Source organism: Papaver somniferum, chromosome 8 (genome assembly GCF_003573695.1).
Source record: "Papaver somniferum cultivar HN1 chromosome 8, ASM357369v1, whole genome shotgun sequence".
Lineage (NCBI taxonomy): Eukaryota > Viridiplantae > Streptophyta > Magnoliopsida > Ranunculales > Papaveraceae > Papaver > Papaver somniferum.
The window spans coordinates 90,435,495-90,507,583 of NC_039365.1; the positions used below are offsets into that span (position 1 = coordinate 90,435,495).

General features: G+C 37.4%; 4 protein-coding genes across 11 annotated transcripts; 2 read left to right on the forward strand and 2 right to left on the reverse strand.

Annotated features, from left to right (window-relative positions):
* Positions 1-24,871: 24,871 nt before the first annotated feature.
* Positions 24,872-25,789, reverse strand: LOC113305767. The gene is made up of 2 exons (XM_026554769.1): positions 25,670-25,789; positions 24,872-25,348 (listed from the first exon to the last, which is right to left on the reverse strand). The coding sequence occupies exons 1-2, from the start codon at positions 25,787-25,789 to the stop codon at positions 24,872-24,874; spliced, it is 597 nt and encodes a 198-aa protein (XP_026410554.1).
* Positions 25,790-28,306: 2,517 nt separating this feature from the next.
* Positions 28,307-30,846, forward strand: LOC113302746 (28 kDa ribonucleoprotein, chloroplastic-like). The gene is made up of 4 exons (XM_026551683.1): positions 28,307-28,704; positions 28,795-28,893; positions 29,872-30,162; positions 30,636-30,846. The coding sequence occupies exons 1-4, from the start codon at positions 28,357-28,359 to the stop codon at positions 30,765-30,767; spliced, it is 870 nt and encodes a 289-aa protein (XP_026407468.1). The 5' UTR covers positions 28,307-28,356; the 3' UTR covers positions 30,768-30,846.
* Positions 30,847-31,393: 547 nt separating this feature from the next.
* On the forward strand, positions 31,394-33,157 carry LOC113302007 (protein TORNADO 2-like). The gene is made up of 2 exons (XM_026550837.1): positions 31,394-32,020; positions 32,279-33,157. Exons 1-2 carry the CDS (start codon positions 31,523-31,525, stop codon positions 32,588-32,590), a joined length of 810 nt encoding a protein of 269 aa, XP_026406622.1. The 5' UTR covers positions 31,394-31,522; the 3' UTR covers positions 32,591-33,157.
* Positions 32,958-37,811, reverse strand: LOC113302005. Of its 8 annotated transcripts, none has more exons than XM_026550833.1 (20): positions 37,692-37,811; positions 37,357-37,519; positions 37,175-37,256; positions 37,011-37,088; positions 36,832-36,891; positions 36,614-36,718; positions 36,415-36,525; positions 36,118-36,159; positions 35,898-36,017; positions 35,720-35,814; positions 35,467-35,561; positions 35,223-35,338; positions 35,070-35,112; positions 34,875-34,966; positions 34,755-34,803; positions 34,296-34,375; positions 33,949-34,062; positions 33,609-33,697; positions 33,332-33,377; positions 32,958-33,248 (listed from the first exon to the last, which is right to left on the reverse strand). In XM_026550833.1, the coding sequence occupies exons 2-20, from the start codon at positions 37,515-37,517 to the stop codon at positions 33,216-33,218; spliced, it is 1,611 nt and encodes a 536-aa protein (XP_026406618.1). In that variant the 5' UTR covers positions 37,518-37,519; positions 37,692-37,811; the 3' UTR covers positions 32,958-33,215. The 8 variants fall into 8 exon arrangements, 6 of the variants coding, with proteins under 6 accessions (XP_026406618.1, XP_026406617.1, XP_026406619.1 ...); XM_026550832.1 differs by having other exon boundaries at positions 35,223-35,332; positions 37,357-37,532; positions 37,692-37,796; XM_026550834.1 differs by having other exon boundaries at positions 34,305-34,375; positions 37,357-37,532; positions 37,692-37,796.
* Between the last annotated feature and the right edge of the window lie 34,278 nt (positions 37,812-72,089).

A 72,089-nucleotide genomic window follows, 5' to 3' on the forward strand; every position in this document is an offset into this window, starting at 1 on the left:
AGTTGTATAAGCTAGAGTCGATTATCCTTTAACCTTAGGTTTCTACCGAGACCCTGTAGGTTAACGACTTGAATACTTCATTGGGATTGTGAAGCCAGACCGATACTACTTTTTTGTAGTTGTGTGATCTAATCTTGCTGATTTTATCGTATTGAGTACAATCGTAACGATTGGATTGATATTTATATCTCTGATAGGCAAGATATAAAAGTAATCACAAACATCTTCGTCTCATCGTTTGTGATTCCACAATATCTTCTTTCATCGCGCCGATTATGATTATTGTGAGGTGATTGATAATACTGAGCTGTTCTTTGGAAATATAAGTCTGGTTTATCGATTGGTTCATGTTCACCTTGATTTATCAAAAGACGGAACAAAACTCGTAGGTATTTCTGTGGGAGACAGATTTATTTATTACCGTGGACTTTTCTGTGTGATACATATTTGTTTATTAAAGTCTTCGACTTTGGGTCATAGAAACTCTTAGTTGTGGGTGAGATCATCTAAGGGAATCAATTACGTAGCATCCTGCTGGGATCAGAGATGTGGGAGCATAACTGTACCTTGGATCAATGTGAGATTGATTTGGGTTCAACTACAGTCCAGGCCGAAGTTCTTTTGTAGTAGGCTGGTGTCTGTAGCGTCTTAATACAGTGTGTGTTCAATCTGGACTAGGTCCCGTGGTTTTTCTGCATTTGCGGTTTCCTCGTTAACAAAACTTCGGGTGTCTGTGTTATTTCTTTTCCGCATTATATTTTGTTATATAATTGAAATATCACAGGTTGTGCGTTTGAATCAATCAATTAGAATATCCAAACTTTGGTTGTTGATTTACATTGATTGATACTTGAACATTGGTATTTGGTACCGTTCAAGTGATTTCTCTTGTATTTAATTACACTCGCAGATTTCTATTTGCTTGAGTAAGAATTGAATCGAGTGATATACTTTATTAAGATTGAGTCTAGTTGATTCTCTTGAAAGTATATTGGAGTTAGTCCATACAGATTGCTAAGAGAAATATTGGGTGTGGTTGTTGTATCCCCGCTTTTTCAATTGGTATCAGAGCATGCAAACACATTTAAAGACCTTACAAGTCTGTGTTTGTAGCGATCTGACTCTATGGGAAGGAATTCTATCTCCATAAACGTACCACCAGTCTTCGATGGCTCAAACTACTTATGGTGGAAAATTGCTATGCATTCTTTTCTTCAAACTCGTGATTTTCAAACATGGGTACGTGTTGTTAATGGATATGATCCTCCGGTTAATATATAAGGCGATGTATCCATACCGAAGGATATAGATAGATATAGTCCAGAAGAAATTCTTGCTGCAAAGCATAATTCTGACGGCTTAAATGCTGTCATACATGCCATTACCCCAGACCTTCAGCACCGCGTGACTATATGCGCAAAGTCTAAGGAAGCCTGGGATATCTTAGAAGCCGTATTTGAAGGAAATACCAATGAGAAAGAAGCTAGGCTTCAAAACCTTACTTCTGATTGGGAAAACCTTCGTATGGCAGATGAAGAAACGTTTAATGAGTTTAATCACAAAGTGTCTGAAATTTGTAATGCATCTTTTGCATTGGGTAAGACTATTCCTGAAAAGGACATTGTGATGAAAATTCTCAGATCACTGCCATCTAGATATGACTCTAAGAAGCACGCCATCGTTGAAGGAAATAACCTCCCAACGGTTTCCAGAAATACTCTGGTTGGGAATCTAAAGATCTTTTATCATGAGCATACGTCCAAGTCTAGTAAGGATGTTGCTTTCAAAGCACATAAGAACACTAAATTACTTGATAAAAGTAAAAGTGTTTATATCTCTGAAAATGATCTTTCTGAGGCTGATTCATCAGATGAAGATCTTGAAAAGTCAATCTCGTTAATCACAAGACAGTTTAGGGATCTTCTTTTGAAGAGAAGTAAACGGTTTTCAAGAGATAAATCCAAGTCGTCAGATAAACCTCATAGTCGTGTTCCTCCTAAAAATAAGGATATTGATGAAACTGATGACGGGGATATGCCTCAGTGCTTTAAATGTAAAGGTTTCGGTCGTTTTGCAAATGAGTGTCCAAATCGAAAGAAATACATTGGGAACAAAGGTCTTGCTGCAACTCTTGATGAAATGTCTGACAGCTATGATTCTAATGAAGACGAAGAATCGAGCGTTGCACTTCTTTGTGAAAATATTGAGTTTGATAATTGTAGAAATACACACATCAATCTTGATATTCTTTCAGAAGAAAACCTAAATAATATGGAAGATAAAATTGACCTCTTCTTTGGAAACTCTTTGTATGATGTTTCAGGTTCCACCTTGTGTCTAGCTGCTTGTACATCTCAGATGCCTGAACTATATTCAAGATTGACGTGTTCATATTGTTCACCCAAGGTTCATGAACTATCAAAGTGTTACAAGTATAAACACAAATTGAGACATGTCAACAAACTTCAACGAATAGCAAATCGATTAGCAAACAAGCTTAAACTCGCGCAGAAGACTGCTGAGGTATGTAAGATTTTATCTTCGTCTAAGAAGTTAGTTTCCAAAGACAAAACAAGACCATTAGAGAAGAAAATATGGTCAAATCGTTTTGATAGACAGAGGTCTGTGGATTCCTCTCAAGAGGAACATGGTGGACAAATTGTTGTTCACCGCAACACAACTTGATTGTATTGATTTGTAAATCTTGTCTCATGTGCCTGATCAAAAGAGACAAGATTGTGTACCTTTCAGGCTTTAGGAAAAGTTTGTTTTCTACTCTTCTTAGTTTTTGTTAGGAATTCTCTGTCTATCAATAAAATGAGGGCTATTCTCGACAATTCTACTCTCTTTATGGATAAGAATCGCGTGCACGAACCTGTTAAAAAGGTTGCGTAACCCTACATTCTTTTTCTTTCCTTCCCTAAAACTTCTTTTATCTTAAGACTACTTGTTGAGATTGTGATTTCCTCTCACAAACCCATACGTTTATGGATACTCCAAGCATTATGTCTTCTGATGGAAAAGATGTTGATATGATTGTCAAGCCATCAATCATGAAGGAAAAAGAGAAATCTCTGTTGCCTCCAACTTTGAAAAGAAAAAGAAGGAATGTGAGGAAGCCAAGAGCCGTTCCTTCAAATTCTCAAAAGTTTTCTGATGTTCTTGAAGTGTTGAAGGAGACGCAAAAGGAGATTCAAAAAATAGAGGCTTTTGTGTTTAGGACTCATGAGATTCAGAAGGCCCTGGTTCGATATCAGTCAAGAAGGTTTATTGATATTAACTCCTATCTTCATGAACCTTATGTCCCAATGACTGTTGACGACAAGGAGTTCGGGGACGATAAAGAATTCTTCAAAGGTATTAACATCTAGTAAATCTTTTGCTTTTGTTTTGTTTAGAAGAATAACTAGATTTTGGAATAACCATTATTGTGATTACACGTAGCTATATCCAACGTTTTCATCTTCATGTTTTTAGGTTTATTTGTTAAAAAAAAATCTAAAATTGTTTGGAAGATGATTTTTGCAGTATTAAGGTTTATGGTATTATATATTGCAATTTGTTATGGGATATGTGTGTTTGCGTCCGTGAACTATGATTGTCCCATACCTTGTCAAAAGTTAAGTCTTTCATATGTCGATATGCATGTATTGATAAAAGAAGGAATGAGCTTTTGACATCACAAAAGTTTGAAACCTATTATGTCATTATGCAAATATTGACGGAAGATAGGATGAACTTTTGTTTACAATGATTATGTCAATTGTATGTCATTTTGCAAATAGTGATGGAAAATAGAATGAATCCTTGTCTATTCCGCAACATTGATATTCCCTGATCCATATTTTATGTATATACTGTGAGGCTTCGTAAGTTCACTTATGTTGAGCATGACCAATTAAATTGATCAAACTCTTGTGGTAATTTAATTGTGTATTCCGATTGAATTAATCATGGGTTTTCTTGTGGTTATTTTAATTGAGTATTGTAGCGCCCCCTAAGCTAGCAGCTGACTAATCCAAGAGATTAACTAAATAAAGAGGCACTACGAGTCTAATTCAAATACTTAAACATTCAATTAAGAAATCTGCTACAAAACTTATCCCAAAACTAACCCCGCTCAGAATATATATACATGAACTTCTCTCAAATGATACATATACAATAGTCATTTGGTTTACAGATACAATAAACAACATAATAAACATAGCAGAAGTTAACTAATTAACGGAGTCAACATTTGTGGCTTTCGCTGTGCAACTCTGATCTGTCTCTGAAAACTGAAAGTGGAAAAGGGTGAGCACAGAGTGTCCAATAGGAATAACATTTAACTTTAAAGAAATCATGAGCAAGATCTGGAAAACAATTAATGTTTTCCCAAACATCATTGACTTAATGCACAAACATGTATATGGACAAACTCCTTCTTCAAACAATGTATAATATGGTTGTGCAATTCCGAACTCGCAAACCCACACCTAATTGTAAATATGGATGTCGACAATTCCGAACGCGCAAACTGTCGGCCGATATAAGCATAAAATCTCTAGGTATAAATGTGAAGGAGCGCATCCTATATATCACACGTGGAAATTCTTATTTCCCATAACAATTCATATTGACCACAACACAGTACAGGTCCTTTCTAAACCATGAAACGATTAACAAAATCAACAGAATTATCGTCAAACAAGTTAAACAATGCATAAAACGCACAAACAGAAATATATGAGTTTGTTAAACATAAACTGTTGTAAAGGAAAACAATAATGGTTACCAAAGAGTCAAATGTATTCCCACCTCTTTTGATGACAAGCCACACCTACCTCGAGATTCACGATCTGCTGGTTCGTCCTTTGAATCGATCGTTGTTAATACAGACTAACTGTTAATCACATAAGAAGTCTAAGAAGCTAGCCAAAATGGCTCATACAAGAATCATACAAGTCTATCTAATTGCTCTAAGCCCATTTATGGTTCTACACTTCTTTATTATCCATCTCTTGCATGTCTAAAGGTTTAACTAATCCAATTAGATTGATTTTATAATCCATAGCTAAGTCTTATGAATATCTACAACTTTGTAGAATAAACCAACGGCTAACTCAGACCATAAGGGTCCAACAAGTCTAGTTAAGAAAGACTGATCCTAAGCCCAAATCTATTAAACTCGGTCCATCAATCTAAGTCCAGCCCATCTGAGTCCTTTAACGGTCAACGTCTGAACAACTAACAGTCAGCGTCAATCAAAGGTCAAGGTCAGGTCCTGGTCACTGAGTCAAATCGGGACAGATCCTAGTTACTGAGTTAACTCGGTTAAAAGACTAATTCAGGTAAAAGGAATAACCCAGCCAAACAGACTGAGTCAGGCAATAACAAAAACAGAGTCAAACTGAATAAGTTCAGTCAGACAGACAAAGGTTCTCACATGGCTATAACTCTAATCCAAGTTCAACTTCAAATTACACAATACATCAGTTCATTCATTCTTAAACAAACTTCAGAATTCAATTATAACACTAAACTAAGTTTACCTGATCTGCAATTACAGGCTTTCACAATTACTGTCAACACAACATTACAACTACTCTTTTTCCATCTCACTTCACCTATAACATTTCAATTCAATCAAATTATAGCTACAAACCCATTACAACAATAACACATTAAGTTAAACATCATAACTTATTCACAACGATAAGCTCGGCTTACCTGCAATGGCAGTTGCAAGCTTATATTGAAGTTATTACCCCCAACAACCACCATTACCAAAACTCATCTCCATTTCAAATGCCACTACAAACTATCAGCACAACCTACTATTACCACCTCCGAGCCACGCACTCAAATACCAAAATACCAACACCATCTCACTTACACAATTACATTCACCCTGCATCTGCGTCGTTGATATCACTAGTCCTGCAGTTGTAACTCAAGCCCTGCAATCTCTAAGCCATACTCAGCCTCCATCCAAACTTGTATTCTTTAACACACAACCACAAGAAAACATTTTAAGAACTCTAGCAAAGCATAACATCTCCATCATTTGAAGTTCAATTCAGTATACCGGAACAAAGGCTTCAACACCAGCAGCAATACAATTTCTCAACTCAGCTTCAACAACAGCATTAGCTTCACCAAACCAACTATAACTCTTATTATTAACCAATTTTCACTACCATATTCGTATTAACCTAACAACAACTACAAATTCACTTTAATTAAACTCAACAATTCATTTGAAATCACAAGGTCAGCTTATTTACCTTAATCTGCAATTGCATACTCAGAACACAACCCAATTGTAACTGCAATACTCTCTGCAATCTGAACTCCATAATCTTGACTTGAGCCATAACACCAACAGCATCATCAAATACTTCCATTCATTTCAGTTCACAGCTGAACAAAGTCAACATCACCTGTATCTCCATCTTCTCTGAGTTTAATCTCATGAAACCCTAAATTGAATTTCAACTCAACTTACAGAAACCCTAACCCTTCGATTCTTCACTGAATCACCTTCATAACTTCAATTCAACAACTACCCAAGATTCTTCATATAACCATAGCTCTAATTTCATCTTCAGAATCTTCAGAACCTTAATCTAAATCTTCAAACCCTACTCCCTGATTCACTTCCTCCTTCGAGTCCGAATCAACAACAAACATCATCACCACCAAAAACAATCAGTTCTTAAGATTTACCCTAAGTTTATCTTTGATATCGCAGGCTCAGAAATATCGCAGACACCGGAGGCGAAGAACAAAAAAAGAAAAGAGAAGAGAAAGAGGAGAAGCAGAGAAGAAGAGGAAAGAAGAAGAAAATAGAAGTGAAAGTGAAAGTCTTCTCTCGAGTCTCGACAAGTTTTGGTGACAAGGCCAACGTCCCATGATAAAGGAACCCACCCAAACGTTAAGCGGAGTCAGTTCGGTTAATTTGCAAAAGACTCTTTTACCCTTCATACTCATTCGATAATATCCTCTTCATCCGGTTTCCGAATGACACGTTCGAGCAGCCATTCCGCGTAACTTTTCGAGATCTATCTAAGGATACTAGTTTCCTAACTAAGTCGTTGTTAGATTAATTCTTATTAATTAACGTTCGTGATAAACTAATCGAGTTATTTCCGGCTAATTCGTCACTTGACTAGTCTAATAGCGTTGACGAGCTTCAGGGTCTTTACATTCTCCCCAACTTATATCATTTTCGTCCTCGAAAATCAAATCATCCTTCTAGTCTTCAAAAAAAAACCACCTTATAGAATAATCCTCTATTGTCTAAGTGCAAACAATATAAAACAAAGCATAAACCTAAATGGTCTTCTACAACTAAGATTTAAAATTTGTAGCTCTAGGTTCAACTACGCTGATATAATTTCTATCAAATAGGAAAGTATAAGTTTCTTACATCAACTTCTATATCTTTAAGCCCTCTACACTAATTTCTATTAGATGTTTGTCTCTAATCACAAGGGAGATTTCTACGAATTTATTTCTAAGTGAATTTATATCTATCGGTTTCTAAAATAATTATAATAAACTTCTATGATCTGTCATCTCTGAATGCAGTTGCCCTGTCAAGGTTGGCCAATCCCAACAATGCCTTCCTACGAACAGAGAAAACACAACCTTTACTATTCTCCAGTGATAGATTAATTAATTTCTAACATAATATGACTAACTAATCTTTAAATTTAAGTGTAACTAATTTATCTTAAAAAATTTACTTCATAAATCATATAACATTTTAAACAATTTAATCATCAAAAATTTTATTTATTTGTTTATTTTACCAATATAAGTAGTCCAAATTTGATTCACGTCAATTTATAATATTCGATATCGATAATTTTAAATTTAGTATAATACCAAATATAAGTGTTTCTAAATATTATTTACTGTAGATTTGCTATTAATGTAATTACTCGAACACTATTATCAATTGTATTATCATTCTCATTATTCTTAAGTTGATAGTCCAGTTGGTATACTAAGTATTAATCTTCTAAATACAGTTTGCATTCACGTAAGGGTTGATATGATAGATTTTACTTATTCATATTGAGTCCACATACTATATCTCGTTAAATGTTGGCGTTGGTAATTCAATATAATTTAAATTTGAGTCTACACACAATTTATAATATATTCTTATTGAAATTTTAGTTAAACTAAGTTTAATATAACACTAATTGATAAATGCTAACATTACTTTATTAAAATTATTATTATTTTTGTTATCATCTATAATTACTATAATATTTTTGTTATTAACACTGATGGTCGAACTATGATTCTAACTACTCTTAAAAATATTATTGAGTCCCAAAAATATTATTAACATTTATGTAATTATAGTTTGTTTAATCTTCATAAGTCAATGTGTTCAGTAAATTTCCATGTGATTCACAAGATCTATCAGTAATACCAATCTCACTAATTTTAGTATTGAATTGTCTACGTGTTCATACTTTTTATATTAATATTTCCCTAACCTCTATTAGCTAAAGTTATTGGTGTATCCTAAATTTTTTACTTCATTACATATATAACAACCAAACAAACAGATCAAACAATCAAATAAATATTTTAATTATTGATAGATTTTAGTGATTAAGATTTATCTCACAATCCAACCCAGTTCAAAACTAATCTATTTCACTAACTGGCACTGGCTATTTCTATCTTTTCCCATATAAGATCTAATAGTGAGCTCTGATACCAACATTGTAGCTCCCCCTAAGCTAGCAGCTGACTAATCCAAGAGATTAACTAAATAAAGAGGCACTACGAGTCTAATTCAAATACTTAAACATTCAATTAAGAAATCTGCTACAAAATTTATCCCAAAACTAATCCCGCTCAGAATATATATACATGAACTTCTCTCAAATTATACATATACAATAGTCATTTGGTTTACAAATATATAATAAACAACATAATAAACATAGCAGAAGTTAACTAATTAACGGAGTCGACACTTGTGGATTTCGCTGCGCAACTCTGATCTGTCTCTAAAAACTGAAAGTGGAAAAGGGTGAGCACAGAGTGCCCAATAGGAATAACATTTAACTTTAAAGAAATCATGAGCAAGATTTGGAAAACAATTAATGTTTTCCCAAACATAATTGACTTAATGCACAAACATGTATATGGACAAACTCCTTCTTCAAACAATGTATAATATGGTTGTGCAATTCCGAACTCGCAAGCTCACGCCTAATCGTAAATATAAATGTCGACAATTCCGAACTCGCAAAATGTCGACCGATATAAGCATAAAATCTCTAGGTATAAATGTGAAGGAGCGTATTCTATATACCATACGTGGAAATTCTTATTTCCCATAAAAATTCATATTGACCACATCACATTACAGGTCCTTTCCAAACCATGGAAAGATTAACAAAATCAACATAATTATCGTAAAACAAGTTAAACAATGCATAGAACGCACAAACATAAATACATGAGTTTGTTAAACATAAACTGTTGTAAAGGAAAACAATAATGGTTACCAAAGAGTCAAATGTATTCCCACCTCTTTTAATGATAAGCCATGCCTACCTCGAGATCCACGATCTGCTGGTTCGTCCTTTGAATCGATCGTTGTTAATACAGACTAACTGTTAATCACATAACAAGTCTAAGAAGCTAGCCAAAATGGCTCATACAAGAATCATACAAGTCTATCTAATTGCTCTGAGCCCATTTATGGTTCTACACTTCTTTATTATCCATCTCTTGCATATCTAAAGGTTTAACTAATCCAATTAGATTGATTCTATAGTCCATAGTTAAGTCTTATGAATATCTACAACTTTGTAGAATAAGCCAAAGGCTAATTCGGACCATAAGGGTCCAACAAGTCTAGTTAAGAAAGACTGATCCTAAGCCCAAATCCATTAAACTCGGTCAATCAATCTAAGTCCAGCCCATCTGAGTCCATTAACGGTCAACGTCTGAACAACTAACAGTCAAGCAGATGATCAAAGGTCAACTAGCAGTCAACGTCAATCAAAGGTCAAGTCAAGTGGTCAAGGTCAGGTCCTGGTCACTGAGTCAAATTGGGACATACCCTAGTTACTGAGTTAACTCGGTCAAAAGACTAATTCAGGTAAAAGGAATAACCCAGCCAAACAGACTGAGTCAGGCAATAACAAAAACAGAGTCAAACTGAATAAGTTCAGTCAGACAGGCAAAGGTTCTCACATAGCTATAACTCTAATCCAAGTTCAACTTCAAATTACACAATACATCAGTTCATTCATTCTTAAACAAACTTCATAATTCAATTACAACACTAAACTAAGTTTACCTGATCTGCAATTGCATGCTTTCACGATTACTGTCAACACAACATTACAACTACTATTTTTCCATCTCACTTCACTTATAACATTTCAATTCAATCAAATTACAGCTACAAACCCATTACAACAATAACACATTAAGTTAAACTTCATAACTTATTCACAACAATAAGCTCGCTTACCTGCAGTTGCAGTTGCAAGCCTCTATTGAAGTTATTACCCCCAACAACCACCATTACCAAAACTCATCTCCATTTCAAATGCCACTACAAACCATCAGCACAACCTACTATTACCACCTCCGAGCCGCGCACTCAAATACCAAAACACCAACACCATCTCACTTACACAATTACATTCACCCTGCATCTGCGTTGTTGATATCACTAGTCATACAATTGTAACTCAAGCCCTGCAATCTCTAAGCCATACTCAGCCTCCATCCAAACTTGTATTCTTTAATACACAGCCACAAGAAAACTTTTTAAGAACTCTAGCAAAGCATAACATCTCCATCATTTGAAGTTCAATTCAGTATATCGGGAAAAATGCTTCAACACTAGCAGCAATATAATTTCTCAACTCAGCTTCAACAACAGCATTAGCTTCACCAAACCAACTACAACTCTTATTATTAACCAATTTTCACTACCATATTCGTATTAACCAAACAACAACTACAAATTCACTTTAATTAAACTCAACAATTCATTTGAAATCACAAGGTCAGCTTATTTACCTTAATCTGCAATTGCATACTCAGAACACAACCCAATTGTAACTGCAATACTCTCTGCAATCTGAACTCCATAATCTTGACTTGAGCCATAACACCAACAACATCATCAAATACTTCCATTCATTTCAGTTCACAGCTGAACAAAGTCAACATCACCTGTATCTTCATCTTCTCTGAGTTTAATCTCATGAAACCCTAAATTGAATTTCAACTCAATTTATAGAAACCCTAACCCTTCGATTCTTCACTGAATCACCTTCATAACTTCAATTCAACAACTACCCAAGATTCTTCATATAACCATAGCTCTAATTTCATCTTCAAAATCTTCAGAACCTTAATCTAAATCTTCAAACCCTACTCCCTGATTCACTTCCTCCTTCGAGTCTGAATCAACAACAAACATCATCACCACCAACAATAGTCAGTTCTTAAGATTTACCCTAAGTTTATCTTTGATATCGCAGCCTCGGAAATCTCGCAGACGCTGGAGGCGAAGAACAAAAAAATAAAGAGAAGAGAAAGAGGAGAAGTTGAGAAGAAGAGGAAAGAAGAAGAAAATAAAAGTGAAAGTGAAAGTCTTCTCTCGAGTCTCGACACGTTTTGGTGACAAGGCCAACGTCCCATGATAAAGGAAACCACCCAACATTAAGGGGAGTCAGGTCGGTTAATTGGCAAAAAGACTCTTTTAACCTTCATACTCATTCGATAATATCCTCTTCGTCCGGTTTCCCTATGACATGTTCGAGCAGCCATTCCGCGTAACTTTTCGAGATCTATCTAATGATGCTAGTTTCGTAACTAAATCGTTGTTAGATTAATTCTTATTAATTAACGTTCGTGATAAACTAATTGAGTTATTTCCGGTTAATTCGTCACTTGACTAGTCTAATAGCGTTAAGAGCTTCAGGGTCTTTACAAGTACATTTGGATTCAAATTCAAATTCGTATGTGATTTGTTATGTCCAAAGAAATCCTTATTTTCTCATGAAATTAAGGTCGCTCTTGTTGTTCTTTCGGGAATGACATTTTATGGGGGAGAGTTCTTAATTGAACTTGTGCTTAATTTCCAAATCTTTGTGGGGAGTGCGGCTGTGGAATATTATAGGAGTTATCTTGTATCTTTATAAACTCCTTGATGAAAGCATTTAGCCTCGGCTTTATGATTGTATCTAAATAAGTTGATTTGTGCTTACTTTTGGTCATGAAATGTCTCTATGGAAATTTTTATTAGGATCCCGTTTTCGTACCTTTGCCAATTTTATTGACAAAAGGGGAGAGAATTAATGTGTGGTTCACAATACAAATACATATGGTTTTCGGATCATTATGTAAGGGGGAATGGTTTCCATGTGAGATGGAGTATTGATTAAGGGGGAGTGATACATATCACCATAGTATTGTTGTCGAAGTTGTGATACAATTGAACTTTGATGCTGTATAATAATAATATGAAATTGTATAACAATGATTGAAAATTCTTGTTTTCTCATTGTTATAACTACGGATTTTCAACAACGATGATGTTAAACTTACAACCTTTGGAATCATTGGAGTACTTGGAAGTGACGAATATTTCGAGTAATGTTGAAGATTATGCATGTGGAATAGGAGCTACAAAAAGTTTAGTTATCACTAAAATTGACAAAGGGGGAGATTGTTAGAGAACTGCTCGGTCGAACTCGCATGCGTTTCTATCTCAAGCATGTTTGTCAATGTTAGTGATCAAAACTATAAGTCTTGATTTCTAGTCTCAATATCTAAGTCTCAGACTAGGATAAAAAGTGTAGATGAGCTCAAGAACTCCATGGCGATCATCGTACAAGACGAAGAACTACTCAAGGAACTGGTGGAACTTCATCGACTAAAAGGTATTTGGAGACTTGAACTTATCTATCACTCAAAAGTCTATCTACCTTATCTCCTATTTTGAGACAAAAGTCGTTTTGCTATATAGACTTTGATTATACACATTTGCTATTTCGAGCCGAGTTTATCTCGCTTATCTATTTCTCGAAATATGTGTTGGTAAGCTTTCGCTTTGTCCAAGTTTATCTTTACCTAGTGACGAAAGTCATATTATGTTTCAATCCCTTGAAAATGGCTTTGACGAAAAATGGTTTGTGAATAACAACTATATAACGTCCTCTAAGAATGTTTCAATGATTGAAATGAGAGTTTAGACTATATAACCATTTGGAGGATATAAGCATTGTGTGGTAACACATATATGTATAAGTCCTTATTCCTTGAACCAAAGTATGCATACTTTGATGATCAGGAAAATCGGAACAAGAGTTCACGAACCCAGTCCGGAACTGTCAGAGGTTCTCTTCCCGAGAAAATCTGTTGGAGTTTGTAAACTTTTACAAACTTATTCCGGGTACTTAAGACCGCGTACTTAGGTTGATTATTTCTAAAAATGATTATTTGTGAACTTATACTTATATTAACTAAGGAATGCAAGTTTGAAAACCGTGGCAATAAAGTTCATGAATCGATTCGAGTGAATCAAATCGTTTTTGCTTCGATTGTATATTGTATACTTCTATAGGATCTAAGCAATTGATCAACTCTCTAACTAGTTCATTTGAGTCATTTGAACTAGTTATGGTGAAGAAGAACATGGTTGATATGAAAGTGATCATATGGCTAACCATTTGGTTAACTATTGTTGACCCAACAAATGTACATGTTTGGGTACGATTACACAAACCTCAAACGTGCATTTCATTTGTGTGTAACAAGCTAAGTTTTCGATCTAACGGTTGAAAGATATTAGCTTGAATCTAATCAGGTTTTCATCTAACGGTGAATATTGAATGCGTGTTACTAAGCTAACATTAATTGCAAACCCTGATTTGAAAGACTATGTAAGGGAAAACTCTAGCAATTGGGAAACCTAATCCCCACACCTCCCGTGTGATACTAGTTGTATAAGATAAAGTCGATTCTCCTTTAACCTTAGGTTTCTACCGAGACCCTGTAGGTTAACGACTTGAAGACTTCATTGGGATTGCGAAGCCAGACCGATACTACTTTCTTGTAGTTGTGTGATCTGATCTTGCTGATTCTATCGTATTGAGTACAATCCTAACGATTGGCTTGAGATTGATATCTCCGATAGGCAAGCTATAAAAGTAATCACAAACATCTTTGTCCCATCGTTTGTGATTCCACAATATCTTCTTTCGCCGCGTCGATTAAGATTATTGTGAGGTGATTGATAATACTGAGCTGTTCTTCGGGAATATAAGCCTGGTTTATTAATTGGTTCCTGTTCACCTTGATTTATCAAAAGACGGAAAAAAACTCGTAGGTATCTCTGTGGGAGACAGATTTATCTATTACCATAGACTTTTCTGTGTGATACAGATTTTTTTATTAAAGTATTCGACTTTGGGTCGTAGCAACTCTTAGTTGTGGGTGAGATCAGCTAAGGGAATCAAGTACGTAGCATCCTGCTGGGATCAGAGACGTAGGAGCATAACTGTACCTTGGATCAGTGTGAGATTTATTTGGGTTCAACTACAGTCTATACCGAAGTTAGTTTGTAGTAGGCTAGTTTCTGTAGCGGATTAATACAGTGTGTGTTCAATCTGGACTAGGTCCCAGGGTTTTTCTGCATTTGCGGTTTCCTGGTTAACAAAACTTCTGGTGTCTGTGTTATTTCTTTTCTGCATTATATTTTGTTATATAATTGAAATATCACAGGTTGTGCGTTTGAATCAATCAATTAGAATATCCAACCTTTGGTTGTTGATTTACATTGAATGATACTTGAACATTGGTTTTTGGTACCGTTCAAGTGATTTCTCTTGTATTCAATTAGACTCGCATATTTATATTTGCTTGAGTAAGAATTGAATCGAGAAAGAGAGATGTAACTCTTTGATATACTTTATTAAGATTGAGTCTAGTTGATTCTCTTGAAAGTATATTGGAGTTAGTCCATACAGGTTGCTAAGCAAAATATTGGGTGTGGTTGTTGTACCCCCGCTTTTTCACCCTGAACCATAGTAAATATTTTTCTATGTAATTTCAAGACGGACTTCTCACATGCTTGCATGAACTCCTAACAAGGGTTTAATTTAAACAGAGAAAGTGTTTGCTTGATTCTCAAGTTATCTTAACTTGAATTCAAAGAAACCTATAGTCTTCAAAGCCTATAAATAGAGAGACTCAAACAACTGGAAATTTTTATCCCTGACACTTATGTGTCCTAGATGTATGCTAGAGTCGTCCTCTATGAACCTAGGTTTCCTTCGAGAAACATAATTAGGTTTATAACTTAAAGACTTCACTTAGGGATTCGTGAAGCCAGGTCCGACTATCTTTACCTTGATAGTTCGTGTATCCTGATATCGTTCTTTCTGTTTGTCGAGGTTTTCGTCAATCTCTTTCTGGAACGAGATAGATAAAAATCACAAAGTTCTCTTCTTCTCAGACTTTGTGATTCCTCAAGATAGATATATAAAACTCTCTTTATTGATCGGTTTAAGATTATTCTTGCGTGGTGGTTAAAACTTACGCTTTTCAGCTAACTGAGTGTAAGTGTTCCAGATTTGTGAGGTTTTCTAACTTTGTCTATTGCAAACGAATTTCCAAGCCTTGATACATTCGATCTAAAGTTAAATCAAATAGGCTTATCTGTTGGAGACAGATTGGTACCAAAAGTCCTCACTGAGGTTGAAGCATCTCTTAGGTTGTAAAGGACATCAGCTAAACAAATCAATTGTGTAGAGCCTTGCGAGGTTCAGGAGATGTAAAGAGCACGAGTGCAGCTTAATTGATTGAAGGGTGAATTCATTCTCAACTACATTCATGTCTGAAATCTGATAGTAGGCTAATGTTTGTAGCGGATTAATACAGTTTGGTGTTCAATATGGACGAGGTTCCAGAGTTTTTCTGCAGGTACAGTTTTCTTCATTAACAAAACTTCTGATGTCTTGTGTTTTCGGGATAATTTGGAATTAGGATAACTTGTGCTAGTCAAAGCAAGTACTCTACCCTTTCCTAGAGAAGTAATAAGTGGTAAAAAATACCTTTCGTAGTACTATTTCCTTCCTTTTATATACTTTCCTTAAATTCCCCTTTTTATGACATCATGATACATGTCCTCGGAATTCCTTTATTTACCAGACTACCATTCCTCTCAAACTAACCTTAAACTTCTCTTCTAATTTCTAATTTATCCTTCTGCATCCGTGGATATGCCCATGGGGATTTGGACTTAGTCCCCAAGTCCCCGTGACATTCCATGGGCCTGGACCCTCCCCAAGGGTGGTCTCCTCCTATCAATGGGTAATCATTTTCCAGGTATCAACATCTTGCATTCTTCTTTTTATGTGTTATATTGTTTTATATTTATAATAAGAATAACACAAGTAGTACGTAGTCAATCTTAGTAGATAATTCCATACTAATTGTGATCAATTACGAGACTCGTTCTTGGCAGAATTCAGATCCTCTTTATTTGGATACGACTAGATTGATCTTGGATATTGATTTTTGGGATCGTCCAAATACTCTTCTGTACAATCAGGTTCACAAATTTTATTGTCTCAAACATTCTGATTGTGGAAGACAAAGAGATATAAACTTTATATACATATTTTTCAAGGATCTTTAGTTAGATCTACTTGCGGTTGTATTCGGTTTTATCCATACAGGTAATAGAACAAAAAATTTGGTGGTGTACTTGGTACCTTCTCATTTTCAAGTAGGTCTGAAATTGTGAAGATAGACAACACCGCTGCACTTGGGAATTAAGGAAATATTAGTGTAGTTTAATAACCAATACATCATACTAGTACGTAGTCTCAAATTCTTTAACCACCATCATCTAATCTTCTCTGATTATCTCCCAAGAAAATTTGTAGAAATTCATTGTGAAACTGAAAAGCAGGGGATACCAAGTACACCACCAACTTTTTCGTTCGGCAATATATATGGACAAAATCTAATATAATTGCAAGTAGAAAAACTTAATGATCCTTGATAATATGTATATAGAGTTTATATCTCTATCTCTTCACAGTCACAAAGTCTAGACAAGAGTCCGTGAACCTGGTTGTTTAGAAGATTACTTGGATGATCTCAAATATCAATATCTAAAATCAGTCTAGTCGTATCCAAATAATTGAATCCTAACTTTGCCGAGTATGAAACTTGTTATTTATCTTTCAAGATACAAATTCTACATGAACGAGTCTCGTAAATCGATCACAATTAATATGTTGGTAGAATTCTTTATAGAATCCATTCACTCCAGTCTCTTTGAGCCTTTCGCATATGCTTGCTTATCTATTAGAATTATTTCATACTACTTGTGTTATTCCGATTATAAAAATAAACAATGTAATGCGGAGAAGGAAAACACAAAAGACACCAGAAGTTTTTTCAACGAGAAAAACTGCATCAGCAGGAAAAAAAACCGAGACTCCATTTATATTTGAACATTTAACTGTATTAATCTGCTACACAAACTAGCCTACTATCAGACTTAGAAATGGAATGTATTTAAGACCGAACTCACCCTCCACATAATTCAGCTGCAGTTGTGCTCCTTACGTCTCGAACCTCGCAAGGCTCTACACAATTGATTCTCGTAGATGACGTCCTTTACATCCTAAGAGCTTCTTCAATATCGGTGAGGAATTTTAATACCAATCTACTTTCAACAGATAAGCCTAATTGATTTCCCTTTAGATTTGAATAAATCAAGGTTTGGAAATCCTGTTGCAATAGGCAAAGCTAGCAAACCTCGCAAATCTGGGGCACTTACACTCAGTTAGCTGAAAAGTTTAAATTATTAACCACTACTCAAGAACAATTTTAAATTGATCAATAAAGAAGAGTTTTAGATATCTATCTTGAGGAATCACAAAGTGCGATTTTTATTTATCTCGTTCTTGAAAAAGATTATTAAAACCTCGATAACAGAATGAACTAGATCAGGATACATGAACTATCAAGAAAAATATAATCAGACCTAGCTTCACGAATCCCTAAGTGAAGTCTTTATAAGTGGTAGACCTAATTATATTTCTCAGAGAAAACCTAGGACGATTCTAGCAAACAACTAGGAAGTGTCAGGGAGTGAGTTTCTTAGTTGTTTGAATCTCTCTATTTATAGATTACTGAGGGTTGCTTAAAATTCAAGCTAAAACTAACTCGAGATTCAAGCAAACACTTTCTCTATTTCTTGTTAGGAGTCTATGTATGCATTGAGAAATATTTATTTAAATAACATATAAGAATATACATTAAGGTCCTGTTACCAGAACCGTGTATAATGATAGTTCTTGGAAAATATGCCTTTCGAACTTATAAGCAATATCGTGTTCATTTAAACGCTTAAGATTTGAACCATGATGCAGAACACAAAGTGTTTTAGTGATCATTGATGTCTTATAGGCGTTATGAGAGTCGTAGTAATACTAAATATATTAGGAAAAATAATCTATAAGCATGTGCATAATTCATACTAGGTAGGTTGCGAAACGGTACGCGTACCTATGACCAGTTAGTGAATTCAGAGATCGACAGTACGCGTACTAGGTATGCATACGTTTGGTTGTTCACGAACTCGGATCCTCTACACTACGCGTACAAGGTACGTGTACTGTACCATTTAGGAATCCAGAACCTTTAAGGTACGACGTACTAGGTACGTGTACCTACCCTGAGTCCAGATTTCATTAAGTTCTTGAAACTCTCTTTTAATATCTTGAAATATTCCCAAATGCCATATATATAAAATATCATTTCTTGGGCAATTTCCAAATGAATCATATGACAGAAACATAGTTTTGAACAATAAATTGCTTTGAATCAAGTTTGTTATAGACCTATGAACATCTATTGCTTGAATCATATTTCGAGATGTTTAACAAGACAAACTTGACTCGAAATTTATTCTTTGAAACACCAAATCTACTAGAAGTCATACGACATAGTCTCATATAGATAGAATGGTAATTCATGTGAGTAAATAGAATGGTTCAGTCTTCATATACCTCTCGTTGATGAAGTTCTCCAAATGTTGTCGTTTGATTTTCAGTCTTCAATTTTTGAGGGTTATTCAGTGATGTGTGATACTTGACTACAACCTATAAACCTAGTCCGAGACTTGACTTTAGTAGACTAGAAATCAAAATATAATTTTGTGTATCTAATATTGACAAAAAGCTTGAGATAACAAAGTTTGCTAGTTTAACCGAACAGTGCTCTAAAGGAAACCATTAGGCTTATTTGTACCAAAGTGTCAAACCATTTCCTTAACTTCTTCCTTGGAGAAAGATCTTTCCAAGTTTATACTTACCAAATGGGAAATAAAAGGCATAGTAACATATCAAAACCATGTTTAGTTTTGTAATCTTCAACAAACAAAGAGGTGTAATTTTTGTTTGTCTCCTTAACTATCTTCTTCTTGTCATAAAAATAATGCCATCAATTCTTAGGCAATTGATACTATTTAACTTATGTTCGAAAGAAGCCAGCTGATGCAGATATTTAGAATTACTATCTTCACCTTTGGCCCATTTATCGTTAGCTCTCTGACCAATTTTTCTAGCCAAATTCAAAGATAACACTAGCATGTTGACATTTGACATCTTTTCTAGAGACAATGCCATCCTTAGATAAATGACTAAATTCTTCCAAACTATCACATTTATAATTACCTAAAGATTTTCAATCTAAGAATGCAAACATCCAAAAGTACTCTTTTACCGATTCTTCACTTTGAAGATTTTTCGCAAACACATAGCTTAGTTTACTATCGAAAGTTAGATTATGCTACCGCGACATCATACTATTAAGAAAATTAGGATATATAAAAATCTAAAAGGAGATTCCACGTTATCACCTGGATCACAACACAACATGAATGGGGTATGATGTGAGATTAGTGTTCTCATTCTGAATTTCACTAAAGAAAGGTGATGAGCTTTAAAGTCAGCGGAATCCAAAAATCTATTAAGCCTACCAAAAAAAAGAGGTTGCTGATAGTTGGTCCAAGTAAATCTATCGCCAGATAAAATAAGTAAATAAAAGAAAATCTACTGATAAAGGATCTGAAATATTTTCTATTGGTAACACTACTTCCCGCCACATTTCTATCATCATCACTCTAACTGCCATTGAGATCCCTTTCAATCAACCACAGACCATCAAAAAGAAGTCTAATACCTATGAGCTCTTCATATTATTAATAAGTATATGTTACTACTCTAACTGCCATTATAATAAGTATATATGTTACTACTTAATGTCATATGAACTTAGGTATATAAGTAAGAAAGATAAAAACTAAAATCCAAAACATTAAAGTTAAGGTTGCAAAAAAAATTTACAAAAATAAAAACAACCATCGATGTAAGAAAAAGATCGATATTATCTTCTACTATGAGAGTAGAACTACTTGCGTCCAACATGTCGTAAAACTAATAAAAGCAAATGAAAGAAAAAATGAGAGTTTAATGAATCCACTGTGGTACTAGTGGTATACTGGTCCTATGTTGGGATAACCAACCTTAGAATTTGCTAAGTGCTCTTGTATACAAACTATATATATAGCTATATTAATTAAGTACTCGTCTGTAGTTATACTCTACAGTATTAGGAGGATACGAAGAGTCATAGTACTAAGAAATTAAATAATGCAAGAGAGAAAAGGCATTCGTATTTCTATCACAAGTTCTGTTACATCACAAAGTGGGAGAGTGAATGGCTATTTATAGCCAAGAACATTGAGGCGGTAAGTAAGATAAGTTACACATTTTACTAGGATTTACTTAGCTGTTAAGTTGATCAGCCTTAGCTAGTCGGTCTTCCCTGACTAGGAAGTAAATCCAGTATTTGCTGGATTATTCTAGAAAATGGTGGGCCACTTCTCTAGACTGTTCACATAACACTCCCCCTTGGACCACCATTTCTAAGAATGTTGTCTCATTAAAACCTTGCCGGTAAAATTTAGTGGGATAAAACACAAAAAAGGAAAAAGAACACAATAAAAATCTTAGAACGGTGTTGGACACGCATATGCTGCCTCGTTAAAACCTTGACAAGAAAAATCCAGTGGGACAAAACTTTGACGAAGGAAAAAGAGTACAAAGCGTTATAGTCCATAACTCCCCCTCAACAAAATCTTCGTTAATTTGTCTGCTTGTATATGTGGCCCATTCCAATTCCATAACAGCTTTCGGAAGAGAGTTGTCGGTAATGACTTGGTGAACAAATCAGCATAATTTTCACAAGATTGTATCTTCTGGATCTCAATCTCTTTGTTCATTTGGAGGTGGTGAGCGTAGAACAATTTTGGCGAAATATGCTTTATCCTATCACCTTTGATGTAGCCCTCTTTAATTTGTGCTATGCAAGCTAAGTTGTATTCACAAATTATTGCTGGTGTACAGGTAATGGACAGTAGACTACAAGAGCTTATGATATGCTCGACTAATGATCACATCCACACACACTCTCTACTTGTTTCATGTAAAGCAATTATTTCGGAGTGATTGGAGGAGGTAGCTGGCATGCTCTGCTTACAAGATCGCCATGAAAATGTTGTGTTGCCGCTTGTAAAGACGTAGCCTGTCTGAGAAATTGCTTTGTGCGGGTCCGAAAGATAACCAGCATCTGTGTATCCCTTAATCTTCGAGCAGATTTCTGAGTCTTTCGAGTAGAACAATCCCATGTCCGTAGTGCCACGCAGGTAACAGAAAATGTGCTTTACTCCATCCCAATGTCTCTTTGTTGGCGCAAAACTGTACCTGGCTAAGAGATTTACTGCAAAAGAAATGTTTGGTTTAGTGCACTGATCTAAATATAACAACCCACCGATGGCACTCAAATATGGCACTTCTTGTCCAAGAAGTGTTTCGTTTTCCTCTTCAGGACGAAATGGATCTCTTTTGGGATCAAGAGATCTCACAACCATTGGAGTGCTAAGCGGATACGGTTTATCCATATTAAAGGATTTGAGAAGTTTCTTTGTATACGCTGACTAATGGACAAGGATACAACCCTCATAATTCTCAAGTTTTAAACCAAGACAAAACTTTGTTTTACCGATATCTTTCATCTCGAACTCATTCTTTAAGCATTTTTGTGCTTTGGAGAGTTCATCAGGAGTTACAATAAGATTGATGTCATCTACATATACAACAAATATGGCATATCCAGTAGGATTGTTCACATAACCCTGACTTAACAAGTATTCACTTAGACAATTATACCACATTCGTCCAAACTGTTTCAAACCATACAAGACTCGATTTGATTTTAGTTAATACATATGACATGGTTTGTCTGCTGGCAACTGAAAACTCTCAGGTATTTTCATAAAGATATTTTTATCCAACTTCCCATACAGATACGCAGTAACCACGTCCATTAGATGCATATCGAGTTCTTCATGGACTGCTAGACTAATCAAATACGGAAAGTTAATTGCATCCATTACATGAGAATATGTTTCCTCGTAATAAATCCCCGGTTTATGTGAGAAACCTTGTGCCACTAGTCTCTCTTTATAGCGAACGACTTCATTTTTCTCATTTCGCTTGCGCACAAACACCCATTTGCAGCCAACCGGGCTAACTTTATCTGGTCTTCGGGCTGCAATGCCAAAAACATTGCGCTTAGCGAGAGAAAATAATTCTGCTTGGATAGCCTTTTTCCATTTCGGCCAATCTTCCCTTTGACGACATTCCTCTATATAGTGTGGTTCAACATCGTTATTATCCAAGGCAATGTCAGTAGTTACTGTAAATGAAAATATGTCGTCAACGATCATTGTGTTTCGATCCCAAACTTCTCTGTTGCATGCATAATTAGAGGCTTCCTCATTTTGAGGTTCCATTGTCTCCGTCGAGACATTCTCCTCGTCAGGAGATCTATTTTCAGAGAGTTTGGATCCTTCTTTAGTAGTCTCCTCAAGAGCACTATTAGTCAATGATTGAGATTGGCTTTTCCTATTTCGAGGAGAAGAATTCTTTGATCCAACTGGCCGTCCACGCTTTCGGTGTACCTCAGATGACTTATTTGCTGCCACATCCAAAGATTGTCCCATAGGGACTTCAATACGTAATGGAGCATTTTTAGATGGCACATCTACCTTCATTATTTTTGTTGTATCTGTAAATGCATCAGGTATTTAATTTGCAATATTTGAAGATGTAAAATCTTCTGCACTTCAGTTTCAGACTGATTTGTACGCATATCAAGATGAGATAGCTCTGGGGTATACCAGGATAATTCACGTCGTTCCTCAAGCGTAGCTTTCCTCCCCCTAACGACGGGAAGACTGTCTCATCGAAATGACAATCTGCAAATCTTGTCGTAAAAACATCCCCTGTTGATGGTTCAAGATATCGAATTATAGATGGTGAGTCAAACCCAATATATATCCCAAGTCGACGTTGTGGGCCAAACTTGGTGCGTTGTGGTGGTGTAATAGGAACATAAACAGCACAACCAAATATAATCAAATGAGATATGTCTGGTGGATGACCTAACACATGTTGTAAAGGAGAATACTGATTATTTGCACAAGGTCTGTAGCACACCAGTGCAGCAGCGTGCAAAATTGCATGTCCCCAAACAGAAACAAGGAGCTGAGTTTTCATAAGCATAGCTTTGTCAATGAGTTGCAGGTGTTTAATGGATGATTCTGCTAAACCATTCTTTATATGCACATGATCAACATGATGCTCAACCTCAATGCCTAACGACATGCAATATGCGTCAAATACCTTTGAAGAAAACTCCGCTGCGCCATCAAGCCGGATTGACTTGATAGAATAATCAGTAAAGTGAGCACGCAATTTAATAATTTGGGCAAGAATCCGAGAAAATGCTAAATTATGCGTCGAAAGTAAACAAACATGTGACCATCTAGCAGAAGCATCGACTAGAACCATAAAGTACTGAAAGGGTCCACTATAGGGATGTATAGGACCGCATGTATCATCTTGTATTCTCTGCAAGAAAGTAGGTGATTCCAGAACTACTTTTGTCAAGGATGGTTTTGTAATCAGTTTCCCCAAAGAACGAGCAGTACAACCAAGTTCTTTGTTAAGCAGAATTTTCTGCAAAGGATGTCCCTGGAAGTTCTGAACAATTCTACTCATCATCGTAGAACCTGTGTGTCCAAGTCGATTATGCCACAACACAAACGTATTCGGGTCATAAAACTTTCGAACTATAAATGAATAAGATTCAACTTTTCGAATATTTATATGGTACAACCCATAAGCGAGAGCTGGAGGCCTCTCATCAATATGCCTTTCATTAAGCGATGTAATATACAAGTACTCCTTATTGTCCTCATCAACCGTTTTAATGTGTTATCCATTATTGTGTATATCTTTGAAACTCAAGAGATTCCTATGGGATTAGGAGGAATATAACGCATCATTGATAGTGAATATGGTACCACGTGGTAATGAGACACAAGCTTTACCAGTACCTTCTATAAGGTTCACTGAACCACTGATGGTAGTAATATTAGCCTTGAACCTTTTCAAGGATACAAAGTACTTGGTACTTCGAAATATTGAATTTGTCGTTCCACTATCAACAAGACAAAATTCACCATCGAGATTTCTTTCAGAGTCCATATCCTTCTATATACATAAAGTAGGTATAAGATAGTTGCACAAGACAATTTAGCAACACACGAATATTACACATATTCATGCATGTTATACATATGCAAACCCAAAAATTAGTACAAGCCAAAAAACATCAAAAGGTGTGAACATAAGATACTAACTACACACTAAAATAGGATATTACAGCTTTAATCTACACTAAAAAAATCATCAGCAAACTGGTCAAACGGAAACTGGTATTCATTTCCTTCAAAATCGAGTAGGTAGTCAGAAACCTCTAACTTTGGAGATTCAATGAAAATATTGCGTTCTGCCAAATTCATCTCAACGTTTACTTCCTTTTTCTTGTGAGGCTCACAGAGATCAGCGCGGCAGGATCTATACCAATGGTCTGTACAACCACATCGGTAGCAACCCTGGCCATTCTTGGGGGGATTATCAGACTTCTTTTGAGGATTTGAAATCGATCCCTTCCCCTTATCTTGCTTCGCTTCCGTATTTTTGTTATACAGATGGTTATGGGCATTTCTATGCCTATAGCCTCCACGTTTACGCTTCTGTCCACGATCATGTCCATGTCCAGAATACGATGCCTTATTTACTTCGGGCACCAGAGCTGAACCACAAGGACGGGACTCGTGATTTTTGATTAACAATTCGTTATTCTGCTCAGCCACGAGAAGACAACATATTAGATCAGAATACCGAGTAAAACATCATTCCCGATATAACTGCTGAAGTACAATATGCGAAGCATGAAAGGTACTCAACGTATTGTCTAGCTTGGATTCTTCTAACAACGACCACATATCAAATTGAGCAGCGATTTTGTACAATTCTGAACTGTAAGCCGATACGGATTTAAAATCCTGAAACCTCAGATGAATCCATTCGTTACGAATTTTTGGCTGGGTGACCACTTTAAAATGGTCATATTTCCCTTTTATGGTATTCCAAAACTTTTGAGGTTCTCTATAGTTTGTTACCTCATGTTTCATGGCTGGGAAGAGGTGACGGTGCAAGTAAGCTACAGCCTTAGCGCGTTCGTCTGACGCACAATCTCCTCCATTGATCGTATGACCAAGTTTATTCGCTTCTAGATGCATCTCAGCATCGAGCGACTATGAGATATAGTTTTCACCAGAGTCCTCAAGTGGCATAAAATCAAAACTAACTAAATTCGACTACATTTTAAAAGAAATGTAACAAGAATGTCAAACCTGTCGAAACAGAGCCTGAAAACAATCGAAACAGACGACCACTCCTTTAGCTTAACTAAATGTTGGAATCCCACGTACAGCCAAGCTATTTCGTGATGATAACGTTTATTGAATCCACTATGTGGTACTGGTGGTATCCTTGTCCTATGTTGGGATAACCAACCATAGAATTTGCTAAGTGCTCTTGTATACTTTTTTTTTCTTCGAAAAAAGAGGCCGAGCCTCAAACATTAGCATTCATAATAAACCGATTTGGAATCGGCAGAGTTACATGACTGATTTGGGTATTTTCATCAGACCTAACAAGCTCAACCAGACAACATGTTACAACCAAACAACATACATTTTCAGACATCCTTACAACATAGATACAGACCATAATCTGAAGAAGATTTCTAACCATTCCATGTTGATTCCTAAGTACAGGGACAAGTTTAAATGGTCTAATTTGGAATAAGATTAACTCATCCAAACCTCTCAACAAATCTACATATTGTAGGGATGGTAGAATCCATCGATCCAACCATTTCTCAGGGTTTTTTTTTCATAATCACAGTAGCACAAATGACTTCGGTATAATAAAATCCATAGATCCCACCAAAAGTCATGGTTTTCATCAAAGATACAGGTATACAAGTAATACAGGTAACCAAAATCGGTTTTCTGAAAGTTGAATCGGGCTGGATTGGTCAGAAACTTCGTCTGACTCGGTCTTGTGTATCCATTTATTGCAGGTGTCTTCGATGTCTTTGTTGCTGATGGAGGTGTTCTTGCTGTTGCTGATGTTGGAGTTCCATTGATGTTGGTAAAGATCATAAAAAAAAAACCCAACTGAAAATCCCTAAAATCAGAAACCAAATAGAAAGCAAAACTAATATCAAGATTAGACTTGATGAAAGAAAAGAGAAACTCCTAATAAGGATTGATCTAAAATCAAACAAATCCAAACCCTAACTAAATATGGGTACCTAAAATAGTGAAAAGAAGAGATTGCAAAGCAAATAGAAGTTTGGGACGATTTGAATCGAGATTTTGCTACTCAGATCTGCTCTTAACGAGCAAATCTGAGCAGATTTGGATCAGCCGGTGTTAGTTTCTCTGATGGTATTTTTTTTTCTACAGAGAGAGTGTTTTTGTATACAAACTACATATATATATATATAGCTATATTGATTAAGTACTCGTCTGTAGTTGTATTCTACAGTACTAGGAGGATACGAAGGGTCATAGTACTAAGAAATTAAATAATGCGAGAGAGAAAAGACATTCGTAATGAGGCGCTAAATAAGATAAGTTACATGTTTTACTAGGATTTACTTAGCTGTTAAGTTGATCAGCCTTAGCCAGTCGGTCTTCCCTGACTAGGAAATAATTGCAGTATCTGCTGGATTATTCCAAAAAATGGTGGGCCACCCTTTAGACGTGTTCACACAACAGAGAGAAACTTATCCACGTGTGTATGCACTATCATGATTTATAACAGTGGTTCTAGGCGTACTGCCTGAACAAACAATTTTAAAACAACCAAGACACGAACGATTGGGTCCCTGGATTGGAAACTTGAAGGGGGTCAGGTTTTGGATCCCACCTGTGAGAAAGTTGTTTTAATATTGTCTGGATCGGTGGTACGCCAAGAATTCCTGTATCTGGATTTATAAAGGGATAGCAAAATTAGCACGGAATTCGATCCAGCCAATTAGGATCACTTAAGATCTTTGTCCAATATGGAGTGGTATTTGCAGCGCTAAATAAGAAATAATGGTATCGGTTATGGTTTTTAAAAGCGTACGTTTCAGGCTTCGCTTTAAATTTCAGCATTTCGCTCTGAAGCGGTCATGTGAAGCGCATCTTTCATGAAGCATATATTTCACGCTTCAGAGCATACGCTTCGTTTCAAATTTCAGCATTTTGCTCTGAAACGGTCATGTGAAGCACATTTTTCATGAAGCTTTAAAAATTTCGCCTAATTTTTAAAGCTTTTAAAAGAAAAGTATGAATGTTTTAAGGGGGAATTGAATGCCCCACCTCCCACTCGTCTGGAGTAGGTTGAACTGGTGTACACACTTTGTTTTTAATAAAAATTACTTATATAAAATTTATATAGATATTATCTTCCTAATAAACTTATAATTACTAGTTATAACTAATTTATTTATAAAAAAACATCCGCTTCAAAGATCAACCATGAAGCGACACTTCACGCTTCGACATACGCGTCGCTTCCTAAAATCAAAAATGCTTCAAGCTCCGCTTCATGCTTTCAATACCTTGGTATACTATCGGTATCCCCTTCGTCGTGCCAACTACGGATATCATTTTGTAGGGGATACCGGGATAATATCAAAAAGGTTAAAGGGTTATTTTAGTCATCTGAAAGAACTTATTCAGAAACTATTTCTCCAATATCCACAAATGGGTGAAGAAGGCCTTAACACTAGTCTTCTGCACCTCAAATGGCTTCAATAGCCTCAAACTCTCTACTCTATTCTGCTTCTTCTTTGAAGCTTAACTGTTTCTCAAATCCTTCTTCTCTGTCTCTAAATTTTCAATTTGCTCTCTCTACACCCAAAACCTCTCTTAAATCGTCAATATCTAATTTCCCACTTCTTTCCAGTAAGAAGTTTAGGTTTCAACTGTACTCTGTTGTAGAAGAAATAACAGTACAAGAAACTAAAGATGATGAAATTCTAGAAGAAGAAGAAAATAAGAAGAAGCTTTACGTTGTTAACATACCCTGGACTGTATCTGTTGCCGATATGAAGAGTCTTTTTGGCGAATGTGGTACTGTCACTGATGTTGAGGTTCTCTCACTGTCGCTCTCTCTGTACATTTCATGGCTTACTTGGGTAATTTACTGAAATGTATTTGTTTTATTTTGTGGATTTTATTAGATTATAAAGCAAAGGGATGGAAGGAACAGGGGATTTGCTTTCATTACAATGTCTACTGGGGAAGAAGCTCGTGCTGTTATTGATAAATTTAATGAATATGTGAGTACTTTTTTGGATGATTGTTGTTGTTTTTCTTGTGTGATTTTGAATGTGCTTTGAGAATTAGGATTCTGTTTTATAAACCAGCAATTTGGGTTTGGGTTTCTCACTTTTAAACTTTAAGGTGTTTGAGAAAATGAGTTCATAGTTACATTTCTGCTTCTATTGAACTTCTTTAAGGTTTGTAGCCATGAGAGTTTGGTATAGGGTTTTAGAGGTTGTGAATGGGGATTAGGAAACACAAACTGAATTGTATGGGCTTAAGTGTATTCATATTGGGATTGAACTTCTTATTGAGTATCTGAATGACTGACTGTGTGATTTAGTAGTTACTCCCTCCGTTTTATTTTGTTGTCCATCTAGATAGGTCTACTTCAATTGTCAAGGAGGTAAACTTGCGTTTAATAATCTTTTTGCCAAATGATAAAATAAACTAGGATAAAATCTTAATATGTGAGAAAAACCCTGAGCCTGTATAAGCAGAGGAGAGAGTATTTGTAAAAAGGAACTGCAGTGAAGTTTCTAGGTGAGAGAGGAATCAGATGGTACGTATGCCAATAAGCCAATGCATTTACATTGAATGTTATAAGTTGTTTCCCTAAAAGGCTAAAAAGGTTAGCCTTGGTTAGAGCATGTTTGTATCTTCGAAGATATACATGATATGCATTATTTGGGTGGGAAAATAGATCCCATTCTTGATAGGGTGCCTGAAATTGATCACCTTTGTTTGCAAGTTGTGTAGCACACAGCAAGGTTACAATACAAGCAACTCATAAGACCATTCAAACTTATGAGTTGTTTGTTTTGATTTCCTGTAATTTTAGCTACTACCGAAATGTGTTTTGGATAGTGAGAAATTGGAGGAAATTGTTATGAATTATTGACATAAATGTCGTTCTTCTCCGTGGTTTTTATCTCCTTGAAAATGTGCTATTAGTTGAATGGATTTCTAATTGACCTGGGTATTTTGTGGTGCAGGAAATTTCCGGAAGAGTTATTAGAGTGGAATTCTCTAAAAGATTAAAGAAGCCTTCTCCTCCTCCTCCTCCTGGCTTGGGTGTAAAAGAGACACGTCATTTGCTTTACGTGTCCAATCTTGCATGGAAAGCTAGGGCAAGTCATCTTAGAGAACTCTTCTCTACCTGTTCAAGTCCGGTTTCAGCTAGGGTTGTCTTTGACAGTCCTTCAGGAAGATCAGCTGGGTATGGATTTGTCTCATTTGCGACAAGGGAGGAGGCAGAATCGGCTCTCTCTGCCTTGGAGGGAAAGGTATCTAAATCCAGCATGTCCCTTTTCTGTATTTACTCTTTTCTATTCTAATATTGGTATTTACTGGTATTTGCTTGAAGTTGGAGTGTTTATAACAACATAGATCTATGAGCAGTATTCAATTGCTATAACTTACTATAGTGCTTTATATGCTGTAAATGAAAAGATGGCAAAATTGTTGCGACATAGCGTACAGATATAAAGTGAAACAACACAAATAGAACATATACCAGTGCCAGTGGAAAGGGTAGTATTATACAATACACTAGTCAATTTGGGGTTCCTATAGCACAGCTATATATAATCTTACAGCTCCAAACATAAATCATAAGTGCTTTAATGGAGTTCGTTATTGTCACCTTTTGGATATTTGTTGGTTGAATTATGTATTTATGTTGTATAGGATTGCCACATTAGCTTCTAATTTCTTATCATGCATTGTAACAAAAGTTTAAAAAATCTTCATGTTGCAGGAATTGATGGGTCGACCTATTCGTCTAAAATTTAGTGAAAAAAGTACTGGTCAAGTTGTAAGTGAGCCAACGGAAGACAAGGCGGAACCAGAAGAAGCGGAGGACACTATTGACAAACCTGACGAGTTGTAGATGAAACTTGTAACGATGATTATCAACTAGGTCAATACAATTTTTTTACACTAACCTTAATCTACATCATTTCACTAAATCCGCAGATACTGATGATATCGCCGACTTTCCCTAGCATTGCAAATGCAGGTAGTATTATTGGTACAATTAGTCAACTGTAGAGGTGCATTTGTCAGATGAACCAAGCCATCTCTGAACCAATGTTCCACTTTAGGTTTCACAATGTAACAAGAAATGTGCCACCATCAGAACCCGCAAATACCTGATTCTTCATCTTAGAGATTTCGGTACTGAATCCAAATTTACATGATGTTATTCTCACGCGAAAGAGTTTTTAACCAGTATGGTCCCCAAAACTAGTACTTGTTCTACCCTCTTTGGCTAAGTGACTAGCAATCCGATTAGCTTCTCTCGGCAGATGAGTCTAACTTATCCATAGGTCCACTAACCAGTGTAACGTTGGCAATAGTTCTCTAAACACAAAAAGTTGGTTGAAAATGAGAATGCTAATCTCTCTTGTCGTGAGAATGGGTCGAAAAAAGGGCGCTCTTTATTACACATGAAAGCTGAAATAAACTTTTAAAAGCCATATGACAAATTCGCTTTGGTATCTTTTCTTTTTCCAACCCCAAAGCAATTCGACACGCTTTTCTTTACAGCCCCTGTTTTATATCATCAACCCAAGCTCGCTTTTGAGATCTTCACTTCCTTTTATCCTAAGCTAAAACCCAATCTGAACATCCCCATCTCCAAATATGGCACTAAGCCATAATGTTATTGGCATGATCAACTTCATAGCCACACTTCTATCAATTCCCATCATTGGGGCCGGAATTTGGCTGACAACACTACCTGATAATTCTTGTGTGAAGATTCTTCAGTGGCCTGTTGTAATTATTGGGATTTTGATCTTAGTTGTAGGAATTGCAGGGTTCGTAGGAGGATTCTGGAGAATTCCATGGTTACTTCTTTTCTACTTAGTGGTCATGCTAGTTCTCATAATATTACTAGGTTGTATGGTTGTATTCATTTATATGGTTACTCTTAAAGGGGCTGGTCACCTTGCTCCTAGTAGATCTTACTTGGAATATCGTCTCGATGATTACTCCGGATGGTTACGTAGAAGAGTCCAAGTTTCTTACAAATGGGATCAAATTCGAGCTTGTCTCAGCACCACAAGCATGTGCCCGGAACTGAATCAAAGTTACCGTTTCGCTCAAGATTTCTTCAATGCACGCATCACTCCGTTACAGGTACGTACCATGTCCTGGTATTTCAGAATTTGAAGATCTATATGATATTTAGTCATTGGTTAAGATTTCCATTTATTCACGCCACATTTCCTTACATCATGGTTAGACTGGCATTGAGGCTTAACGTATGTGAGCAAGGTCTTTTTTTTTTTTTTTTTTTTTTCTGAGAGCATGAATTTTGTTCACCAGTCTATTATGTAGTTGACAATAGAGATTATCCTAGTTTCTGCTAACCCAGATTTCTGTTTGATATTTTAGTCTGGCTGTTGCAAGCCTCCAACGCAATGTGGATTCACGTTCGTAAACCCGACGTATTGGATTAGTCCAATAAACACAGCGGCAGACATGGATTGCTTACTGTGGAATAACGAGCAAACGCAACTTTGTTATGGGTGTGACTCATGCAAAGCCGGATTACTTGCCAATATTAGGAGTGAATGGAGAAGAGTAGATATCATTTTGTTGATCACTTTGATTGCTCTAATCTGTGTTTACTTAGTAGGTTGTTGTGCATTTAGAAATGCCAAAACAGAAGATCTGTTTCGCAAGTACAAACAAGGTTATACTTAGGAAACAAAAGACTGTTCGATCTGATTTGTGATGAGAAGAAAAAAATTGTTTGCCTTGGGGCTTTGGGTGAGTAAAAGGTTCTAGTACTTTTGTTAAACCAGTTGTTAATTTTGATCCGTTTTTGTGCGTGGGGTTTGATTGATTAGAAACCATAATCAGAATTTTGTCAAAAGGGCATACGTAATTAGCGGAATCACCGAAAGTAAGTTGCTTTAATATCCACTAATGGGAATCCAAAGGTATTATCCTAAAGCAGACAACTAGGCGTGAACATCAACAATTGTAAAATGTAGATGAATCAAAAGATAGCTTAGAGGGGAACCTATTCTACCAGAAAACTCAAAAATGCCGCTGCTCCAAGTTACTATAAGAAAACTTATTGCTAAATAAATTGCTGATATCCGTACTTTTGGAATTACATGGCTCACAAAAAAAATCAGTAAAAGCAGGAGGGAAAATTATACAGTTTTTATATTATTACTATTACTGTAACAGAACTCACACACCTCTGTATTATTGCAAACTACTTGCATTATGAATGCCGATTCATCATCTTTTCTTTTCTCATTTTTACAAGAAAGAATAACAATAAGTTTTGAGCCGATTTGGAAACACCTTTTTCATTCTATGCTTTTCCTTTTCTCTTGTCATCTATTGCCTGCATTGAGGAGCAAAACATGTTAGTATGTATTCCAGAAGAAAAAGTCATTTCGTAAAACCAATGCTGAAAGAAAGAAATACCTTGCTTTGGAAGCTTCTCATTGTCAATACAAGAGAATCGCGCATTCTACAAAAGAAAATATTGAATGGCATTGTGTAAGAATGGATCTATGGAAGAATAATGTGTAAATACGCATTTCCAACCTAGCTTTAAAGGACTCGTGATTTCTAGGAAACTACTGCAGTCAGTACTTAAAAATGAGTCATTTCACGTATTTACAGTCACCAGCAAATCAAATATGAAGAAAGATAAAACACACACATACACATACTAATGATGGAAAGATGAATTTCATACCGAACATCATTGTGTGTGCTAAACGGATGAGAACTCCTGTCAGAACATGTTAACACAAACTGTGTTGTGAGGCCACAAGGTATTTGAATCTGGACGACAAAAAGGTTACGAAGTTGATTCATTTATAGAATTCTGTTTTTCAACTTGGATTAGAAATAAAATAGATTACATAATGAAATGAATAGTCACGTAATCTTTATAAAGAGGTGAGTTATATTTGATGTGTTACTCGTGTCATTGGTTAGCTACCAAGATGCAGGATGAGGAGTATAAAGGACCATAAAGACACATGCATTTTAGTGATTATAGAGCACAAGATGATGAAAAGAGAAGTACATACAGATAAGTCCGCTGAATAGTGCTCCTCGAATACAACATCATCTACGTTCTTAATTTGGTAGCTGTAGCGTTTCAAAATTAAAATTCTTGGTTCCCAAACCCCAGATGTATCCTTCTGTTGAACATGTGGCATCATAAAACTGTAGTTTAGCATATTTGATGAAAAGCAAGGACAATAGAAAAAAGAAAGAAATTTGTCAATTTTAAAAGTTAAAACGAATTTGTATTGTCTGACTTGAAATGGCTACAGAGCTGAGTCATAGAGTTCTGCATGAAGCTCGAACAAATAGCAACAAGATATGAGCACATAAGCACGAAAGCAAGAGAAGAAAAGGAAAAGAGACTAACCAGACCTACCCATAGTAGGACATCGAACGTGGCTTGACCTTCGGATAAGTGAGTCTCAATCTCCATTTGCATGTCTGGATCTGCAGTAGAGATAATTTAGGTCAAAACCTAAATACGACCAATACATTCCATTTAGAAGAAACAATAAGACATTAAAAAAGGATTCACAGCACATATGGACGCTATGGTTCCATCTCGTTTTTTTATTTTCACAGATGTCCATATGTGAATAAACAAGTAGTTTTTTCCCCAAGACAGCACAGTAAACTGCAAACTTTACAACATTCTTAGTTCACCTAACGAACTGAAGTGTCTTCCTTCATACTCCAGTGAGCACTAGATGAAAACATTTCTCCTTGATTTGCACCGCAAATTGCTTTTTTATCCAAGTAGCCAAATCAAAAGGATCACCAAGCGAAAAACTTAAGGGGCGATAATTTCAAATAAAAGGATACTAACCACACGTTATTTTCTTCTGATTGTTTGCGAAAAGTCTCACCAATTCTCCCTGGAAAGACAAGTGATTAGGAGTGTTATACGAGTAGTAGAATGTGATCCAAAGGATTGTGGAATAATTACCTGGCAGCCTTTATCATCCATTGGAATGCAATCAACGGCAATAAGCTTATCAACATCATCAGCAGTGACTACATAATCTGGATTTGTAGCTCCTGAATCACAAAACAGAGAACTCTATGTATGTAACACAGGCTAAAAATATTTTTGGAAACGCTTAATCTAATAACATCTTTGAAAACTCAATGTTGTGTTTACCTTCGATGTACTGCCCAGTGCCATTATGAAGATGCCGAACCCACTAAATCCAGCGTTGTTTAGATGATACAAATAATCAGTCATTGCACCTTGACAAATTGTCATCCTATTACATAGAAAAAGTTGTGAAAGATGACTACAGAAAAAAAATACCTGAAACATACATAGAGCAGTTCCACGTACAGGAAATCCACATGCTTGCAGTGTGTTCCCTGGCTTTGCATCACCGAGAATTTGGAATCCTTCTATGCCAGGTAAGGTGCCTTCTCCTAGCAGAAATGAGTCTTTATTAATTTTTCTTGGGATCGAACCTCAACCTCATAGCTGTGGTGCAGAATGTCAACCAATTGAGCTAGGGTTCAGGTTCCACAGATAACTTAGAAGACATAGTCATTACCTTCTGAAAAATAATGATCCTCCGTCATGTTAGGAGGATAATATGAATCAGTTGAGTTTCCAAAAGGCGTCCGTGTTCCTTGACCTTCAAATTCCCTGGAAAGATCACATTTGTAAATATATACAAGACAAAGTTTAAAGCGAAGCTAGTAACTCAATCCAGGGTTTGTATAAAACAGAAAAGAAGTCAAGTGACATAGATGAAAGGTAGTATAAACGGTTTCCATTGAAGAGTGATTGGGAAAGATACTAACTTATCAGTTTCAGATGGATAATACTGCATTGGAATAGAGGTGCGACCCATTTGTGGTTCCTGGATGTGGTTATAGGGAGAAGAGACATTTGGAATCTACATACCGAAAAGATAAATGCAATTCAATAACCGTGAAACCGTTTAAAAGTTAGTACAAAACCCAAGCCAAACAACAATACCGTTGAAGTTTCAATTTCAAGGAGTTGAGCCTTGGAGCCACCTCGAGGCTGCTTCTCTTTATTATAGGGCCTATCTCCGGTTTGACCTTCAAGCATAGAATTTATCTCTACTATACTTGCCTGTAACAGATAATCATCTCCTTAGAGAGCTTTTAAACGACTACCATCTAACGTGAACTCAATTAACGGTAAAATAGATTATACTCCAAACTACGCTTACATGAGAAGTCCTAATCTTCCACTGCAACTGATCGTACAAATTCTGCAAAATGATTAACAGAAGAGATCATAAAGCTTGAGTTGAACATTTCATATCCCATCTGTATAAGGCAACTACTAGCAAGAAGCTTAATACTTGTGATCGCAATAAAAATAAAACAAGATATCAGTCAAAAGGATTTGAGAAATAACATGGAAGTGAAACCATTTGGAGAGCCTATATTAAGAGGAAGAAAAGAGCCGTGATCTATATGAAACAGTGGATTGATATCAAAAGTCTATGCCATGTATATAATACCTTTATGTTGCTGGAAATAGAGGAAGCATTTATGACATGTGAGCGAATCTCATACTCATCCAATAATCTAAGCATAGCTGATGTGAAGATCAATCTATCGTCTTCTACAGCCTGTTTAAGAAGCATATAATAATTAAGAAACAGCTAAGGTGTAACTGTAACAGCAAAAAGGTTCAGAGGAAGCAAAGCCATGAATTACCTTTAGTTCATGGATCAATTTTATATTTTCATCAAGGTCACCTTTTCTATGAGCCAGTTCCTTTGAGGCGGATTTTATGGCGTCATTCTGCTTCTCATCCAATGCCTATTGCTCAAAAGACAAACTAAAGATCACTTAAAATGTCCTCAATACATAGCAACTCAGATCCAAAACTAGAACAACCTAAAAATACAACAAATGCAACACTTCTCACTCACCATTCTTAAATCAGATATTTTCTTCTCCAACGTATATTTCTCATTAAGCACATGAAGCTCCTGTAAATGAATCAATGGCAAACGTTTTTCTTCTATTTCAGTGAGACATGGCTACCGCCACTACTAGAGCTATCATTCATTATGTTCGTGAACTAACTGCCTCTCAAATAATGACATACCTTAAGTCCCGCATCAGCAATTTGCTTCCTAAGTAAGAGAATCTCCTCTTGCTGTTGTCTACTTTTTGAAAAAAGCTCCTTCATAGAATTAATTACATAACACCAATAAGTATGACTACAAAAAGAAACTTAGATGAATGTGTAAAATAAACCAACCATATTACCATGGCACGTTGATCCACAACATCATTTACATTGTCATCGCTAGGCATATTCCTTGGCCGAGTTTCCCTTTCAGTTATCTGCCTGATGAACAAATCAAAAACATGGGTTTTTAAGAAATAGTGCAGTATAAAATTTTGCATTCAAATGATTACTAGTAGAGGTGGTAAGTATTATTTTGTACCTATTTGGAGAATCGGAGCTTGGAGTTGGAAATCCGTCATCACTGTTTCCACTCTTAGAACTCATAGTTGATGATATCGTATTATTTGTAATTGTGGGCAATCTTAAAAACATCTTATTAGTAGTATTCCGAGAAGAGTTTTCCTCTTCTTCTTCCTCCATACCTATCATATTACACTGCCAAGAATCGTCAAAAAAGGAGGAAAAAAAAAAAGATTTGATTTTTCAAATGAAGAATGAAAATTCAAGCATGCCTATTTATACTAATGATTGAATTGAATGAAAATTGAATCTTTATCTAGTGAAAACACAGAATTAGTAGTGCGAAAGTATTACCTGATTTGGATCTCTGTGTAAAAGCGGGTTTGATCTTAATGGTTTGTATAGTTCATCAAGAGTCAGAGAGAGAGAGAATGGGTCCAGTTTTAGAAAATGAAAATGAAAGTTGGGTGAACCTCACCAACTAAAGACAGAGTGAGTCAAACCTGAAACTAGTTTTAATTCTGGCTTTTGGTTGGCCATGAAAAATATAATTGAATGATATTTTGCAGATACGTGTACAATACCCACTCGCAGGTTGGACCCTGGCTTTTTTTCGTGTGTGGTGCGGAGCAGCCCGACTCTTGACAAAGATCGAAAATGCTAGCCAAGTAGCCATCAACGGGATTCCTACACCACACTGACAGGCTCTGATCGCAGCAGTTATAACAATCAACCGGATTCCTATACCAGACTAGTTTTCACCCGTGCGATGCGCGAGTCTGTTTTTCGCTTATGAAATATAAGATCCATGTTGGGAATTTCTTCTTTTAGATCTTTCTCCAAGGCCATTGCAGATGTTGCATCTCACAATTTAAACTAATCACATGAAAAAAACACAAAGATACTTTCACATCATATTGAGATTGTGGGGAGAATGTACCGGGAGAAAATATATGTTGCCACATTATATTGAAATTGTGGGGAGAATGTACCGGGAGAAAATATATGTTTCCTAAGCCAGAATTCAAAATTCTTAAAAGGTTAACCAATTTTTCATAAAGATTTCATGCAAAATTGGAATTAGGTAGTACATATAACAAATATAAAAACATCAGATTATGTTGGATCTCTATGTTAAATTTCTTGCTTATGAAAGTTTGGATCTCCATGTTAATTTTATTTCACTAATATAACCCAGAACATATATTATTAGAAAACTAATAAAAAAATAATAAGCGATGATCCTATAAACTAATAAAACATCTCATAACTTACTAAAAGCAAATGCAAAAAAAAAATTAATTTCCTTCTTTTTTATATAATTTCCTTTAAACTTCAAATCCAAAAGTTCGTAGTGTCTAGTATCTTCAAATCCTAAAGTTCATCTTTTTATATAATTTCCTTCTTTTTTTAAATTGTTATTCTTTAAACTTTTGGAGCTTATTCCAATGTTCTTTTTTATATATATTCTCGTCTCTTTTGGTCCACACATTAGATTTATGCCTTACTTCGTCACATAAGTGTTTTCGAGATCGTGATACATCAGAATTTCAAGAAAATCTTGATTATGTAATGCAATTTTGTTGGTACTTTTTTGAAGTAAATTAGATATCGAGCATTTTATTTTCTTCTGTTGTTTTGATTTCTTTTTCTCTATAAACACCTAAATATATTTATACTGAAATCAAACATAAATAAATTAGAATCTAGATAGATAACATAGATTAATACAAAATGTGTATAAAGTATAAAAATAATTGTACCAATTTACCTGTAAGTGCATTGAAATAACTCTTAGTTCGATAAAATTAAACTTATGCAACGAATATACTCATCATCTTTGGTAAGGACACAATATTGTGTTTGATCGGTAAAATGCCTATATTTCCCGTCAAAAATCAAGACCTTAAGTCTATCATTAGAGTATGCCTATATTTCCCGTCAAAAAGCAAGACCTTAAGTTTATGATTAGAGTCATGACTATTTTATTTAGCTAACTTGATTTTCGTATAGACTGTATTGACTATAACATGATATATCTGTTCTCGCTGTCTATTGTGTAGTATCTGCTAATTATTTTCAAAAGAATAATAGAAATAACGTGAGCATAATTACGTTTTTCTTTAAGAAAATCATGTTGATCGGACAATACTTTCTTTTGTTCTATCGTTAGTCCATTTGTCGTGCCCATTAAAAATGGAGATATTGAGGTCTCTCGATGTTATTATAAGTGTTCTAAATAAAGTCAAATAAGTATAAATAAAAAGTTTCTTACGTAGGTTCACTCATACACGTTTATAATCAAGAAATTTAAGCCCCGAAGATTTCAATGAATGTATGAATTCATACATGCACAACAACAAAGAGCGTGAATTAATTTCTAACAACAGATAAATTAGGATTCAAATCAAGTAATTGAGTAAGCGTGCATATTTGGGAACCATCAGATGAAAACCCAAATGATAGGAAGAGCCCGTGAATCATAGATGTGCTACTAGGATGCAAGCGTTCCCTTGGTAAATTATCAAATGGAAACCTCATGGTAAAATTATTTACATTTGATAATTATCAAATTATTGACTATGAAAATAGTCCACCCAAAAAGAAAATGATTAACCTTGATGAAAAAATTAATTTGAGTTATCATGGAAATTTAAATGGGTTGTGAAATCTTTAAATCCCGCAGTTTTGCAATAAGTAGAAAACAAAGCATTTCTCGAATGAGAAACACTAACTAAAAAAATAAAACCGCTCGAATTTCAATTCCTTCAACATCACATTCATCGGACTACACCCAAAAGTGAAGTAAACCTACATTCACAAACACCGATAAAACACGTAAAGTACATTTCTTCTCACTATTTTTGAAACTTCCCTTATCCAATGAGGAACATAACATACCAGAAAAGCCTTCACAAACTATTCACTGTCACATTCTAACACACCAAGAGTTCATATGGTGTATTTGGTTCTGTGGTCTATGTTTGTATGTATCTGTTTTGCTTGAGCTGTCATCTCAGTTTTTGCCATTCTTTTGTGGTGATGACCACAAATTAATTCAGCTGAGAGAGAGCTTCCGGACACAGATAGATAGTGAAGAAATAAATGTGCATCTTGTCTATATTGTGCAATGTGCATCTTATCTTTTCTGCCGGAGTATAATAATATCTCTTTTAAAGGCTACTTTTCATTTTTTTATGCTGATTCTCAATCGTAAGTAAGGTGTGAACACATAAATCACGAAGCCATCCACGTGTTCACAAACAATATTCGCATACATCCTAATTCTAGAATTGTACGTCGTATGCGTAACGGGGATGATTATATCGATTCATCGACTCGAAGCCTTCGGGCTTGTCATTGTCTAGTCGAATATTATCATAAATAATGTTCGTATAAAGGAATAAACCAAGAATCAAGTATAAATGTAAAGCATATGAAGTTTAACGCTGAATGTAAGGTGTTGAAATGTAAATGAGACAGATTTACGTGGTTCGGCACTAAGGCCTACATCCACGGGATTGGTGTTTCACTATGTACTGAATGGTTACAAAGATAGTCGAATGACTTTAGAATACACATAGGTCTGCGGAAGTAGGGGGATTACTTACTCTTCCTATTTCTCTCTCCTATATTCTCCTATAATTGCTCTCCAAAATGGTCGACCCCTTCTCTCTTAGTGGAGAAGGGTATTTATAGGGTTGGAACGTGGGTCCCATTTCTGAGGTGCCGTTGTAATCTTATCTTCTTGTGCTTTGTGCCTACTACGCATAGGTCTTCGGCATATGCCGTGGCCTGAGCTTGAATACGAAGGGTTATCCTCACCTCTTCCACGAGATGATTGACACGTGTATGTCTCTTTGGTATTTAATGCGGGTAGATGGATGTCTGCTCGTGTCAGACAAGTGTCTCTTTGTATGGTCACATCTGTGTCAGCCAAACTTCCTCTCGGCCGTTGATTTGGGATCTTCCTCGGGATTGGGTGTGTGAACACCCAAGGGGTATTATCTGGTGCTCCTCTGAGCCATCATACATCTGTGATCCTCTGTCCTTGACCGTCAGATCTGCTGACCGATGGCGTCTTCTGATGAGATGCTTGCTATCATGTTTTGATGTCTCGCTTTGCATGCCTTCCACGTGTCTCTTTATGTACACGTGGTGGATGATGAAAGGTGTACATACAATTTGCCCCTCTTCTTCTAACTTGGGCGTATTTTGCAATTTTGAAGAAAAAAGGTAGTCCTACACGTTTCCCACTTTGCATTTTCCCCGTAACTGCTCCTTGGTACGAGGAGCAGTTATTGTCTTCTCTAGCTTCATAAATAGGAAAGAGAATGTGAAGAAAAACTTTTATCCTCTTCTTTTCAGTGTTCATTCTCTTCTTGTTTTCTATTCTTGTTCTTTAGTCATTTATTATCACCGTTCTTGTGAGGAAGATAACAACATTCAATTTTCTGTTTCTTTCTTCTGTTTCTTTCGCTCTTGATTGTTGCTTCCCCTGTATCTTTTGATATCTCCGATCCTCCTTTCTTCGATTGTGGTTGGTGCTTGTCGTCCTCTTCTATACAGGTATGGGGTTCTTCATTAGTTGTTCATCATTGATTTATCTATGTATCTACCCGTTTGTCTCCTGCTGTTGTATTCTTGGTTTTGCGATGAAGATCATACATGTCGAAGCATATATGCTTGCCCATGTTCTTTTTTACAGTGTCTGAGTCTGTATCTGAGTATTATCCCTGGAGTCCGATGGAGTATTTTTTAGTTCTTAGGGTTTTTCATGTTTTATCCGGATGAACCATCAATTATGGGTTTTTTGATCATTAGTGATCTCCTCGTATTCTTCTATAAACTGTTTTTGTGTTTCCTTGTAGATATGTCTGATCGTCCGCGGGCTCCTTACCAAACCCCTCCGTCTAGTCCGCCAAGATCCCCTCCGCGTAGAGATTCTGACAGATCTCCACTTGGGGAAGGTCCTTACAAGTCTTCGCAATCGGATCCTCGGGGTCATAGGGTTTCATCTTCCTCCGGTGCGAAGGTTGTGCCTACTAAGAAAGGGGAGGCCGTTCCACTGAGCTATTTCTTTTGGCCCCGCTGGTTTGTTCTACGGAATTGGTACGGTGAGACCTCTGCGTTTGTGCCATCGGTTCTCACGCTGGATTTCTTCAAGACGAGCATACTTCTCAATAATTATTCGAAGATCTCCTTCTGTCTTAGGAACGCTTTCGTGAATCTCAACAAATAGTGGACTCATTCGGTCTAATCCCCACTTGTAGCAGTTGATACTTACTACGGGATCCAAACTCCCTATGGCTTGGCAGATCTTGTGCCATCTGTTGGTGTATTCCCTCGTGTTCTCCTTGTAGCCAATTTCCAGAGAAAAAAGTTTATTCGTTCCAGTGTTGACAGCTTTGTTGTACATGTATGTCCTCAAGAATTTCTCTGCGAGTTGATCGTAGGAGTTGATGGAATCAGGTGGCAGGTTGTCAAACCAAGACAAAGCCGATCCCTTCAGACTTGATGGGAAATATCTACAGAGGACGGCATCGTTTTGACTCCATCGGGCTAAGATACGATTATAATACTGTATATATGCCGCGGGATCACTGGATCCGTCGTAGCATTCAAAAGTTGGGACAGTGCACTTTAACGGAATGGGGGTATTTGCCAGGCAATGAGTTAGGGGCGTGGAGTTAGCTTCTTTCATCACCTCTTCAAGCCTTCCTCCGCCTTGTCTGGCTTTTAACTGCCTGATCTCAGCCATCATATCATCACGCAACTCCTCCATTGCGCGGTAATATCCCACGTTCTCATGCCCAGTTGAGCGTTTCTTTCTTCGAACTTCGCTGTCATAATAGTCTAACTCTTCGGCGGCATATTCCGGATCGGATGCACTGCTTCCCCTGGCGGAATTTGCTAGGATGATTCTTCGGTCTCGATTAGGCTCTGGTGCTTTAGAATTTGCTTCGTCCAGTTGTTGGCTAGTCTTCGTGCTTTGGGAAATCCTATCTTTCAAGTCTTGGTTCTCCTGGCCAGAAGAGCTACGACATCTGCATAGACCTGCTGGCTCTTTTTCAATTCTTCGAGCTCCACCATCAGTCGGTGGGACTGGTTTGATCCCTGATTGGGAGTTCCGGCTTGTACCCTTACGGCCATAGTTCCCCCTTCGTCTACTGTGTGTATTAAGGGTGGCCGAGGATAAACTTCAATCGTTGGTATCTCCACGTTTGGTCCCCTCGGTTGAGCTTCCATCCGCGGTACTAAAACCACTGGTATGGTTTGATTCTGACCGTTGGTTGACGGCATTCCGAAGATTGGTGGATGTGCGGGCTGATGTGTCATAGATTCTGCCACCCCCTCTTTTTGTTGATGGATTTGGTTTGAAACCAAAGTCTTGTTAGCTTCTGTAGCCTGGAGGGCCGCAACAGTCTTCGTGGCTGCTGCTTTGAGAGCCGCAGCTGCAATGGAGTTAGTGTTCATAGGTGAGGTGATCTCCGCAGCATCCTTCCTCTGAGTAGTTGTTTTAGCTTTGTCTCCTTTATGCTTGCTTCGGGTCATGACCGAGGTAACCCTCGGTGTCTCCTTTGATGAGGCTTTGGTTTTTCCTGCCTCTAGTATCTTTTCCATTTTTAATCTTTTTCTGCATAGGGGAATAAATAAAGAGAACCAAAGATATCCACGAGGATAGGTTTAGCGCCATTCGTATCCGCAAGACTATTGGAATAGAAGGAAATTAGCTTCCCAAGGGCCTTAATAAAAGAGAAATGTAAAGAATTCATCGGTCTAGTTTTTGCAATACAAATCCTCTGATAAACAATCATGGACCTTGTTTTCAGACTACTTTGAAAAAGAAAACTCTTGAAAAGGCAGATCCGTCACGAGAACTCATGAATCTGGCTTATTAAGTCTTAGTTTTAAAAGGAAAACGCCTCACGTGCAAATCTGTGATAGATAGCCGTGGGTTTGTCTGCTTTGAAATGGTGTTTGTGAAAATGAAGACCATGAACCCAGAATAAAAAAGGTTTTGAAAGCAGTCTGAACCCAGAATAAAAAAGGCTTTGAAAGCACGCTGAACCCAGAATAAAAAAGGTTTTGAAAGCACGCTGAACCCAGAATAAAAAAGGTTTTGAAAGCACGCTGAACCCAGAATAGGGCACAACGATAATGCGCGTTTAAGGTGAAATCACAGGATAAGATAAATCTTTTACTGGGACAAAGTCCCTGTTTCTAGCGCCAGATTGTGAACACATAAATCACGAAGCCATCCACGTGTTCACAAACAATATTCGCATACATCCTAATTCTAGAATTGTACGTCGTATGCGTAACGGGGATGATTATATCGATTCATCGACTCGAAGCCTTCGGGCTTGTCATTTTCTAGTCGAATATTATCATAAATAATGTTCATATAAAGGAATAAACCAAGAATCAAGTATAAATGTAAAGCATATGAAGTTTAACGCTGAATGTAAGGTGCTGAAATGTAAATGAGACAGATTTACGTGGTTCGGCACTAAGGCCTACATCCACGGGGTTGGTGTTTCACTATGTACTGAATGGTTACAAAGATAGTCGAATGACTTTAGAATACACATAGGTCTGCGGAAGTAGGGGGATTACTTACTCTTCCTATTTCTCTCTCCTATATTCTCCTATAATTGCTCTCCAAAATGGTCAACCCCTTCTCTCTTAGTGGAGAAGGGTATTTATAGGGTTGGAACGTGGGTCCCATTACTGAGGTGCCGTTGTAATCTTATCTTCTTGTGCTTTGTGCCTACTATGCAGAGGTCTTCGGCATATGCCGCGGCCTGAGCTTGAATACGAAGGGTTATCCTCGCATCTTCCACGAGATGACTGACACGTTTATGTCTCTTTGGTATTTAATGCGGGTAGATGGATGTATGCTCGTGTCAGACAAGTGTCTCTTTGTCTGGTCACATCTGTGTCAGCCAAACTTCTTCTCGGCCGTTGATCTGGGATCTTCCTCGGGATTGGGTGTGTTAACACCCAAGGGGTATTATCTGGTGCTCCTCTGAGCCATCATACCTCTGTGATCCTCTGTCCCTGACCGTCGGATCTGCTGACCGATGGCGTCTTCTGATGAGATGCTTGCTATCATGTTTTGATGTCTCGCTTTGCATGCCTTCCACGTGTCTCTTTCTGTACACGTTGTGGATAATGAAAGGTGTACATACATAAGGAAAAGTCAGTATAAGCTCTCAAAACAATTAACCTAATTATGAAAGAAAATCCGTTCTCATATGCTTTGTTCCTTCCATTCTCCGACCTTCCAATCTCCCCCGCATATGTCAACCATATTTACCTGCATCTTTGGGTTAAAGAATCAGTGTCATGCAGCAAAGCGGTCAATACTGGTAAATAAGCTTTCTTCCGACGTCTCCTTGTTGTTTTCTAGTAGAAGTGGTAGTGGTAGTAGTAGGAGCCCGTAATTTTTCTTCCGAAGTAAATGCAATTGTATGAGCCTAAATGAATAAAAATTTAACAATGAGGAGAAAAATAAAGAAGAGATATCCAATTTTCTTAGAAAAGCTTAATAATATCTCTAATTTAACGTAGCTTTCCGTTTGTTGTCCCGTTACTTACCATTGTGCAAGAAAAGACTAATTGATGAAAAAGAAAGATTCAATTGGAGGACATATAAATGGGATAATATTATGGATAATACATGCAGCTGAAAAAGTTCTAGCTAGCTTTTCTATCAAAGGCTACCAACGAAGTGACGATATAACTCCTAAATTTAGTAATTAACTCAAACAAAAAATTGGTTAAAAAGACCAAAACTAATAATTTTTGGGTGAAAAAGACTTGTACATTTTGATACTTTTTAAATGGTCAAAAATTAAAAAGATATTGTTCAAATGGACAAAATATAAAAATAGCCAAGATGTAACCAGTTTCATCCTACCAATTTTCAAATATTTTTTCTTATTTTTAATTTATATCAGGATGCATCCAATTTTATCCTTGCTATCTTTTAAGTTTAAGCCGCGATGAATCCAGTTTCATCCTTGCTAAAAAAATTTTGGTCATTTCACCCATACTAATTTTTACTCGTCCATTTGAATCATGTTTTAAAAATTTTTGGACAAATAACCCATTTTCCGTAACTCAAAATTGTTAGCAACAACAGCTGAACTCTTTTGAAAAGATCAGTGGATTAATTGAAGTGTCACCTTACTACTAATACTAATAGTGTCATATCCTAAGAAATGTGATCTAATATACATTGTTTACTGGTCTCTTATTTCTCCAACACACTTTACCAAACATTTAATTGAAATTTATTAGAGTTCATTGAACAACTTTATCATCTCTAAGAAATCGTTAATTAGTTGGTTAAAACTAAAACCAAAGAGCTCTAGTAACAAAGAATACCAAAGATACGTATTTGGTGCACTCAGTAGAGGGGTTGATTGTATAAGGAATGTTAACACCACATTTGCTTGGGAGCGAAGCAGCATTACCATAGTAAATCCCAACAATACTGGTGGAGGGACGTTCAGGAATGGACAGAGCAGCTGCAAGGAAAGACGTTACTCATATACAACAGTTAGGTTGAAAAGCAATCCCCTGTCAAATCATGGTGCCATCTTGCTAGTCACTGTAGCATTTGTGATTGCACCGACGGCTGCTTATGCCACAATTGAAAAAGAAAAGGGATTGGAGCAAACCTCTGCATTTTGGTTGCAGTTGCGATTTTAGTAATACAACTTAAATCATAGATTTTTCTTCACGGCTTCAATATTTAGATTGTATAGCCGCTAAAATATGATGCCATTGCACTATATTTTTCGTCCAGATCTGCATCACCCAATATTATTACCGCCCTCGTATAGTCGTATAGTTTCTAGACCCTGAATAAGCAATGGCTGTGAACAAAAACCGCCAAGTTACCTGAAAGCGTACTTAGTAATATAAAATAAAAAAATCTTTCTTAAATCCAGACCATGCACAACACTCAATTTATGCCATATCCGATTATTGTTACTCTCCTTGGAATTATATCTACTGGTCCCCACTCCCTTTTTGAAAGGAAAAAAAGTCTCATTATAACCCAAAAAATGAATTCATTGATAGGCAATGGCTATTTGAACTCAGTGTAGCTTGGTTTATATCAATCTGAATCTGCTCCTCTCCTCATACTGTCTCTGAACACTAAATATGCAATGGCTATGAACAAAAGCTTTCCAAAAATACCTGAAAGCATAGTAGCAAGATCACAAAAAATACATCATGACTCCAAGATATACATCGCTGATGGAATCGTAGGAAAAAAAAGACGCAGAATGGAAAAAATTAAATTCATCACCAGATCCATGTATGGATCTTGTTGTTTTCTGATCTTATAGATTTCATAACAACAACAACAACAACAAAAATCATAGGAAACCATTGAAGAAATATAAGAAACAAAAATAACCACAGATAAAAAAGAGAAAGAAATTCATCACCTCATCCATATACAACATCAAAAGTGAACCCAAAGATTCTATTTCATCGTTTCATTCTTCATTGCGAGGATATATCACTAACAACTGCAAAACAAAATTAAAAAAAATATCAAGAACAGCAAAAATACCAAAAATTAAGATTTCACCGGTTTATACACGCGTGAGTTTATTATTATAGACATAAAGCTCCAGAATAACACATAATGCCACTGGAATATCGCCATTGATTAAAAACAAATATTTCAGAAGACCGAATCCTGAAACTGGAAGAATGAAACCCTAGAATAACAAAGTGACGTGCAAAGGATGAAAATTCGCCTTTGCCCAAATGCTTTATATAGAAATTGACCAAGCTAGAAATTCCATAGATGAAAGACGATATTATGGAAACAATATCAATAGATATTTTAAAATTTACAAAAATTCATAATTTGCATATAACCAGTATGTTTTCTTGATGATAGCCATATTTCCTCACTGGAATATTTTTGCTCAAAATATAGTAAGTATCTTTCGCGTCTTGGAAACAAAATTGTTTTGATATTTTTATTCTTTTTATTATGGAATGAACGATACTAAATTTTTTTTTTATTGAAACCATGTCTATTACACGTTGCGCTAATTGTTTTTGTTCCGTTTTCTTAAAAGTTTTGCTTAATATTATGTTGATTATTACTTCCATCATGATTTTCTACTAACGATTTTGTGTATCGACTATTGGCAGAATTATTTTTGTTGGTAAAGAGGATGTACGTTTCAGTCAACAGGTAAGTTTCAACAACCACATGGATTTTGATTTCGAATTTTAATCATGATTTTATTTGATAAGGGTTTATTAGTTCCACTGAAATTGTAATCATAATTAGTTTAATTGTGAATTGGTTATGATCAGTTTAATTATCATCCTTGAAATTGTAATTAGAATTAGTTAAAGTTTAAGAAGTGTAACGTACATTGGACGATGGACTTTTTTTCATTAAATTTTAGTACGATTTTTCTAATAAGATGTGATTTTATTTTATATGATGAATAATAGTTCAATTATGATTGTTTGAATTTTCATTTTAGAATTTAATAAGGAGTTTTTAAGATCATTTTCTCTTTTTTTTTGGTAATTTATAAGATATGTAAGATTTAGTTATTTTATATAATATATTTTTCTCGAATGTGATTGGCCGGAATACATATTGTATAATAAAAAGATCTTACACATATTCTATTGGCTGAAATTCTTTATGGTGGGGTCAGAATCAACCAGAAGCTCCGATTAACCACGTCGCTCGTAAAAACTCTATTTTTATATAGAGAATTATACGGCAATCAGTATTCTTTTGGACGTTAGTTTATTTTTGTTATTAGCCTTTGGAAAATTTTATTTTATTATTAAACAGACTAAACAAAATGATTAGTCGGGCGATCGGATATAAGAATAGTATCTTGTTTGTTTGCAGCTGACTTGGTGTCTGGGTCCGAGTCAACTCCTAACTCGCATCGAGTCATCAGTCAGACCGTTCGTTTTTTGTTTTGAGTTAGATTTGACTCGACCTCTGACTCATACCTAACCCCTGATTCGAACCCGTTGGAGTCAGGTAACAAAATACTCCTAACTCATGGGACCAAACCACTGACTCACATACTTTTGTGTCAGTTGAGTCAGATCTGACTCAAAACAAACATATTGAGTCAGATCCAGATGATTCATATCCACTCGACTCAGACGAGTCAGGAGTAAACAAACATGGTGTAGGTCTTATGGCTCTTCCCAACCCATTTCCAAACGCCTTTATACATCACCTTGGAAAGAGCCTAGGCCCAGCGGTAATTTCCTGTTTTAGTTGAGGACGGGGAATCGTTAGTTGTTCTCAACCAAAAACAACGGTTATCCATAAACTGTTCCACCCAAAATGGACAACCGTTAACTGTTTTCTGAAGAACGGATACCCGTTATCTGTTTTTCATATCTTGACCAGTCAACATGAATTGAACCGGTTAACTATTGCACGTTTCCTAATTTATCCTCAAAGCGGACAGAGAAGTCGACCAGGTTTGGTTGAAGCTTCTATCTTCAAGGTTTTTGGGAGAAAATCCAAGGTTCATCCCACAATCATCACCTTTCAATTCTTTCATCATGAAATCTTGATTGGGCTTGTTCAAGAAGCTTTCAATTGCTAGTTGCAAGTGGTTTTGAGGAGTTTTATCACGGCACGGCATGAGACAGAATAATATTTGGTTAGAATGATTTTAATAATTACCACACACTATGAGGATTAATTCAACCCATGAGAACTTGTAGACATTAAATCTTAATCCAAATAATTATAACTTCGGTTACACTTAAATAATAATTTAATAATTCCTCACAACTTTAGACTTCTAATAATAGTTTTTGATAAAAATTCCTCGTTGATCATTCTTTGAAGGACGAAATCTGGATTTCTCCGTCCTGGTATTGAACTTAGAGAGTGAATAGAGTCATCCCTAATGGAGCAATGTTCCGAACTTCCAATATCAAATTCTTAGGGACGACGGAGTGCATGGTATATGAAAAAGCGGGGGTCTAACAACACCACCCAATATTTCGCTTAGCAATCTGTATGGACTAACTCCAAAATACTTTCTAGGGAATCAACTAGACAGTCAGACTCAATCTAGGTAAAAGTATCTCAAGGAGTTAATATCTCTCTCTTGTTTTGATTTACTCAAGCTAATAGAAATAAGCGAGTCTTTAATCAAACACAATGAATAACTTGGATGGTACCAAAGACCAATATCCAAGGATCAATCAATGACAATCAATAACCAAAGGTTGGATTACTCTAATTGATGATATAACACACAACCTTTATTATTTCAATTATAAAGATAAAACAATATAATGCGGAAATTGAAATAACACAAACACCAGAAATTTTGTTAACGAGGAAACCGCAAATACAGAAGAACCCAGGGACCTAGTCCAGATTGAACACACGCTGTATTAAGATACTACAGACACTAGCCTACTCCAAGTTAACTTCGGACTGGACTGTAGTTGAACCCCAATCAATCTCCCACTGATCCAAGGTACAGTTATGCTCCTACGCCCCTGATCCTGTAGGATACTACGCACTTGATTCCCTTAGCTGATCTCACCCACAACTAAGAGTTGCTACGACCCAAAATCGCAGGCTTTGACAATAAAAAAATCTGTCTCACATAGACAAGTCTATCAAAGGATCAATCTGTCTCCCACAGAAAAACCCTAAAGTTTTTGTTCCATATTTTGATAATAATCAAGGTGAACAGGAACCAATTGATAATCTGGTCTTATATTCCCGAAGAACAACCTATATAAATCAATCACCTCACAACAATCTTAATCGTATGGTAGCGAAAAAAGATGTTGCGGAATCACAAACAATGAGACGAAAATGTTCGTGATTACTTTTTATATCTTTCCTATCGGAGATATTAATCTCAATCCAATCAATCTGATTGTACTCGTACGATAGAAGATGCAAGATCAGATCACACAACTACGATAAAAGTAGTATCGGTCTGGCTTCACAATCTCAATGAAGTCTTTAAGTCGTTAACCTGGTTTTAGAAGAAGAAAACCAAAGGTTAAAGGAGAAACAACTCTAGCACGCAAACTAGTATCACACGTGAGGTGTGGGGATTAGTTTTGCAGAGTTTCTAGATGTCCTCTTATATAGTATTTCAAATCAGGGTTTTGCCTTGGTCACAAAGCAAACAATATCCACCATTAAATGAAAACCTGATTTAGATTCAAACTAATATTTCTCAATTGTTAGATTGAAAACTTAGCTTGTTATACACAAATGAAATGCACGCTTCTAGGTTTGTTAACCGTACCCAAACGTGTACATTGTTGGTTCAACAATAGTTAACCAAAAGGTTAGCCATATGAGCATTTCATACCAACCATATTCTTCTTCACCATAACTAGTTCAAATGACTCAATTGAACTAGTTAGAGAGTTGTTCAATTTCAAGGAAATCTTATGTACTACACAAGACACAATTGAAGGAAAGATGATTTGATTCACTCGAATCGATTCATGAACTTTATAGCCATGGTTTGCAAATTGTATTCCTTAGTATTTATAAGTTTAAGTTTAGAAATCATCTTCAGATATGTAACCTTCTTAAGTTCGCACACTAGGTTCGCGGACTTAAGCAACCGGGCAGAGTTTACAAACTCCAGCAGAAAATCTCGGCAAAGACTTTCCGTCGGTTCACGGACTGGGTTCGCAACTGGTACTCACGCAACAAGTTTTTCAACTCCAGCAGAATTTCTCGAGATGAGAAGTTCGGCAGTTCGCGGACTTGGCAACAAGCCATTCTTCCGGTTTCTCTTGATCAACAAAGTTCGCAAACTTTGGTTTAAGGGATAGGACTTATGCACATATGTGTTTCCACAAAATACTTATGTCCATCATTGGTTATGTAATCCAAACTCTCATTCCAACCATTGAAACATTCTTAGAGGACGTTATATAGTTGTTACACCATTTCTCGTCAAAGCAATTTTCAAAGTGATTGAAACATATCATGACTCTCGTCACTAGGTAAAGATAAACATGGTCGAATCAAAACGCTTACTAACACATATTTTGAGATATAGATAGGCGAGGTATACTCGGCTCGAAATACCAAATGTGTATAATCGAAGTCTATATGCAGCATACGACTTTTTGTCTCAAGAAGTAGGAGATAGATTAGATAGACTTTTGAGTGACAGATAAGTTCAAGTCTTCACATACCTTTTTGTCGAGAAGTTCCACCGGTTCCTTGAGTAGTTCTTCTTCTTGTATGATGATTCGCCATGAAGTCCTTGATCTCAATTACACTTTCTATCCTAGTCAGAAACTTAGCTATACTAGACTAAAAATCAAGACTTATAGTTTTGATCACTAACATTGACAAACATGCTTGAGATAGCAAAGCATGCGAGTTCGACCGAGCAATGCTCTAACAATCTCCCCCTTTATCAATTTTAGTGACAAAACTATCAATACATCTGGAATACAAAAAATATAAAGAAACTTTAGTAGCTCCTATTCCACATGTCTAATCTTCAACATTCCTCGAAATCTTCGTCACTTCCAAGTACTCCAATGATCCCAAAGGTTGTAAGTTTAGCATCACCGTTGTTGAAGATCTGTAGCTATAACAATGAGAAAGCATCGGTCTCGATCATTGTTATACAGTGTCATAGTATTATTACACAGTGTCAAAGTCCAATTGTATCACAACTTCAACAATACTACTATGGTAATATGTATCACTCCCCCTTAGTCAATACTCCATCTCACATGGAAACCACTCCCCCTTACACAATGATCCGAAAACCATATGTATTTGTAGTGTGAACTACATATTAATTCTCCCTCTTTTTGTCAATAAAATTGGCAAAGGTACAAGAACGGGATCATAATGAAATTTCCGTAAGAGACATTTCATGACTAAAAGAAAATACATACCATCTAATTTAGATGCAATCATATATCCGAAGCTAATAGCATTCATCAAGGATTTTAAAGATACAACATAACCCCTTTAAAATTCCACAACCGCACACCCCTCAAGATATGACCATTAAACACAAGTTCAAAAGAACACTCCCCCATTTGATGTCATTCCCGAAAGAACAACAAGAGCGACCTTAATTTCAAAAGAAAAGAAGGATTTTTATTGGACACAAAAAAAACCATGAGAATGATTTCCTTTATCCAAAAACTCAATCAAATTAATCACAAGAAAACTCATGATTAATTTAATTGGAATACGCAACCAAATTAAACACAAAAAGTGATCAATTTAATTGATTATGCTCAACATAAGAGAACTTACGTAGCTACGACTAATTTAACCACATAAAATGATTAGCTTAACCGTTCATATACTCAACACAAAAAAAACTTATGGAGTAATGCAGTATACACATAAAATATGGATCAGGGATGATCAATACTGCGGAATATACAAGGATTCTTTCTATCTTCAATCATTATTTGCATAACAACAATCAATAGACATCATCCGTGTCACAAAATATTTTAACCTATCTTCCATCAAAGATTGACAATATAGGCTTAACTTTTGTATTTGTCAAAAGTACATTCATTCTTTAATCAATACATGAATATCGATCACGAACGACTTTACTTTTGACAAAGTATGGGATAAACGTAGTTCACGGACGTAAACACCAATATCCCATAAAAAATTGCAATATAACAAATAAAAAAGATTAATACTGCAAAAATCATCTCTCAAATAGTTTTTAGAATTTAAACAAATAAATCTAAAAACATGAAGATGAAAACGTTGGACATAGCCATGTGTAGTCACAATAATTGCTATTCCAAACTCTAGTAATCCTTCTCAAAAATAAGAATAAATTCTCATAAGAAGTTTCCTAGGCATCAAGACAAACTCGTAATGCACATATAAGATGATTTGTCCTTAGAGAGTAGAATCAATCTTTTTCTCCCGGATTTATACCAAGAATAGCTACCAAAGGCGTATAAAAAGATTTTCAAAGAAGAACATACAAAGTCATTAACGACCATGCACCATAGTTCACATAAAATGATTGTGAACATTCAAGAATCCCATAGTAATGCGTACTACTGCCTATTCTTGAACTTTCTTCTTTGTGATTCACCAACAACATTCTTGTAAAATCTATAAATGAGCTTATAAGAGTACTACCCCATGAATCCAAGTGCCCAAGTCCAAGAGAAGTGGAACAAGTGCAACGAAACGGAGCAAAATACTCAAAAACAAGAGACATGACAAATACCAATCTTAACTCATCCAAAATCAATAATTCTCATCTCCACTTTGAATAGAATTCAAATAGGAAGATAATACAAAAATATGAGTTCATTCCGAGTTCGGACGAAGAAGTTACGGCCAAAACAAGTCGACCAAATATTGACGTCTACAGGCAAATATGCATAACGGGTTTGCAAACGAATTTTCAAGTCTGTGAACTTAAACCCCTGGATTTTGATTTTAAAAGATGTTATGCATACCTCGTAGGTGTACCATGAAGTCCAAACATCCCGAAATACTATTTTCAAACCTAAACGTTTAAGAACCTTAAACACGGATCAAGTTAGGTAGAAAAGAACGATAAGAAAGGTACGTGAATCATTAAAAGCACAAATCTTGCTCAAGTTTATAGACATACCTTTTTAGATGAATCCAATTGAATTTTACAACTTTACCGAACATAATATGTGCGCCCCAATTTTCGTGATTCCCTTACCGTATATATAACAGGGCATTCCTTGGTGAGCATGCACTTACAATACAATCAAGTTGTGTTGGGGTGAACAATGTCTTGTTCACCACAATTGACCTTTGGATTATCATGAAAGGGATCACTTTTAGAGCCTTTCACATCCAATTCCATTTTTCCAAAAAACTTGTTAAGTTCCAACATCATGGGTACTGCCTTCTCCATAGTCATGGAATTTTCTGGAAGATCATTCCTTTTCACACTCAAATCATCATTAGCTTTCTTTGGTACCCACTTCTGAGTGCGTTTAGGAACAACCGGAACCTTCTTCCCATTACTCTTTTCAAGATTTCTCGGAAGAGAATTGAATTGACTATTCGTTTGCAAGTTAGTCTTTCTCCAATTGGGAGCATCGGATCTTGTCTTCGTCTTTACGAAGTTATCCTTTTGATAACCATTACGATTGTGAAAAGTCTTCGTATAAATTCTATAGGCAAAAATCTAGGTTTATCACAACAACGATTCCTTTGCCTAAAAGTTGTAAAGTTACAACCTGTAATGTTAAGGGGATTAGCCTTAGCATATGATCTTGGTTTCACAACTTCTTGTGATGCCCAAACAAGAACATCATGAAGTTTCTTATTCCTTATACGAAAACGACATCTCCTTTCCAGGTGACCTTTATTTCCGCAATAGTGGCGAACATAAGGAATGTTCTTACCTCGATCCGTACGTGCTTACTTTGGAGGTTGATATTCTTTGCTCTTTCGAACCTTAATTGCAGGTGAAGGTGTTTCACTTATGCCATCAGTGGAAACCTTTTGCTTAGAAGAATCAATAGCCTTGACAAATTTTACCTCTTTGCTAATACTTGGAGCATCTATTCCCTTATAGTCCAATCCTCGTGTATCACGATGATTTTTACTTGCTCCTAGCATAGTGGTTACTTTGCTTGAACTAGTATTGAACTTTTTCAAGTCATCTTCCAACATCTTGATTTTATCAAGAGCAGCAGCTAAATCAGCTTCAAGGCGTTTTTCTCGAGCGAGACAAGCACTTTCTCTGTCATCAAAACTAATTTGTTGAGAGTTAAACCTTGCTTCAGATTCTGCAAGTTTCTCTTCCAACAAAAATTACTTTTGATAAAGATTATCACATTCAAGTGACTTCATACGTAGGTTTTCCTCAGAATCCTTGAGGATCGATTCGTTAGAACGATTCAAAAAATAAACACGTGCGTAACATCTTCTCAATTTCTTGTTTTCTCGACAGAGAGGAGTCAGAAGAGGTGAGACATGAGAAGTTGTAATCTTCTTCATCTTCCACGAATCTAAAAACTTAACATACTATGAGACTTCCTCATCAACATCTCTATCAATATCTGAATCACCTTCATCAGAAATTTCATCCAGCTGTTCTTGTAGGAGAGTTTCCCAATCAACAGTTTTTACATCAAGATAATGTTTAGATATTAACTTAGATGTGATAGTTCTCTCAGGTGAATCCAAGCTTTTAGAATCATCTGGCAGTTTCTAAACTGGTACGTTATTAGACATAGACTCGTCCATAATCAGATCACTACAAACACAGACTTATAAGGTCTTTAACGTATGGAAAAGCGGGGGTCTAACAACACCACCCAATATTTCGCTTAGCAATCAGTATGGACTAACTCCAAAATACTTTCTAGAGAATCAACTAGACAGTCAGACTCAATTTAGGTAAAAGTATCTCAAGGAGTTAATATCTCTCTCTTGTTTTGATTTACTCAAGCTAATAGAAATCAGCGAGTCTTTAATCAAACAAAACGAATAACTTGGATGGTACCAAAGACCAATATCCAAGGATCAATCAATGATAATCAACAACCAAAGGTCGGATTACTCAATTGATGATCTAACGCACAACCTGTATTATTTCAATTATAAAGATAAAACAATATAATCCGGAAATTGAAATAACACAGACACCAGAAATTTTGTTAACGAGAAAACCGCAAATGCAGAAAAACCCCGGGACCTAGTCTAGATTGAACATACACTGTATTAAGCCGCTACAGATACTAGCCTACTCCAAGCTAACTTCGGACTGGACTGTAGTTGAACCCCAATCAATATCCCACTGATCCAAGGTACAGTTATGCTCCATACGCCTCTGATCCCAGCAGGATACTACGCACTTGATTCCCTTATATGATCTCACCCACAACTAAGAGTTGCTACAACCCAAAATCGCAGGCTTTGACAATAAACAAATCTGTCTCACACAGACAAGTCTATCAAAGGATCAATCTGTCTCCCACAGATAAACCCTAAAGGTTTTGTTCCGTCTTTTGATAATAATGATCAAGGTGAACAGGAACCAATTGATAATGCGGTCTTATATTCCCGAAGAACAGCCTAGAGTTATCAATCACCTCACAACAATCTTAATCATATGGTAGCGAAACAAGATGATGTTGCGGAATCACAAACAATGAGACGAAGATGTTTGTGATTACTTTTTATATCTTGTTGTTTGAGGGTGAAAACGATTTCTGCTGATTTTGGTAATTTCGGGTGTGTGGGTGAGAAACGAGTTTAAACCCTAAACAATGTACTACAAGGAAGTACTTTAGATTCGAGAGATCAATCTGTACAAATCCGGCCTAAACCAAGAAATGGTCGTTCCAGACTTGCTTCGGTCACAAAGTGAAGGAGAAAGGTTGGTTTTGGGGAGGGAAGCGAAGAGAGTGTTGAGACCAGAATAGTTAATTCTGGAAGAGTAGTTGTTTCACGACTTGTATCTGAAAGTGGGAAGCTAACAGATGGAAAGCTAGCAAATATTTTCTGAGTGTTGTACGCTCCTGACCAGAACTTTTTGTTCGGTGGAAATAGGTAAGACCTATTTATACAAGTCGAAGTGAAACATACTATGGTCTCGTAAGAAATAGAAAACGGATGAATAAATGGAAGGAGGTGGTAACCGGTAACGCCTGTAATTGATGTTCCATAAAAGAAAGCATTTCACCATTACTCCTTGTATTTACTAACCGCCTCATCCTTATGACACTGTCTTATAACGGGCGTAGTGTACGCCGCACGCTGTAAACTGCCAAACCAATACCCAATGAACATCCCCCAGTTTGTGACATGTGTTGATGTCTCGAGTGTGTTCGTGGAAAACATGTAGCATGTTGTTGTTCGGAAAGTTGAGCTTGGGAGACTTGCCGGATCGGTGGTGACCTTCGACGGTCGATATTTTACATCTTGAGAGGAATGGTAGCCGTTGATTATTGCAAACCTTCGTTTGGTAGCCAGTGGCATGAAAGCATGGCCGGTACGGCTTTAATATGGCCTATTTTAGGCGCGGCCAAAAGTTAGGGTTTTGGATTTGTTTGGGCGCGACCAAACTAGGGCTTGGCGTCGTGCCAAAGGTTGCCATGCGTTAGCTGGTAACCTTGGACGGCTAAGATCTGCATCTTAGATGGAAAAGTGGCCGTTGATCTTCGCAAGCCTTTGTTTTGGTAGCCGTGAAGGGAAGGCCGGCATGGCATGGCTTGGGCGCGGCAAGGTGGACGGCGCGGCATGCCATTGGCACATGTGGCATGGTCGGCATGCCTTGGCGTGGTTTAGGCGCGTCCAAGCTAGGGTATTGGCGTTGGGCCAAAGGTTATCATGCATTGTTTGACGACCATGGCATGGATTAGGCGTGTCCAAGCTAGGGTATGGTGCCACAAGGTGGTTGGCATGCCATTGGCACATGTGGCATGACATGCCTTGGCGCGGTTTGGCCCAAAGGTTACCATGCGTTGTTTGGCGACCTTGGACGGCTAAGATTTGCATCTAAGATGGAAGGGTGGCCGTTGATCATCGCACACATTCGTTTTGGTATCCGCATGGGGAAGGTCGGCATGGTATGGCGCAGCAAGGTGGTTGGCATGCCATTGGCACATGTGGTGCGGCTGGCATGGTTGGCATGCCTTGGCGCGGTAGCATGAGAATTAGGGTTTGGCATAGATGATGTCAGTTAGTGTTAAGGGTTCTGCCGCGGAACATGACCCATGTAAAAAAAAGGTACCCCGGTAATTCTTACGTATGCATGCTGATTGATTCAATAAATGTGCTAATGGTCATAGTGACGTCATGTCAGATGTACAGTTTTGCGTTTTTGACCCTAAGCTAAAAATCACCATCAACATTAAGTCCCCTGCTTAGCTCGGAACAAGAGCATTGTTGCGAGGTAAGCATAAGATGGTGACAGGCGAGGACTGGTAGGATTTTAAGGATGTAAGAAAATAAGAGCAAAGAGGAAGCCTACTTGTTAACCGCAAGTGCACGGTGTCGATTGTAGCTTGTGCAAATACGGGTCGAATCCACAGGGACTAGGGTGTGAGTTGAAGTTTCCTAAGCTAATTATCTAAACTAAATGACCTAACTAAACAAGGATATGAAAACTAATAGTGAATTGAACTAACAGAATTAAACAAGACACTAACAGGACAAGAAACAGCAAATATTGAACAAACTAAACAGTGATGGATTTTTGGATGAAAGTGAGTTTTGGAAACTAGGGCTTGAATTCCCCTCTTCACCTAAGCTAAGTCCTCCAACTATGTTCTTATCCCTTGTTAGTTATCAGTGAGCTTCTAGGCTCACTGATTAACTAGATGACAGTTGCGGTTCAAAGCCGGCTGTTCATCTAAGGGTTGGTCTAGAAAGATTACTAAGAACACTAAGATGAATCTAATCCTAGTAGTAGTTGGGGCTCTCACACTGCAACTACCTGCAGAGAAGCTTGCTTAGTGTTTTAACAACCTAAAAGGATATTCAATCCTAGACAGTTCAAGCACAACAAGATCAGAGCATGGATGAGACAAATACAATTGAAATTTACAAAATAATTTAAACTAAGAACTAACCCTTGAGGCACTGGCTATTCCAGTCCTCTTGGGTGAAGCACTGGCTAGCCCAGGCATGCCCATTACAACATCCCAAAGTATCTATTTATACTCAATTAAACTTTACAAGCAAAACCCCCAAAACAGTAAATTAGGGTTTCTGAAAATTGAAATTCAGTTTACCTAATCTTTGATAATGGCTTATGTACGTCAACCCATCCCTCTATTTCTTCTCCTGATGCTACCCATGCCTCCAATTTGTGTTATTTCTCAACCTAATTTACCAAACTCACACGCCTAGGGTTTCTGAGAAGAGGCGAGTGAATTAGGTGAGTTAGGTCTCTGAAATTAGAAGGGAATAGGTGATGGATGATGGGGTGATGGGGTTGTTGGTGATTTGAGAGCTCGGTGGTGGTGGTGGTGGTGGCAGAGAGTTGGTGATGGCAGAGTTTTCTCTGCAGACGGTGAGGGAGAAGATGGAGTCGATAGAATTGGAGAAGGGTGCGTTTGTTTTGCGGGTATAGGTGTTAGGTGTTGTAGTGTTGAGCGGTTGTAGAAAATTCGATGTCCAGCGAAGATGATACGTTGGATGATCACATCTGGATTGAATCGAACGGCTAAGATGGAACAAGCTTGCAGCGACCGTTGGATGCGTGATACAACAATTCTGACGGCTTAGATTGGAGTTAGGTACTATGATGTTTGACAGGAGCTTCAAGATTTGATGCTCGGTGATGAGGCGACCATTGGATGATGTGATAGATTCAATCTGACGGCTCTCATGGAAATGGGTATGGATATTGGAAATGGATTTGGGTAAGGGTTTTGGGCCTTGGGTATGCCAAGCCCATATCTTCTTTAAGGACAATTCTTCCTCTTCAAGCCCACTTCTAGTTGATCCGGCTCTTGCAAACATCATTCTTCGCTGCCTTTCTGCGGGAGTCTTTGCCGTTTCTTTGCTCTTTTCGCTCTGTGAGTTAACCAGGCTTTATTTAGTACCTAAAAATGCAAAATTAATTAATAAAAATATTTATTCTTGAAAACAATGAAAATACAGAATATGGGATAAAATGTAGAATTAATGCACAAAAGATGAGTTAAATGCCAAGAAAAATATATAGAAATATGCACTTTTTAGCACTCATCAAATACCCCCAAACCTGAATTTTACTTGTCCTCAAGTAAAACAAAACTAAGGAAATCCTAACTATACCACTGTCGCTGGTCTCTCGATTGCATTTAGCGAATGCAATAATCCTTTTAAACCACTAAGTGTCCATAGTGGACTAGTGAAGTCTCATGAAGGTTTGCTTAGAACGTATCTACAAAGTTCTAGGACAAAATATAAGCTCAGATTCCATGAAATGTGACATGTGCAAGACAGTAGAAGCTCACAGCAAAATGGAGATGTCAATCTAGCTATCAAAGGCACAATCCTAGCACTGATAACAACTAAAGACACGTGATAAGAGTGTAAAGTGTATCTACACATGTGTAAAGAATGACCTGAAGTTATGACTACTAATCACCAAGAGATAGTTTTTAGGCTAAGAACCGAATTCTAAGCCAAGCTAGCTGTCCGGATTTACGAGAATTGTGAATGTTCACCCAATGAGTTGGTGATATTTCAGTTTACCCGCGTTATACATCGATGGCTGCACCCTCCTTGCTTATTACAAGACTATTTACAACAAAAAGATGACTCTTTACATGACTCTTATTTACATTGATTACTCTCTTTTATTTTTGGAACAAGAGAGAACTATTGTCTTTAACATGACAAAACATGGAATAAATAAATACTTGATTATTTTTTTTAATATTTTTTTGATTTTTCTGAATTTTTCTGATTTTTTTTTTATTTTTTTTCAAAAAGAAAGAGTTCTGTTTTCAATTATAACATGTGATCGTGGTATCTATACCATACCCCCAAACCTAAACTAAACATTGTCCTCAATATTTCAAAATATGAAAAGAATTATAACATACGAAGAGGATTATGCTGAGTAGAGAAAAAGGAAAGAGAATACCTGATTTGACGGCGAAAGCAAAATTAGAACTCCGTTATTCAAGGCAAAAATCCAACATTTTTCATTTAAGAGTCACATTGGATTAGCAAAATATGTACAAAATAAACAAAAGATTTAACTAAGAAACCATCTACTAGATTCTATACAAGAAAATTTGGTTTTTAATGGGATTGGACTTTTTGGGAAAAATTTGGTTTTGTCGGAAGACATTTGGTTTTGATGGGACAAAGAAAAATTTTGGTTTTTAGGGAAACATTTGGAAAACTTTGGTTTTTGTGGGATAAAAACATTTGGTTTTTAATGGGTTTTGAAAAGAAAAATTTGGTTTTAAAATCGGGAGCAAGCCCACATTGGTGGAAGAATGCACAACCCACTAGAAATTTGAAAACATCCCACAACTTGTGTGAAGTGAAGCCCAACGAATTAGTTTGAATTGAGCCCAGCAAAAGGTTTTGAAAAATAAGAGGTCCAACTGTTTGGGTTCAGGAGCCTAGAAGTTCAGTTTCAGTTTGGTTTTGGGCTAACAGAATAGCCAAAATTCGAGGCCCAGTTGGGCTTAAAAATTGTTTTTCCAATTTTAATTTGGGTCAAGCCCAGAGTTCAGAAATTCAAATTTCAGGGTTGAAACCCACAGTTCAGAAATAAAATAAGCCCACAGTTCAGCTTAAATACAGGCCCACAGTTTAGTTAAACTACAAGCCCAGCATTCAGTCTTAAAATTACAAGCCCAAAAATTGGGTTTACTGATGGGTTTAGGCTTACTAGTTAGCACAGCCCATCTGCTCAGTAATTGCAGTTGCACAGCCCAGTTGGGCTTGGTTCTTTTCCAGCAGCAGCATAGCAGCACCAGCAGCAGCAAGAGGCAAACAGCAGCAGCACCAGAGGATGGCTGTAGAAAAAGTTCAGCAGGTAACAGTAACACAACAGCAGCAGTAGGCAACAGCAGAAGCACCAACTACAACAGCAGCACAAACTCCGCTTAGCACCTCAGCATCAACACAGCAGATAGGCAGCAGCAGCACCAACTACCTGACACTCATTGTGTGTGATCATTACACAGAAAAGGCAGGGAAAAATGGAAAACTGCATAAAGCAGTGCAGTTTGCAGCTGTAGATGCATGGTTTATGAGGCTACAGGTGCTAGGCTACAGGTGCAATGTGCAAAGCCACAGGGCAATGCTACAGATGCAGCAAGGCTGCAGAGCAAGGATGCAGGAATGCAAGTTATGATGGCAGACACAGATGCAAATGCAAGATGAATGCAGAACTAAGTTACATCTAAAATGCAGATGATGCAGGTATGCAGATGCAGGAGATGCAGAACTACAGTTACATGCTAAAGTTACAGCTAAGTTACAGGTAAAGACAGTTACACTAATATAGCTAAGTTAAGTTACAGCTAAAACAGTTACACTAAGCTACAAACAGTTATAATAAACTAAACTAAATTACAGCTAAATTTGAAAACATAAAAGCAAGAGCACAATTTTTTTTTTCTCTTTTTTTTTTCTTTCAACTACACAACACCAGTCCCCGGCAACGGCGCCAAAAAATTGGTAGGCTTTTAAGGATGTAAGAAAATAAGAGCAAAGAGGAAGCCTACTTGTTAACCGCAAGTGCACGGTGTTGATTGTAGCTTGTGCAAATACGGGTCGAATCCACAGGGACTAGGGTGTGAGTTGAAGTTTCCTAAGCTAATTCTCTAAACTAAATGACCTAACTAAACAAGGATATGAAAACTAACAGTAAATTGAACTAACAGAATTAAACAAGACACTAACAGGACAAGAAACAACAAATATTGAACAAACTAAACAGTGATGGATTTTTGGATGAAAGTGAGTTTTGGAAACTAGGGCTTGAATTCCCTCTTCACCTAAGTTAAGTCCTCCAACTATGTTCTTATCCCTTGTTAGTTATCAGTGAGCTTCTAGGCTCACTGATTAACTAGATGACAGTTGCGGTTCAAAGCCGGCTGTTCATCTAAGGGTTGGTCTAGAAAGATTACTAAGAACACTAAGATGAATCTAATCCTAGTAGTAGTTGGGGCTCTCACACTGCAACTACCGCAGAGAAGCTTGCTTAGTGTTTTAACAACCTAAAAGGATATTCAATCTTAGACAGTTCAAGCACAACAAGATCAGAGCATGGATGGGACAAATACAATTGAAATTTACAAAATAATTTAAACTAAGAACTAACCCTTTAGGCACTGGCTATTCCAGTCCTCTTGGGTGAAGCACTGGCTAGCCCAGGCATGCCCATTACAACATCCCAAAGCATCTATTTATACTCAATTACACTTTACAAGCAAAACCCCCAAAACAGTAAATTAGGGTTTCTGAAAATTGAAATTCAGTTTACCTAATCTTTGATAATGGCTTCTGTACGTCGACCCATCCCTCTATTTCTTCTCCTGATGCTACCCATGCCTCCAATTTGTGTTATTTCTCAACCTAATTTACCAAACTCACACGCCTAGGGTTTCTGAGAAGAGGCGAGTGAATTAGGTGAATTAGGTCTCTGAAATTAGAAGGGAATAGGTGATGGATGATGGGTTGATGGGGTTGTTGGTGATTTGAGAGCTCGGTGGTGGTTGTGGTGGTGGAAGATAGTTGGTGATGGCAGAGTTTTCTCTGCAGACGGTGAGGGAGAAGATGGAGTCGATAGAATTGGAGAAGGGTGCGTTTATTTTGCGGGTATAGGTGTTAGGTGTTGTAGTGTTGAGAGGTTGTAGAAAATTCGATGTACAGCGAAGATGATACGTTGGATGATCACATCTGGATTGAATCGAACGGCTAAAATGGAACAGGCTTGCAGCGACCGTTGGATGCGTGATACAACAATTCTGCCGGCTTAGATTGGAGTTAGGTACTATGATGTTTGACAGGAGCTTCAAGATTTGATGCTCGGTGATGAGGCGACCGTTGGATGATGTGATGGATCCAATCTGACGGCTCTCATGGAAATGGGTATGGATATTGGAAATGGATTTGGGTAAGGGTTTTGGGCCTTGGGTATGCCAAGCCCATATCTTCTTTAAGGACAATTCTTCCTCTTCAAGCCCACTTCTAGTTGATCCGGCTCTTGCAAACATCATTCTTCGCTGCCTTTCTGCGGGAGTCTTTGCCGTTTCTTTGCTCTTTTCGCTCCGTGAGTTAACCAGGCTTTATTTAGTACCTAAAAATGCAAAATTAATTAATAAAAATATTTATTCTTGAAAACAATGAAAATACAGAATATGGGATAAAATGTAGAATTAATGCACAAAAGATGAGTTAAGTGCCAAGAAAATATATAGAAATATGCACTTTTTAGCACTCATCAAGGACAAAAATCGAAATGACAGGTCGTGAAAAGATGGTCAGGAAAGTGTGACTAACCTTTTTCGAGAGGTAAGGAGAGTTCATGATCTTCATGTTTGGCGGCCTTGCGTAGATTCTATTTGTGGTGTAGACCGTGAAGTGGTGAGATGAAGATCGTCGGCTTAGTCTGGCCATGTATCACCTTGGTTGGGTTAGGGAACATCATGACGCTGGATTGGCGAGTTGTTGGTGTTGGCGCGGCAAGCCATGGCGCGGACGGCTTGGCATGGTGGGGCCAAGGCATGGTGCGGACGGCTTGGCATGGTGGGGCCAAGGCAATGGGAGGTTTGGTGAGTCAAAGCATGCGCGGACGGCTTGGCATGGTGATTTGTCTTCGCGGGCTCGGTTTCCTCTTTTCCTTACTTGACTCAAATAGGAAGTCCTTTCCTTATTCAAACTCCCAAGTACCACGCCTATAAAAGGGGGACGGCCTCTCCTTTTATTTCACACCTTTATATTATTATTTTTATTATGGCCGTGTGGTAACAGTAACGCGTACGAGCGAATCCCAAGTATGTCTTCCATCACTTCCTCTTTAACTTGTTTTTCTTGTGTTCTTGTGTTAGTGCAAACCCTAGTTGTAGGCGTACCTTTTCATGAACTTGTAAAATATTGTTCTTTTGTGTTGGTATGAATCCTAGCCGTAAATATGCTTTGCGTGAACTTGTAGTAACATTTAAGCGTAAATACCGTAGTAATGTTGGCCGCCTCAATTACTGTGCAAAGTAGGCATGCATGAGCTAGTAACTGTCATTCCCTTCCCGTGAAAACCTAGCTCCTAGGGTTTCCTCCCTTTTCCTGGTGTGGTCGTGTGTATTATTCCCATGGTGGGGCACGCCTCCTCGTCCGGGCGCAAATTTCCTGCTGCAGGGTACGACCTTGGCATGAAGTGGTGATGCAGGGTCTGTCAGTCCCCATTTATTTGCTCATGCGCATTATGACTTTGCAACAAATTGGTTTGCGTCCAGGATGGATCTCCTGTGTCTGATAAAATAATTTTCATGCACTTTCCGTAATAATTTATCTTCGTATTGTTCCATTGTAGTTACTTCGAAGGTGAAAGTAGTGTGAGAGAATTTTGTTAGGATATCATTTGAGAAAAGTTTTGCCGTACCGAAAGATGTTGGAAATTCCAAGGCAAACATAGACGATGAGTTCTTTACAACATCCGCCACAATTAGGAAAAATCATCCCAAGTATGTGTCGATTCTTCTGAATGGTCCGGAAAGTGAAGGAGAGGCCCGGTCAGTTCGGCCGGAGGTGTAATAAGGTTTTGTCTTCAGAGGAAAGAGTATTCTGCTTCTCCCATTGACTTTAAAATCTGTGTGAGTTTGTTGCGTCCCTTTGAGAAATATATGTGATTCATGATGAGCCAGGAATGTGTAAAAGCCAGTTTGACCAAGGCGCAGATTATTGATGCTATCGCGGCTTCCGCAGTGCTTCAAATTAGGAAAGATATTCTAGGCTTGGTTGCTTTTATTTCCAGATGGTGTCCGGACACTCACACGGCCATATGCAGGTGGGGTGAAATGACTATCTCTTTAGAGAGCGTGGCCATCTTGCTAAACCTTCCCGTAATAGGAAACCTCGATGTCAAGTTTTCTGCAGATAAAGAAGAAATGCACGTCGCTCTGGTTGCGAAATCAAAAGGATTCGTTCGGAAAGAAAACGAGACGAGGTGCTTCTATGGCTGGTGGGTGTCTTAATGGTTTCTTGATGAGTTGGAGCCAAATCGGAAAAATAGTACACTTCATGTCACAGCGTTCTTGGCTCTTTGATTATCCAGAGATATTTTCGATAACGGCTCGGGTAAGAAGGAGATAAGACAGGAACTTATTAATTTTGCCATAAAATTGGCAAAAGGTGTCGTTCTCCCTATTTGAGGTTTTTTTCTTGGTTTTCTGTACACACACTTGGATCATCTGGTCGCGAACATGTGCACTTCGAATGGCTACATGAAAGTGGACTCGTATATTCATGCCGCCTTTCTCCAAGCGTGGTTGTGGGAGCACTTCGAAAGGTATGCTCCAAAACCGTTGGCCGCACTTCCCGAGTCTTGGGATGGTTCTAGGATACTACGCTGGTCGAATAGGCGCCCAAAGATTGGTTCGAACCTGGTTGGATTCCTTGATAACTCTCACACGTTTAATTTTCGTCCATGGGCTCCGGTGCATGCGTCCATAACTCAAATCAATACCTTTTCTCCTGCTCTGAGCATGTCTTTGTCTTCTGATAAAGAGGATATGAGTGTTGGAGAGATAGTTTTCATGCGAAGCTGCAAGCCCGGTGATGTGCCGTCTTTGTTTCGAGGATCTTACAAAGAAGTTTCGTACAATATCGATAGGGCGGCTCGGCATATGGGTTTTGACTAAGGGGTCCCACTCGTTCGTCAGCCGGTTGTTCCATAAGACTCGTTGCCAACTGTTCTCGATTCTAGTGTTCGTGTGTCGGGTAAAAGTCTCATTTTTCCGCTCGCGGAACGAAATCCATCAAAAACCTCCAAATATGACATATTTTGGCAGGATGAGTTTCTCGCTATCCATGGATTCGTGAAGGATGCGGTAGAAAATCGTCGCGGTAAGCCTTCTCCTGCGGTTTTATCGGAGCACCCACTGCTGAGGGATTCTTCTTCGACCAAGCGAAAATCCGTTAGCCCGAATGCAGATAGCCCCCAAGTGAAGGAGCGAAGGTCTAAAAGACGTGCAGACGGTTCCCAGTCAGATTCAACATCCCTATCGACTTTCAGTTCGTCTAATATGCGGGTACGTGATGAGCGATTAATTCTTACATATTTACTAACCAAAATATATATTGTTGGTGCTTATTTTAGTATTTATTGTGTTTTTGTAGGTAAATGAATAAAATGGGATATTCCAAGAAAATCAGCTAAACCTAGGATTCTAAGAACAAAATATTGACTACGAAGTACAAGGGTCGTGGATACTTTTGGATCTAAATAGGATAGGCCCAATTTAAGTTAGTGAAGGAGATGATGGGCTGAAGTTGGTTTAAGAAATTAACATGCTCGGGCATTTTGGTCTCGTGGATTTTAGGATGAAGAACTTGGTGATTAGTTCTTGAAGGATTTAGGAGGTATCATGTAAAATGAAAAATCCTACTTAATAATTAATGCACGAGGTATGTCAACATGGCGGAGGAAGAAAGGAAACTAAATATCTTTTGCAACTAAGAAGATTGATTTTGAGCATAATATATACTTCACCACATTAATACATGACACCTGTTTTGGAATTGAGATAATGACAAAATGAGTACTTACCTCGTACATAAGATCAGTATGTGCTCATATAATATTTTCTTTCCCATGAAAAGAAAAGCAAGTGGTCGGACATGTGGCGAGTCTTTATTAGGTGATATTGTGTATTCTTATACAAGTGGCACACTCCCATTGGTCATGACATGTGGAAGAGAATTAAAAGAGGAAGGTTAAATTTTGTTGAAATCTATATATTGATGTCGAGAACATGAAACCAGGGGAGTTATTGGAGAGCCGGTGTGCCGGTAGCCAGTTTCACAATTTTATTTTATTTCTTCTATTTAGTTTTCTTTATAATAATGAGGAACTAGAATCACATGTTGGGATTATGGAGGAAGCGTTGTTCCAATAATAAAGTGGTATTTTCTTATTAATTTATTATTACAATTTCTTTATGATTATTTGCACTGAATTATAATTGATTATAATATTTTGATTAATTAGTTGTGTTCTCTCTTGATGGTGCATGCTTAGCTTAGAGCTCTTGATGTTCCATACTTGCGATTAACAATTAATATTTTGGAAATCTAATATTGGAAATATCTTAGAATCAAATTGAACATATGAATTGTATAAATATTGTTTTTAACTGAATCACTTAAAAATTGGTCAATGGTGGAATCCATAGTCTCAGTTCTTTCCATAATCTTAAATCTTAAATCAATCTTCACAAGTCCGAGAGAACGACAACTTTCTTACCACTATATAAAATTCGATCAGTACGTATGCTTTTCCTCATGATTTTAGTTGGATCGCGTATATCCTTGTTTCTTTTCTGAGTATCCGTATTTGTATCTTGCCCAGGGTGTCAGCAGCGTGAACAGCTTTACCAAACTTGCAAGTAGTCAGAAAACATCGTTTCTCGAGACGGAGGGTGGCAGTGCTGAGCCTATACATGGTGATGGGGAACCCGAGAAGGATGAAAGTTCAGAGTCCAATGATAGCGAGAGTAGTTCTTCCGACAAAAGTGTTGAATCTTCCTCTAGTCGGTCTGAAAGCGAATCAGTGAGTCTCCCGCATGTTTTTTATTCTTTCCTCTCTTCCTTTCTCTTTGGAAAATATCTAATCCGTGATATCATAGGGGGAAGCCGTTTCTGAAGATGGCCTTGAGACGGAGACTGGCGGAGATACAGCTTTATCTCCAACTGTGACAGCCGTACCTGGAGACCTTGAAATGGATGTTGATCGAGATGAAAACGTTGTTGTGACTCAGACAATGGAGAGTACTCCAGTGTCCGCAGGTGCAATTATCGTTAGGAATCCCTTGCCGGTTGCTGATGCAGTCGCAGGCGCCACTTTCAACCTTCCATATCTGGTACCTCATCCGGATCACGTGTTGATCGGGGGATTTAGCGTGCCAGCCAAACACGCGGCGCTATACACCAGGATATGGGAAAGCTACGGACATATCGCGACGACCAAGAAAATTACTAGTTGATTTGCGTTGGTTAAGCGTGTGGAGGAAGCTTTGTCTTCGATTGACGACATGTGCAATGTGACTGGTAATAATGTTTTTGAGGATGTAGTCTCGAGATGGAGGTTCCATTGTGACACGTGTGTAAACTTCGAGTTCAATGTTCCTTGGTTCGTTGAAGGTTTCTCTGAGGTTGAAAATTTGCTAGGAGAAACAGTCGAAGGTCCTTCTGCGGATATGGTGAAGAAGCAGGAAGCGGAAGTCGAAAAGTTGTCCAGGAAGCTGAAGTTGAAGAGGGCGGTTCTCCAAAGCACGAAAGAGGCTTCTTCGGATCGTTTGACTTTACTGTCCTGACGTCTGGTCGAGGTATGGTAGCGAAACAAGATGTTGCAGAATCACAAACAATGAGACGAAGATGTTTGTGATTACTTTTTATATCTTGTTGTTTGAGGGTGAAAACGATTTCTGCTGATTTTGGTAATTTCGGGTGTGTGGGTGAGAAACGAGTTTAAACCCTAAACAATGTACTACAAAGGAGTACTTTAGATTCGAGAGATCAATCTGTACAAATCCGGCCTAAACCAAGAAATGGTCGTTCCAGACTTGCTTCGGTCACAAAGTGAAGGAGAAAGGTTGGTTTTGGGGAGGGAAGCGAAGAGAGTGTTGAGACCAGAATAGTTGATTCTGGAAGAGTAGTTGTTTCACGACTTGTATCCTAAAGTGGGAAGCTAACAGATGGAAAGCTAGAAAATATTTTCTGAGTGTTGTACGCTCCTGACCAGAACTTTTTGTTCGGTGGAAATAGGTAAGACCTATTTATACAAGTCGAAGTGAAACATACTATGGTCTCGTAAGAAATAGAAAACGGATGAATAAATGGAAGGAGGTGGTAACCGGTAACGCCTGTAATTGATGTTCCATAAAAGAAAGTGTTTCACCATCACTCCTTGTATTTACTAACCGCCTCATCCTTATGACACTGTCTTATAACGGGCGTAGTGTACGCCGCACGCTGTAAACTGCCAAACCAATACCCAATGAACATCCCCTAGTTTGTGACATGTGTTGATGTCTCGAGTGTGTTCGTGGAAAACATGTAGCATGTTGTTGTTCGACAAGTTGAGCTTGAGAGACTTTACGGATTGGTGGTGACCTTCGACGGTTGATATTTTGCATCTTGAGAGGAAGGGTAGCCGTTAATTATTGCAAAACTTCGTTTGGTAGCTAGTGGCATGAAAGCATGGCCGGTACGGCCTTAATATGGCCTAGTTTAGGCGCGGCCAAAAGTTAGGGTTTTGGATTTGTTTGGGCGCGACCAAATTAGGTCTTGGCGTCATGCCAAAGGTTGCCATGCGTTAGCTGGAAACCTTGGACGGCTAAGATCTGCATCTTAGATGGAAAAGTGGCCGTTGATCTTCGCAAGCCTTTGTTTTGGTAGTCGTGAATGGAAGGCCGGCATGGCTTGTCTTAGGCGCGGCAAGGTGGATGGCGCGGCATGCCATTGGCACATGTGGCATGGTCGGATGCCTTGGCATGGTTTAGGCGCGGCCAAACTAAGGTTTTGGCGTTGGGACAAAGGTTACCATGCGTTGTTTGGCGACCTTGGACGGCTTAGATTTGCATCTAAAATGGAAGGGTGGCCATTGATCATCGCACTCCTTCGTTTTGGTAGCCGCATAGGAAAGGACGGCATAGTATGGCGCGGCAAGGTGGTTGGCATGCCATTGGCGCATGTGGCATGGCATTCCTTGAAGCGGTTTGGCGTGGTCAAAACTAGGGTTTGGGACAAAGGTTATCATGCGTTGTTTGGCGACCTTGGACGGCTAAGATTTGCATCTAAGATGGAAGGGTGGCCGTTGATCATCGCACGCCTTTGTTTTGGTAGTCGCATAGGGAAGGCTCGCATGGTATGGCGCAGCAAGGTGGTTGGCATGCCATTGGAACATGTGGTGCGGCTGGCATGGCATGCAATTGGCGCAGTGATGCGGCTGGCATGGTTGGCATGCCTTGGAGCGGAGATGTGGCTGGCATGGTCTGCCATTGGCACAGTGGTGCGGCTGG

Coding starts and splice junctions, on each gene's coding strand:
- LOC113302005 (XM_026550831.1), bottom strand. CDS start 37,526: ATGATAGGTATGGAGGAAGAAGAAGAGGAAAACTCTTCTCGGAATACT. Junction 34,804..34,874: donor TGGATGATAAAGGCTGCCAG/GTAATTATTCCA, acceptor TTGTCTTTCCAG/GGAGAATTGGTGAGACTTTT. Junction 33,249..33,331: donor TGAGAAGCTTCCAAAGCAAG/GTATTTCTTTCT, acceptor TCCTCAATGCAG/GCAATAGATGACAAGAGAAA.
- LOC113302746 (XM_026551683.1), top strand. CDS start 28,357: ATGGCTTCAATAGCCTCAAACTCTCTACTCTATTCTGCTTCTTCTTTG. Junction 28,894..29,871: donor TTGATAAATTTAATGAATAT/GTGAGTACTTTT, acceptor TTTGTGGTGCAG/GAAATTTCCGGAAGAGTTAT. Junction 30,163..30,635: donor TCTCTGCCTTGGAGGGAAAG/GTATCTAAATCC, acceptor TTCATGTTGCAG/GAATTGATGGGTCGACCTAT.
- LOC113305767 (XM_026554769.1), bottom strand. CDS start 25,789: ATGCATCTAGAAGCGAATAAACTTGGTCATACGATCAATGGAGGAGAT. Junction 25,349..25,669: donor TCCCAGCCATGAAACATGAG/GTAACAAACTAT, acceptor GTGGCTGAGCAG/AATAACGAATTGTTAATCAA.
- LOC113302007 (XM_026550837.1), top strand. CDS start 31,523: ATGGCACTAAGCCATAATGTTATTGGCATGATCAACTTCATAGCCACA. Junction 32,021..32,278: donor CACGCATCACTCCGTTACAG/GTACGTACCATG, acceptor TTGATATTTTAG/TCTGGCTGTTGCAAGCCTCC.